General features: G+C 49.4%; 2 protein-coding genes across 2 annotated transcripts in view; one reads left to right on the top strand and one right to left on the bottom strand.

Moving 5' to 3' along the window:
• LOC145337570 (tenascin-X-like) overlaps window positions 1-23,016 on the top strand; it is a 214,373-nt gene extending 191,357 nt beyond the window's left edge. Inside the window, 12 exon segments of the mRNA XM_080182362.1 lie at window positions 2,062-2,352; window positions 3,777-3,899; window positions 4,383-4,526; window positions 6,046-6,165; window positions 7,285-7,428; window positions 7,581-7,711; window positions 11,977-12,109; window positions 12,923-13,074; window positions 14,822-14,918; window positions 17,269-17,430; window positions 20,203-20,366; window positions 22,395-23,016. Of these exon segments, the coding sequence (XP_080038488.1) occupies window positions 2,062-2,352; window positions 3,777-3,899; window positions 4,383-4,526; window positions 6,046-6,165; window positions 7,285-7,428; window positions 7,581-7,711; window positions 11,977-12,109; window positions 12,923-13,074; window positions 14,822-14,918; window positions 17,269-17,430; window positions 20,203-20,366; window positions 22,395-22,499 (1,766 nt within the window). The 3' untranslated portion in view covers window positions 22,500-23,016.
• Window positions 23,017-29,490: 6,474 nt separating this feature from the next.
• On the bottom strand, window positions 29,491-71,273 carry LOC145337571 (steroid 21-hydroxylase-like). The gene is made up of 11 exons (XM_080182363.1): window positions 71,048-71,273; window positions 69,474-69,563; window positions 67,463-67,617; window positions 67,273-67,368; window positions 64,059-64,169; window positions 63,705-63,791; window positions 61,523-61,726; window positions 59,150-59,319; window positions 57,804-57,907; window positions 55,374-55,594; window positions 29,491-29,952 (listed from the first exon to the last, which is right to left on the bottom strand). The coding sequence occupies exons 1-11, from the start codon at window positions 71,271-71,273 to the stop codon at window positions 29,491-29,493; spliced, it is 1,926 nt and encodes a 641-aa protein (XP_080038489.1).
• Between the last annotated feature and the right edge of the window lie 816 nt (window positions 71,274-72,089).

Below are 72,089 nucleotides of genomic sequence, written 5' to 3'. Positions count from 1 at the left end.
GGAATCAAATCGAGGGGTTCGGGGTGGTTTATGTATAGAATAACAGATACCCGGGAGTGAGTTACAGACTGGAATATAATCGAGGGGTTCGGGGTGGTTTATATATAGAATAACAGATACCCGGGAGTGAGTTACAGACTGAAATCTAATCGAGGGTTTCGGGGTGGTTTATATATAGAATAACAGATACCCGGGAGTGAGTTACAGACTGGAATCTAATCGAGGGGTTCGGGCTGGTTTATATATAGAATAACAGATACCCAGGAGTGAGTTACAGACTGGAATCTAATCGAGGGGTTCGGGGTGGTTTATGTATAGAATAACAGATACCCGGGAGTGAGTTCCAGACTGGAATCTAATCGAGGGGCTCGAGGTGGTTTATATATAGAATAACAGATACCCGGGAGTGAGTTACAGACTGGAATCTAATCGAGGGGTTCGAGGTGGTTTATATACAGCATAACAGATACCCGGGAGTGAGTTACAGACTGGAATCTAATCGAGGGGTTCAGGGTGGTTTATATACAGAATAACAGATACCCGGGAGTGAGTTACAGACTGGAATCTAATCGAGGGGTTCGGGGTGGTTTATATACAGAATAACAGATACCCGGGAGTGAGTTACAGACTGGAATCTAATCGAGGGGTTCGGGGTGGTTTATATATAGAATAACAGATACCCGGGAGTGAGTTACAGACTGGAATCTAATCGAGGGGTTTGGGCTGGTTTATATATAGAATAACAGATACCCGGGAGTGAGTTACAGACTGGAATCTAATCGAGGGGAGCGAGGTGGTTTATATATAGAATAACAGATACCCGGGAGTGAGTTACAGACTGGAATCTAATCGAGGGGTTCAGGGTGGTTTATATATAGAATATTGTTAAACGGGAGTGAGTTACAGACTGGAATCTAATCGAGGGGTTCAGAGTGGTTTATATATAGACTAACAGATACCCAGGAGTGAGTTACAGACTGGAATCTAATCGAGGGGTTCAGGGTGGTTTATATATAGAATAACAGATACCCAGGAGTGAGTAACAGACTGGAATCTAATCGAGGGGTTCGGGCTGGTTTATATATAGAATAACAGATACCCGGGAGTGAGTTACAGACTGGAATCTAATCGAGGGGTTCGGGCTGGTTTATATATAGAATAACAGATACCCGGGAGTGAGTTACAGACTGGAATCTAATCGAGGGGTTCGGGGTGGTTTATATATAGAATAGCAGATACCCGGGAGTGAGTTACAGACTGGAATCTAATTGAGGGGTTCGGGGTGGTTTATATATAGAATAACAGATACCCGGGAGTGAGTTACAGACTGGAATCTAGTCGAGGGGTTCAGGGTGGTTTATATATAGAATATCGTTAAACGGGAGTGAGTTACAGACTGGAATCTAATCGAGGGGTTCAGGGTGGTTTATATATAGAATAACAGATACCCGGGAGTGAGTTACAGACTGGAATCTAATCGAGGGGTTCAGGGTGGTTTATGTATGGAATAACAGATACCCGGGAGTGATTTACAGACTGGAATCTAATCGAGGGGTTCAGGGTGGTTTATGTATAGAATATTGTTAAACGGGAGTGAGTTACAGACTGGAATCTAATCGAGGGGTTCAGGGTGGTTTATGTATGGAATAACAGATACCCGGGAGTGAGTTACAGACTGGAATCTAATCGAGGGGTTCGGGGTGGTTTATATATAGAATAACAGATACCCGGGAGTGAGTTACAGACTGGAATCTAATCGAGGGGTTCAGGGTGGTTTATATATAGAATATTGTTAAACGGGAGTGAGTTACAGACCGGAATCTAATCAAAGGGTTTAGGGAACTTGAAAAGCAGAAATCCAGACCTAAGCTCATGGAACAAGGTTAAAGTCTGATAGAAAATAAGATAAACAGTTCAAGGATTTAGGTTGAATTCACCTTCTGAAGCTGGACTTTAACAAAGGACATTTTGCTGAGTGACCCGTTGCCTTTTTCCACACCATCTCCCCCTCCTTATCCCTTTCCAAACCCATTAACCATCCATGTCATCCTCTCTCCCTAGCCATTCCCATCCACACAGTCGGGTTGAGTACCCTGGGAAGACTCTCGGTCTCAGACATCGATACTCACAGCCTCAAACTGACCTGGACGGTGGAGGAAGGGGCCTTTGACTCTTTCCTGGTACAGTACAGAGACTCACAGGGGCGGCTCGGGGCCAAGGAGGTCACAGTGCCCGGCAACCTTAGACATGTCGTCATCACAGATCTCATAGCCGGCACTGAGTACCTGATTTCCCTCTATGGCGTGTTAAAGAACCAACAAACGGAGCCAATTCCAATCGTGGCACGAACAGGTACTAACAGGGCTCAATCATTCTCAGGGTTATACTTTCTCTGTTGTTATCTCTGATCATTAATCCCTTCATTAATGATTTTTTTACTCCAATAACAGACAATGTTGACAATTTTGCCTCCATTTGTTTCTTATCTCGAGGCCAGAGTGTTGCATTATCACCTCAGATGGTCAGGCCTAGGTTTAGGCTTTATCTCTGTTCCCTCCACCTCCCAGAGTCTGAACTGGAATGCTAAAAAATCAGCAACGTCTGATGGAGAGGGAATCATTTCTAACAGAGTCATAAAGCACAGTAGAAGACCGTTTAGCCCATCATATCAGTGTTGACTCTTTTGCACATTACTCCTACCCCACGTTTGTAGTTGCTCCCTGACTCACTGAATATTTCCAACGTTTTCTGCTCTTGTTTACAATCACTGAGTGAATGACAATTGTTTGACAGGAAAATGATGGAGGCAACTGCTGGAACTATCATTTCTAAAGGTGGTAACAATATCGGCTCGGGGTACGAGGGAAGGGTAACGGACAGGGATCGCACGCCTGACCTTTCCCTAATAAATCCTCCTTCTTTCCGGGTGTCGTTCTCATACATGTTTGTGCATGGAATCCTGTAGCTGTGCACCCATCCCTCACGATCACTGCCTCTCGCCAATGTATTTCTAGAGGGCGTTCTGAATAGCCAGGAATGTTAGATGGATAATCCAGGCCTGTCTGATCTTTAACCTAAATATTGGCATAGCCTGTCACGACAAGGCTGGTTCAACTGGAAACACCTACAGGTATGTTACATTTAGCAACTAATTGATGTCAGGAAGATCAAAACTTGTGGGTGTGCTGTCGGGTTAAGGGTGGAGAGTTTGCTGGACCACACTCTGAGAATCCTCCTCTTGTCCCATAGAGGGGCTGAGGGTGGGCAGGACGGGGATGTGGGAGTGCTGTTAGTGAATAGACTTGGCGTACGCAGCAAGGTGGCTTGTTAGTGCCCTCATGTTCTCTTCAGGTCCATTGCGCCAACAGAGGGATGGGCCTTGTTCCAAAGCACCCTGGGTGAGTTGTATGGCGTTGCGTGTCTGTGATGCTCTGCTCCTGCCTAAGTTCAGATGAGCAGTTGGGACCACTGTGGTGAACTGAGGCCTTTTGTCAACTTGAGGAGGCCTTTGTGAGTGACGGGGGAAGGTGGCTTACGGTGAGCTGTGATTAGTTAGAATAACAAGCAATAAGGCTGGAGGGTGCTGCCTCAAGGACCATTTACTTTTTATTCAGACGGTGCTGATTGGAGACCCAGCTCCCACTGAAACACACTTGGAGTTCTTCCCCAGCTGTCCTTCTCCCCAGCTCCTTCCATCTCCGTTCCTCTGGTCCCCACATCAAGGGAAGGTTTGAGTGAATCCCGCTGGGAATGTCATTTTTCTTCTTTTGTTTCAGCTCGGGAGAGTCAGAGCAGACTGAGGTTCACCGATCTCCGAGACACCTCAGTCACTGTTCACTGGGAAACACCTTCAACCCCCATCGATACCTTCAAGGTCTTCTATGTCCCGACTAAGCGAGGTAAGCTGTGATAATCCAGGCCGGGCGCTGTTTGGTGTGCGGTTGTGCCACAGAAGGTATGGGGAGAGGGGAGGGAGAGTATCTGAAGCCAGACACACCATTGACCCTGAAACAGTCAGGCAAGTGACCGTTAAGCCTCTGGTCTACCACAACCTTTAGCCCTTGGTTCATCAGTGAAGCTTAACCCCATGTGCTTCACGTAACGGACTTTCAACCTCTAGTGTGTGGGTGGTGGCAGATTTCTACTGCCAAGACTTGGTCATCTGTAGCCCCAGTGCATCGGTCAACTGTAACTCCCCTTCCCCCCCCCAGTGTATCGATCAACTGTAACTCCCCTTCCCCCCCCCAGTGTATCGGTCAACTGTAACTCCCCTTCCCCCCCCCAGTGTATCGGTCAACTGTAACTCCCCTTCCCCCCCCAGTGTATCGATCAACTGTAACTCCCCTTCCCCCCCGCCCAGTGTATTTTTCTTCTTGTTACAGGTGAACCCAGGAGTGTTCGAATCGATGGCGGGAAAACTAACGTCACGCTGAAAGGCCTGATCCCAGATTCCCAGTACGAGGTTAACCTGGTGGCGATGCGAGGGGCTATCGAGAGCCCCCCAGTCCTGGACCACTTCACAACGGGTGAGTGAGGGACTGTGGGTGGCCAAGGAGAGATTGGAGAATTGAGCCAGGAGTTGTGGGATTGAGGGTGGAGGTGGGGGAGAGGTGTGAGGGGGAGGGGTGTGAGGAGTGAGGGACGTGAGAGGGAGTGGGCTGGGGGGGTGGGGGAGGGGGATACAGGGCTTTGTATTCCAGCTGCTGAATCATTACTGAATCTGATCCATGTGACCCTTCAATTCTAACCCCGACTCCACTATCCAGCAAATAAATATCTGCTTACACCCATCCTTCCCTCATTTTACACTCCCTATCTCTTTTTATCCATCATCACAGCACTCACCCTGTACTGACCCTCTGACAGTGCGGCACTCCCTCAGTACTGACCCTCTGACAGTGCGGCACTCCCTCAGCACTGACTCTCTGACAGTGCGGCACTCCCTCAGTACTGACCCTCTGACAGTGCGGCACTCCCTCAGCACTGACCCTCTGACAGTGTGGCACTCCCTCAGCACTGACCCTCTGACAGTGCGGCACTCCCTCAGCACTGACTCTCTGACAGTGCGGCACTCCCTCAGTACTGACCCTCTGACAGTGCGGCACTCCCTCAGTACTGACCCTCTGACAGTGCGGCACTCCCTCAGCACTGACCCTCTGACAGTGCGGCACTCCCTCAGCACTGACCCTCTGACAGTGCGGCACTCCCTCAGCACTGACCCTCTGACAGTGCGGCACTCCCTCAGCACTGACCCTCTGACAGTGCGGCACTCCCTCAGCACTGACCCTCTGACAGTGCGGCACTCCCTCAGTACTGACCCTCTGACAGTGCGGCACTCCCTCAGCACTGACCCTCTGACAGTGCGGCACTCCCTCAGTACTGACCCTCTGACAGTGCGGCACTCCCTCAGCACTGACCCTCTGACAGTGCGGCACTCCCTCAGTACTGACCCTCTGACAGTGCGGCACTCCCTCAGCACTGACCCTCTGACAGTGCGGCACTCCCTCAGCACTGACCCTCTGACTGTGCGGCACTCCCTCAGCACTGACCCTCTGACAGTGCGGCACTCCCTCAGCACTGACCCTCTGACAGTGCGGCACTCCCTCAGCACTGACCCTCTGACTGTGCGGCACTCCCTCAGCACTGACCCTCTGACAGTGCGGCACTCCCTCAGCACTGACCCTCTGACTGTGCGGCACTCCCTCAGCACTGACCCTCTGACAGTGTTTCAAGTGTTTGAGAATTATGTGGAATTCTGTATTCCTGAGAGCTGTGGAAACTCAGTGATTGGGTATGTTTAACACAGACTGAATATTAATAAATTCAAGAGTAATGGGGACAGGAGGAGAAAAAGCATTGAGGTTCTTGATCTACATGAATGACATAGCAGGCTGGAAGGGCTGGATGGCCAGCTCCTATTCCTATCTATTAAATGTGGTGCTTTATGAATGTTACTGGGGATTGTGAGTGTTGGTGATGTAGCTGAAACACCTCTGAAAGCTCTGTGGTTGGGGAAATAACTTTGATATTCTGCTGTTTGCTCAGCTCCGGATGCTCCAGCTGGACTGAAAGCTGTGAATGTCTCAGAGACGATGGCTCTCCTGACATGGAAACCAGCAATTGCACCGGTCGATCACTACGTCATCACTTACAGTGCGCCAACTGGTGAGTGTGTGAGGATAGAGAATGCTACAACATCAGGTCGTGGTAAATTCTCCGAACATCCCCAATCCCTGCCTCCCACTCACTCACTCCTTCACTCCCTCCCTCACTCACTCCCTCACTCCCTCACTCACTCACTCACTCTCTCCCTCACTCCTTCACTCACTCACTCACTCCCTCACTCACTCCCTCACTCCTTCACTCACTCACTCCCTCACTCACTCCTTCACTCACTCCCTCACTCCCTCACTCCCTCCCTCCCTCACTCCCTCACTCCCTCACTCACTCCCTCACTCACTCCCTCACCAACTCCCTCACTCACTCCCTCACTCCCTCCCTCACTCACTCCCTCATTCACTCACTCCCTCACTCACTCCCTCACTCCCTCACTCACTCCCTCACTCCCTCACTCACTCACTCCTTCACTCACTCACTCACTCACTCACTCACTCACTCACTCACTCACTCACTCACTCCCTCACTCACTCACTCTCTCCCTCACTCACTCACTCTCTCCCTCACTCCTTCACTCACTCACTTACTCCCTCCCTCACTCACTCACTCCCTCATTCACTCACTCCCTCACTCACTCTCTCCCTCACTCCCTCACTCACTCACTCTCTCCCTCACTCCTTCACTCACTCACTCACTCCCTCCCTCACTCCCTCACTCACTCACTCCCTCCCTCACTCCCTCCCTCACTCACTCACTCACTCCCTCCCTCACTCCCTCACTCACTCACTCCCTCCCTCACTCCCTCCCTCACTCACTCCCTCACTCACTCACTCCCTCCCTCACTCACTCACTCCCTCACTCACTCCCTCACCCACTCAGTCATTCACTTCCCGAATGTAAATGTGCAATATGATGGATGGGTCCTGCTCCCAAATGTCTACGGGAGACGGGATGGAACAGAAACCGGCAGCTCACTGGCCGTATTAACATGAATAATGAAGGGTCAATGAACCCAACTGATCGTGAATAACACCCACCCCCAGCCCACCCCCACGTACTCGTGGCCATTCTGTGTGCCAGAAGGAATGAACCATGTTCCCCTCTGACCTGGGAATGGGAACAAATGCTGAACATTTTAATTCACGACTTTTCCTCTTTCTTTCCCAGTTGCCACTGTGAGCAGGAATGTCCCAGGTAACTCAGCGGAACTGCAGCTGACAGACCTCAGAGTGAACACTCAGTACACAGCAGAGATCTACAGTGTCAAGGGGGACAGGAAGAGTCCAAGGATCAGTACCAGCTTTGTAACTGGTGAGTATAACTGAGTGAGTGCTACAGGAAGTGAGGAGATTCCACATCCTGTTATACTGTATTTAAATGTTCCTCAGGGGGGCTGTATAAAGCTCTTCTGTATCATCCTGAGGGGACGAGAGGTACTAACTGTACATGGCTTCTCTCTCCAGATTCAGATTTGCCGAGGGACCTCACAGCGCGTGACATCTCATTGACTGAAGCCTTGATCTCATGGAAGAGCCCAAGAGGCCCTGTGACTGGATACCTCCTCGTGTATGGGACAGAAGGTGGCAAGACTGAGGTGACCGACTGCAATCAGGAGAGCCGCCAGGGAAAGTGATCCCTTCCCAAGGAGCCTACGGGAAAGGGCTTTCCTGAAGATAGTGTCATGTGGAGTCCCCGAGCAGTTACAATGTGAATGGGGGAGAGGTCGATTGCTCACGGTCCACTCAGCACCCACTGGGTCACTGAGATCAATCCACCTTTGAAACATCTCCCTTCCCCACCCTTCAACCTCAGACTTACAAAACCCTAGACTGGGTAGATGCAGGAAGGATGTTCCTGATGGTGGGGATGTCCAGAGCCAGGAATCTGAGGATTCAGGGTAGACCTTTCAGGACTGAGATGAGAAATTTCTTCACCCAGAGAATAGTCAGCCTGCCACACACAGTATGGAGGCCACAACATTGTATATTTTCACAAGCAGTTAGATACAGCTATTGGGTGAAGGGATCATGCTCCTATTTTCTCCAACCCTCCAAGACACCTGCACATTTCCAACTCCACCTTCTCGAGCATCCTCAGTGAATCGCTCTATTACTGGTCAGACTGTCCATTGCCTGAGGGCCCCAGTTCGAGAATTCCTTTCCTGTTAGTTGCCCTCACCCCCCCCCCACCCCACCTCTCTCTCTTTCTACCTCACTTTCCTCTTTGACAAAGTTTCAGTCATTGGAACTAATATCTTGTGGCTGGTGTCAATTTTTTTTCCTGATTTATGCCCCTGTGAGATGCCACGGAACACTTTTCTGTGTCGAAGGGTGTTATATGAACAGAAGTTGTTGGTGTTATCGAGGGAACTTTCCAAATACAAGCAGGAGTTGAGACAGTGACTTAGATCTGAGCAATTACCTAATGGTCAGAGAACCAGGTACATGGCCTTGGAGGGAGTGCAGAGGAGGTTTACTCGGCTGATACCGGAGTTGAGGGGGTTGAGCTATGAGGAGAGGCTGAATAAACTAGGCTTGTACTCGTTAGAGTTTAGAAGAATGAGGGGAGATCTCATTGAGACGTATAAGATGATGAATGGGATGGATAGGATAGAGGTGGAGAGACTCTTCCCGCTCAGAAAGGACAGTAGGACTAGGGGGCACAGCCTCAAGATAAAGGGGGGCGGTTTAGAACAGAGTTGAGGAGGAACTTCTTCACTCAAAGGGTGGTGAATCTCTGGAATTCTCTGCCCGTTGAAGTGGTGGAGGCTGCCTCGCTAAATATTTTTAAGACGCGGGTTGATGGGTTCTTGATAAGAGAGGGGATTAAGGGTTATGGGGAGAGGGCGGGAAAGTGGAACTGAGCCACGACAGATCAGCCATGATCTTATTGAATGGCGGGGCAGGCTCGAAGGGCCAGATGGCCTACTCCTGCTCCTATTTCTTATGTTCTTATGTTCTTATTATCTCACCACTTCCCACCCCCCTGATCACCTATTCACTCGTCAACCATTCATTCTTCAGATCACCTGCCAACATAAAGGGTGATCTGATTGAAATCCTTAAGTTTAGTTCTTTGGTAGCATAGAACTTGAGCCTTGCTGAAATAAAGAGACATGCCAAGACTTTCTGTCTGGCACTCATCAGGACACTTTGCAAGAAAATGCCAACAAGTAAATGGGAACAACAATTTCTACTGCATGAGAAGAGAGTGCTGATTAGTTGGCAAATAGACTCTGATTGGTGAAGGATTACATGGAGAAAGCTGTGTGGAACAATTAATCGCCAAACTATTGTTTACATTCAAACAGGGTTGGTTGACTCTGGTGGGTCTGGGCATTGCCTTGAGGAATGAACCAAGAAATGGCAATTCCTTCCACTTTTTCATTACAAGAGCACAAAGCGTGGACTATCTTGCAAGCTATCCTGATGAGTGCAAGGCGATAAGCTTTGATTGCATGTCTCTTTTTTCAGCAATACTCCTGAATTTATTAAAGTACTTGATGGCAGAGGGAGGGAAATCGAAACTATCTGAGGACAGAATGTTAAAATTATAGCAAGGCCGTTCAGGGGTTACATCAGGAACAACTTCCTGACACAAAAGGGGGCCGTGGTGTGGAGATGACAGCTATATAGGGCATTGGTGAGGCCGCAGCTGGAGTACTGTGTGCAGTTTTGGGCGCCGTACTTACGCAAGGATATTTTGGCCTTGGAGGGAGTGCAGAGGAGGTTTACTAGGCTGATTCCAGAGTTGAGGGGGTTGAGCTATGAGGAGAGGCTGAATAAACTAGGCTTGTACTCGTTAGAGTTTAGAAGAATGAGGGGAGATCTCATTGAGACATATAAGATGATGAATGGGATGGATAGGATAGAGGTGGAGAGACTCTTCCCGCTCAGAAAGGACAGTAGGACTAGGGGGCACAGCCTCAAGATAAAGGGGGGGCGGTTTAGAATGGAATTGAGGAGGAACTTCTTCACTCAAAGGGTGGTGAATCTCTGGAATTCTCTGCCCGTTGAAGTGGTGGAGGCTACCTCGCTAAATATTTTTAAGAAGCGGGTTGATGGGTTTTTGATAAGAGAGGGGATTAAGGGTTATGGGGAGAGGGCGGGAATGTGGAACTGAGACACGACAGATCAGCCATGACCTTATTGAATGGCGGGGCAGGCTCGAAGGGCTAGATGGCCTACTCCTGCTCCTATTTCTTATGTTCTTATGTTCTTATTATCTCACCACTTCCCACCCCCCTGATCACCTATTCACTCGTCAACCATTCATTCTTCAGATCACCTGCCAACATAAAGGGGGATCTGATTGAAATCCTTAAGTTTAGTTCTTTGGTAGCATAGAACTTGAGACTTGCTAAAATAAAGAGACATGCCAAGACTTTCTGTCTGGCACTCATCAGGACACTTTGCAAGAAAATGCCAACAAGTAAATGGGAACAACAATGTATACTGCATAAGAAGAGAGTGCTGATTAGTTGGCAAATAGACTCTGATTGGTGAAGGATTACATGGAGAAAGCTGTGTGGAACAATTAATCACCAAACTATTGTTTACATTCAAACAGGGCTGGTTGACTCTGGTGCGTCTGGGCATTGCCTTGAGGAATGAACCAAGAAGTGGCCATTCCTTCCACTTTTTTATTACAAGAGCACAAAGCGTGGACTATCTTGCAAGCTATCCTGATGAGTGCAAGGCGATAAGCTTTGATTGCACGTCTCTTTTTTTCAGCAATACTCCTGAATTTATTGAAGTACTTGATAGCAGAGGGAGGGAAATCGAAACTATCTGAGGACAGAATGTTAAAATTACAGCAAGGCCGTTCAGGGGTTACATCAGGATCAACTTCCTCACACAAAAGGGGGCCGTGATGTGGAGATGACGGCTGTATAGGGCATTGGTGAGGCCGCAGCTGGAGTACTGTGTGCAGTTTTGGGCGCCGTACTTATGCAAGGATATTTTGGCCTTGGAGGGAGTGCAGAGGAGGTTTACTAGGCTGATACCGGAGTTGAGGGGGTTGAGCTATGAGGAGAGGCTGAATAAACTAGGCTTGTACTCGTTAGAGTTTAGAAGAATGAGGGGAGATCTCATTGAGACATATAAGATGATGAATGGGATGGATAGGATAGAGGTGGAGAGACTCTTCCCGCTCAAAAAAGACAGTAGGACTAGGGGGCACAGCCTCAAGATAAAGGGGGGGCGGTTTAGAACAGAGTTGAGGAAGAACTTCTTCACTCAAAGGGTGGTGAATCTCTAGAATTCTCTGCCCGTTGAAGTGGTGGAGGCTACCTCGCTAAATATTTTTAAGACGCGGTTGATGGGCTTTTGATAAGAGAGGGGATTAAGGGTTATGGGGAGAAGGCAGGAATGTGGAACTGAGCCACGACAGATCAGCCATGATCTTATTGAATGGCGGGGCAGGCTCGAAGGGCTAGATGGCCTACTCCTGCTCCTATTTCTTATGTTCTTATGTAAGAAGTCTCACAACACCAGGTTAAAGTCCAACAGGTTCATTTGGAATCACAAGCTTTTGGAGCGCTGCTGCTTAATGAGGTGAGTGGAGAGTGGAGCCCCATTAATTATGTCTCTGTCTATATATGCCATATTTGTGAAACCTGCCTCTCCACTCACCTATGAAGGAGCAGTGCTCCGAAAGCTTGTGATTCCAAATAAACCTGTTGGACTTTAACCTGGTGTTGCGAGAGTTCTTACTGTGTCCACGCAAAGGGGAATAGAAATGATTAACTCTCTTTCCTCAATGTGTCTTGTCTGTTTCCTGTGAAATTGTGGGTGGATGTTGTAACTCAGCGGGCGTTTCCCTCCTTGTTCGCTAACCCTTCGACCTCCCCCTCCACAGCGAGTGAAGCTAGACCCCACGGTGACAAGCCACAGACTGCGCCAGCTTCTGCCCAGCACCAGATACACAGTCAGCCTCCATGCCCAGCGGGACGGTGAGAGAACAGCTGCCATTACAGCCTACTTCACCACAGGTATGTGTTAGTGCATTGAGTGTCCCTGGAGGAACCCATCCTACCCCGTCCTAGCCTGTAAGCTCACAACGCCAACAACAGCAGCAATCTCCGGGACACAGGCATCGCTGGCAACGTAGATATTTCCAAAATTCGGAGCAGGAATGGGCGGCTTAGCCCCTTAAACCTGCTCTGCCATTACCCCATATACCTGCCTAACCCCAATAACCTTTCACCCCCTCGTTAATCAACAATCGCCTCTGCCTCAAAAACATCCAAAGACTTTGCTTGCAGTGTCTTTTCAGGAAGAGATTCCGGAAATACAGTTTGAAGTGGAGTCAGACACAAGCCCAGGCTGCATTCGGATAGCAGATTCTCCCGTGTGAAAGGACATCTCGAAGCCATCAGCATTTTACTTGACAGCAGGTTCAGCAATTTTGCTTCATTTTTGCTGAGACCAGCTTTCAACAGCCTGGTCCTTTCATCAGGTGAACTCCAGTTCCGGGATTCAGAATTCTGTTCTCCGGATTATCATCCTGAGTTAGCAACAGAAACCCAACACTGTTGTAACCCACGGCAACTTTATCTGTGGTACCTCCCTGCCCCTCTTCTGGGAGCCATGTTGATTTATCTTTTGCTCCAATTGCCTCACGTCCTTTATAAGCAGTAATTCCACGAACAAAGTACAAAGTACAGCACAGGAAAAGGCCCTTCGGCCCACCAAGCCTGTGCCGAGAATGATGCACTCACTAAACTTAAACTTTCTGCCCTTACTCTCCCGAAAGATGAGTGATCACAGCAATCTTCCACCTCTCTCTTTGATTCTTTCTGTAGTCAGGGCCAATATCCCATTCCCCAAGGATTGTGGAGAGGAATACAGCAATGGAAGGAGAGACTCCAGCATCGTCACCCTCTACCTGGGTGGGAACAAAGACAAGCCCCTCAAGGTTTACTGTGATATGACCACCAATGGCGGGGGCTGGATGGTAAGTATGACCATCTCCCAGATTCCCCTCGGGAATGTCATGGGGTTAGCCATGGAATTGTCCTAGGGATCGGGATTCTCCCAGGATTCACCCTCAGAATCATCCTCAAGTGCAGCAGGCGACGGTGCAGAGGGACCTGGGGGTCCTTGTGCATGAGTCGCAAAAACCCAGCCTGCAGGTGCAGCAGGTGGTCAGGAAGGCGAATGGGATGCTGGCCTTCATAGCGAGGGGGATTGAATATAAAAGTAGGGAGGTCTTGCTGCAGCTGTATAGGGCATTGGTGAGGCCGCAGCTGGAGTACTGTGTGCAGTTTTGGTCGCCGCACTTGCGCAAAGATATTTTGGCCTTGGAGGGAGTGCAGAGGCGGTTTACTAGGCTGATACCGGAGTTGAGGGGGTTGAGCTATGAGGAGAGGCTGAATAAACTAGGCTTGTACTCGTTAGAGTTTAGAAGAATGAGGGGAGATCTCATTGAGACGTATAAGATGATGAATGGGATGGATAGGATAGAGGTGGAGAGACTCTTCCCACTGAAAAAAGACAGTAGGACTAGGGGGCACAGCCTCAAGATAAAGGGGGGGCGGTTTAGAACGGAGTTGAGGAGGAACTTCTTCACTCAAAGGGTGGTGAATCTCTGGAATTCTCTGCCCGTTGAAGTGGTGGAGGCTGCCTCGCTAAATATTTTTAAGACGCGGGTTGATGGGTTTTTGATAACAGAGGGGATTAAGGGTTATGGGGAGAGGGCGGGAATGTGGAACTGAGCCACGACAGATCAGCCATGATCTTATTGAATGGCGGGGCAGGCTCGAGGGGCTAGATGGCCTACTCCTGCTCCTATTTCTTATTTCTATAGTCCTCAGGATGGGGATTGCCCTCAAAACTGTCCTCAGAAATGTTCATGGAATTTGGGATTGTCCCAATAATTGTTTAGGGATTATCCTCGGGATTGTTGTTAAGACTAGGATTTTGGGAATAACCTCAGGACTTGCCTCTAGATTTTTTAAATAATTGTTTGAGTGTTGCTGGCTGGACCACATTTATTGTCCATCCCTAACTGCCCCTTGAGAGAGCGGTGGTGAGCTGCCTTTTCCATCCCTGAGATGTCGGCAGTTAGGGAGGGAGTCCCAGGATTTTGATTCCGTTTTTTCTGGGAATTCCATTTGAGGTTGTCCTTGGCATTATGCTCAGGGATTCAAGATTAATCCCCTGCACATCGCTCCCACCAACAGCCCGGAGAAAGTTTATTGTGTTTGTGGAAAGGAAAAGGAAAATAAAACAAAAACGAAATGGGCTGTTATTATTTTAAATTTCTTTGACTATTTCCACTATTATTGGAGATGGTGGGAGAGAAATGATTTGATTGCGTAAGCCAGATGATGATATGATTAAATATCGCAATTGGAGTTTGCATCATGTCCAGGGGTCAGGGGTCATGGGCAGAGTCCTGTCATGTGTTACAGGCCCATCTACTGGAATCATCAGGAGGGCAATTCTGTCAATTGGCCTCAGAATAAAAACCAAAGAGTTTAACTTGTATCCTCAAAGGGTCAGAGCCAGTGGTGTGGGGTTAGAATTTAAACTCGGATTAGGTGAAAGGTTCTCCAGAATTTGCACCCCAGCAGACTTTAAGTTATTTTTTGTCAGTGACCACACACCGAGCTTAGAACATTTCCCAGTTTCTATTTACAGTCCAGCGGGCAGAGGGTACCAGCTACTCGGAATGATCATCATTTTGCCGTTTCCTCAAGGTTTTCCAGAGGAGAACGAATGGAAAAATCAACTTCATGAGGAACTGGAAGGCCTACTCGACTGGATTCGGGGCCCTGACTGGGGAACACTGGCTGGGTAAGGGCTGGGTAAGGGAACACTGGCTGGGTAAGGGAACACTGGCTGGGTAAGGGAACACTGGCTGGGGAACACTGGCTGGGTAAGGGAACACTGGCTGGGATCGGGAACACTGGCTGGGTAAGGGAACACTGGCTGGGGAACACTGGCTGGGTAAGGGAACACTGGCTGGGGAACACTGGCTGGGGAACACTGGCTGGGAAAGGGAACACTGGCTGGGGAACACTGGCTGGGGAACACTGGCTGGGTAAGGGAACACTGGCTGGGGAACACTGGCTGGGTAAGGGAACACTGGCTGGGGAACACTGGCTGGGGAACACTGGCTGGGATCGGGAACACTGGCTGGGTAAGGGAACACTGGCTGGGGAACACTGGCTGGGGAACACTGGCTGGGATCGGGAACACTGGCTGGGTTCGGGAACACTGGCTGGGGAACACTGGCTGGGTTAGGGAACATTGGCTGGGTTAGGGAACACTGGCTGGATTCGGGAACACTGGCTGGGGAACACTGGCGGGGGTTAGGGAACACTGGCTGGGTTCGGGAACACTGGCTGGGGAACACTGGCGGGGTTAGGGAACACTGGCTGGGTTCGGGAACACTGGCTGGGGAACACTGGCGGGGTTAGGGAACACTGGCTGGGTTCGGGAACACTGGCTGGGGAACACTGGCGGGGTTAGGGAACACTGGCTGGGTTCGGGAACACTGGCTGGGGAACACTGGCGGGGTTAGGGAACACTGGCTGGGTTCGGGAACACTGGCTGGGGAACACTGGCGGGGTTAGGGAACACTGGCTGGATTCGGGAACACTGGCTGGGGAACACTGGCGGGGTTAGGGAACACTGGCTGGGTTCGGGAACACTGGCGGGGTTAGGGAACACTGGCTGGATTCAGGAACACTGGCTGGGTTCGGGAACGCTGGCTGGATTCGGGAACACTGGCTGGATTCGGGAACACTGGCTGGGTTCGGGAACACTGGCTGGGTTCGGGAACACTGGCTGGGTTCAGGGACACTGGCTGGATTGGGGAACACTGGCTGGGTTCGGGAACACTGGCTGGGTTCGGGAACACTGGCTGGATTGGGGAACACTGGCTGGGTTCAGGGACACTGGCTGGGTTCGGGAACACTGGCTGGATTGGGGAACACTGGCTGGGTTCGGGAACACTGGCTGGGTTCGGGAACACTGGCTGGGTTCAGGGACACTGGCTGGATTGGGGAACACTGGCTGGGTTCGGGAACACTGGCTGGGTTCGGGAACACTGGCTGGATTGGGGAACACTGGCTGGGTTCGGGAACACTGGCTGGGGAACACTGGCTGGGTTCGGGAACACTGGCTGGGTTCGGGAACACTGGCTGGTGAACACTGGCTGGGTTCGGGAACACTGGCTGGGTTCGGGAACACTGGCTGGGTTCGGGAACACTGGCTGGTGAACACTGGCTGGGTTCGGGAACACTGGCTGGGTTCGGGAACACTGGCTGGGGAACACTGGCTGGGTTCAGGAACACTGGCTGGGTTCGGGAACACTGGCTGGGTTCGGGAACACTGGCTGGGTTCGGGAACACTGGCTGGGGAACACTGGCTGGGTTCGGGAACACTGGCTGGGTTCGGGAACACTGGCTGGGGAACACTGGCTGGGTTCGGGAACACTGGCTGGGTTCGGGAACACTGGCTGGGGAACACTGGCTGGGTTCGGGAACACTGGCTGGGGAACACTGGCTGGGTTCGTGAACACTGGCTGGGTTCGGGAACACTGGCTGGATTCGGGAACACTGGCTGGGTTCGGGAACACTGGCTGGGATCGGGAACACTGGCTGTGGAACACTGGCTGGGTTCGGGAACACTGGCTGGGATCGGGAACACTGGCTGGGGAACACTGGCTGGGTTCGGGAACACTGGCTGGGTTCGGGAACACTGGCTGGGGAACACTGGCTGGGTTCGGGAACACTGGCTGGGATCGGGAACACTGGCTGGATTCGGGAACACTGGCTGTGGAACACTGGCTGGGTTCGGGAACACTGGCTGGGATCGGGAACACTGGCTGGATTCGGGAACACTGGCTGGGATCGGGAACACTGGCTGGATTCGGGAACACTGGCTGGGATCGGGAACATTGGCTGGATTCCGGAACACTGGCTGGATTCGGGAACACTGGCTGGGTTCGGGAACACTGGCTGGATTCGGGAACACTGGCTGGGTTCGGGAACACTGGCTGGGATCGGGAACACTGGCTGGATTCGGGAACACTGGCTGGGATCGGGAACACTGGCTGGGTGTTGTTTTGATTGAGTGGGAATTTTGGGATCCAGTCCTTTCTGACTCCTGGTTAATCCCGATCCCTCCCACACTGTAGGTCTGCAGTATCTCCACCAGCTGACATCGCAGCAACGGTACGAGCTCCGTGTGGATCTGAGGAGTGGGAATGAGTCGGCTTACGCTGTCTACGATAACTTTGTGGTGGAGAGTCTGGCCCAGAAATACAGACTGAAAGTGGGAAAATACAGTGGGAATGCCGGTGAGTGAGATCTTGGAGATACCCTGGGATAAACATTCCCAGCCTTGTGCACCCGTCAGCCCTCTTCCCGTTTAATTCCTCACCCTGACAATGTGTGCCAGACAGGGACAGGACCCCCTCCTCCCCTGAGTCTGAGACAGTGACTGGCTCCAGGTGATGGGATAAAGTGAGTAGGTCAGTGGATGGGTGAGGTGTGTATGTAGGTGGTCTATCTATCTATCTATCAAGTAGTCAAGCAATGAGAGATGGGCTGGTGATGGGGGTGTTGTCAGTTGTGGAGTTACCTAGGTTTTAAATAGTCTAACGTTTCCTGGGTCACTAACCAGTGGAGTTACCTAGGTTTTAAATAGTCTAACGTTTCCCAAGTCCAGTTTCCCCTCACAGGCCAAAGGTGCAAAGGTTAGTTTGTTTGGCCATGCTAAATTGCTCCTTAGGGTCAGGAGGACTAACAGGGTAAAATGTGGGGTTTACGGGAATAGGGCCTGGGTGGGATTGTGGTCAGTCTGGGCTTGGTGGGCCGAATGGCCGTCTTCTGCACTGCAGGATTCTATGATTCTCGGCTGTGGACTCTAATTTAGAATGGGAAATGCAGGTTTCAGTGAGCTGGAAATTTACCCAGTTTAAACTTCAGGGACAATTCCCTCCTTGGTCCAAGCGTCAGGACATTCCCAGGATCTTGACTCATCTTGATTTGTACAATCCGGAGGCAGGGAGGATTATCCCGAACATAATCCTTCTGACTGTCTTAACGTGACTGAGAACCCCCACTCTGCAGTTATATTTCACTGCCCACTCTCAGGCTCGGATCTTCCAATCCCGTTCTTGGTGGGGGTGGGGGGAGGGTTGGAATAGCAGAGGAGGCGGAGAATCCCACCAAATCCTGAAACAGCCTCAAAGTCAGTGGGGCTTCCCTGATTAATTGTCCTCATCCCCTACCAATGACAGCAAAGGTAACAGCCTCCCATTCATTGACTGTGTCTACACTTCCCGCTGCCTCAGGAAAAGCAGCAGAATCAAAGACCCTGTGCACCCCGGACATTCTCTCTTCCACCTTCTTCCATTGGGAAAAAGACACAAAATGTCTGAGGTCCCGTACCAACCGACTCGAGAGCAGCTTCTTCCCTGCTGCCATCAGACTTTTGAATGGACCTGCCTTGCATTAAGTTGATCTTTCTCTACACCCTCGCTTTGACTGTAACACTACATCCTGCACTCTCTCACTTCCTTCTTTATGTTTTGTCTGTACGAGAAACAACATTTTTCACTGCGTGCTGATACATATGACAATAATAAATCAAATCAAATCAAAAAGTATCCCGACATTGAATATTGGATCCCCGTTTGAATAGGTTTAAATATTATTAATACACCTTTACACCTGATAGTCAAATTAATGGGTGTGAGGGCACACAGACGTTAAGGGGTGATAATTATAGGATGGATGTCAGAGGTAGGTTCTTTACTCAGAGGGTAGTGAGGGTGTGGAATGCCCTGCCTGCAGCAGTTGTGGACGCGCCAACTTTAAGGGCGTTCAAATGGTCAGTGGATAGGCATATGGATAACATTGGAATAGTTTAGGTTAGAGGGTCATTAGATTGGTTCCACTGGTCAGCGCAACATCGAGGGCCAAAGGGCCTGTAATGTTCTAATCACTACTGCTCCCTCACCGTATGGCCCTGGTGAGCAGAAGCCATAGGAAGCGCGTGGATAAGTACAGCCCCAGGGATCGGGCCCAGGCAGTACACTGGGACTGCCACCGGAACAGGGAGCAGCATCGGGGACAGTGTGTGGGCAGTGCCGGGGGTGTCCGTGGAGCCGGAGGGTGGGGTGGGGGCAGCAGTGTTGCATGTGTACAGGGTGGGGTGGGAGTCAGTTTGGGGGGAGTTCCATTCCATGGGGGAAGTGAAGTGGGGGGGGGGGTGAGTTCTGTGGTGAGAGGAGGGTGGGAAAGGGTGTTTCTATGTTTATTCTTTAATGGGGAGGGGGGTGCCCTCCGACCTTTTAAACATCTAAGTTTCTGGCAGGTTAATCTCAATCAGAACCCACTCTGCCAACATCACGTCGTGGGACCCACTCCTTTCTTTTTATGTCTATTTACTGAGAAACTCTGCCAGTGCCACTGTTTCTTCCACCCCACATGACACTTTGCCTAAATTCCTCCCATAATTTCTAGAGGAACCAGACCAACATCACTCGCTGCCTCCGTTGTGTTCACATCGCCCCGTTCCACTGAGTTACAACATCAAATGACCATCAAAAATCACCTCTTTACTTCCAGAAACTCCTAGCAGATGTAAAGCCCGTTTCAGTATTTCTTTACCCACCATTGGCTGTGTCGAGCTGAATCTTCTGCCTTGCTTAGATTGCCACAGGATGTGTCTCTGTGACCAGAGACTGTTTTCACCCTCACATTCTGCCTGGTAATCAACAGAGAGGCTACACTCTCCTGTCTGCTCTGCTGTAGCCTTTCATTTATGGAACGTTGCTCTGTCAGGAATCAGAGAGATGGAGAATCTGGTAACAGCTGAACCGCTCCTGCCTTTGTTTGCAGGTGTGAGAACTTTACATTTGGTGCAGTATTTATTGACTTGGGGATCAGACCCCCCTCTTCCTGAACCACCCTGTTCCTATGGTAGCCAGGCCAGCTAACCTGTTATCAGGCAGATTTATACAAGCTCCCCCGTGAAATGAAAAGAGAGTTTAACAATCGTATTGTAACAATCTCCTCCTTGGACGCACACTGTGTATAACTGGAGCGTGTGTTTTCCACAGGGGACTCCCTGTCCTATCACCATGGCAGTAGCTTTACCACCCTGGATTCAGACAATGATGAGGCTCTGACTAACTGCGCTGTGTCCTATCGAGGAGGCTGGTGGTACAGGAACTGTCACCGTGTCAATTTAAACGGAGAATACGGAAACAACCGAGACCATCAGGTACAACTCTGTCACTCACTCATTCCCTCCATCATTCTCTCATTCTCTCACTCCATCTCTCTCACTCACTCTATCACTGTCACTCCATCTTTATCACTCACCCTGTCACTCACTCCATCTCTCTCACTCATTCTCTCCATCATTCTCTCACTCCATCTCTCTCACTCACTCTATCACTGTCACTCCATCTTTATCACTCACCCTGTCACTCACTCCATCTCCCTCACTCATTCTCTCCATCATTCTCTCACTCCATCTCTCTCACTCATTCTCTCCATCATTCTCTCACTCCATCTCTCTCACTCACTCTATCACTGTCACTCCATCTTTATCACTCACTCTGTCACTCACTCCATCTCGCTCACTCATTCTCTCCATCATTCTCTCACTCCATCTCTCTCACTCATTCTCTCCATCATTCTCTCACTCCATCTCTCTCACTCATTCTCTCCATCATTCTCTCACTCCATCTCTCTCACTCACTCTATCACTGTCACTCCATCTTTATCACTCACTCTGTCACTCACTCCATCTCTCTCACTCATTCTCTCCATCATTCTCTCATTCACTCACTCCATCTCTCTCACTCACTCTATCACTGTCACTCCATCTTTATCACTCACCCTGTCACTCACTCCATCTCTCTCACTCATTCTCTCCATCATTCTCTCACTCCATCTCTCTCACTCATTCTCTCCATCATTCTCTCACTCCATCTCTCTCACTCACTCTATCACTGTCGCTCCATCTTTATCACTCACCCTGTCACTCACTCTATCTCGCTCACTCATTCTCTCCATCATTCACTCACTCCATCTCTCTCTCACTCTATCACTGTCACTCCATCTTTATCACTCACCCTGTCACTCACTCTATCTCTCGCACTCATTCTGTCACTGTCTCTTACTCTGTCTCACTCTCTCATTCACTGTCACACTCGCTCACTTTCTCATTATCTCTCTCACACACTCACTCTCTCATTCACTGTCACACTCGCTCACTTTCTCATTGTCTCTCTCACACACTCACTCTCTCATTCACTGTCACACTCGCTCACTTTCTCATTATCTCTCTCACACACTCACTCTCTCATTCACTGTCACACTCGCTCACTTTCTCATTGTCTCTCTCACACACTCACTCTCTCATTCACTGTCACACTCGCTCACTTTCTCATTATCTCTCTCACACACTCACTCTCTCATTCACTGTCACACTCGCTCACTTTCTCATTGTCTCTCTCACACACTCACTCTCTCATTCACTGTCACACTCGCTCACTTTCTCATTATCTCTCTCACACACTCACTCTCTCATTCACTGCCACACTCGCTCACTTTCTCATTATCTCTCTCACACACTCACTCTCTCATTCACTGACCACTCGCTCACTTTCTCATTGTCTCTCTCACACACTCACTCTCTCATTCACTGTCACACTCGCTCACTTTCTCATTATCTCTCTCACACACTCACTCTCTCATTCACTGACCACTCACTCACTTTCTCATTGTCTCTCTCACACACTCACTCTCTCATTCACTGTCACACTCGCTCACTTTCTCATTATCTCTCTCACACACTCACTCTCTCATTCACTGACCACTCGCTCACTTTCTCATTATCTCTCTCACACACTCACTCTCTCATTCACTGACCACTCACTCTGAATTGTTCATTCACTCACACTCACCGACTCCTTCAGTCACTCCCTCTCGAGGTGTGGGTTTTACAGCCTCGCTCGAGCAAAACCAGAGATTTCCTGCCTGAGGCCAATGAAGGTTTCCACTGTCAGACCCTCGCCCGCTCCAATCCCAATGTGGGTGAGGTGGTAAAGCTCCAGCCTCGATCTCTAACTCGGTCACTCACCTTCACTCACTCGCTCGCTTTCACTCACTCGCTTCCTCCCTCATTCTCCCCCCCCACTTGTCCTCTCTCTCACTCAGTCCCTCTCTCTCACACACACGGGCTGTGTATGATTGAGCTGCCGTTCCTGTCTCACTCACTCACTGCCGTTCTCCTGTGTAGGGTGTAAACTGGTATGGATGGAAGGGGTTCGAGTTCTCCATACCTTTCACCGAGATGAAGATGAGGCCTTACAAATTTGCCCGGGGGGCCGTCAGGAAGGCGTGAGGACAAAGAGGCGCCACCCAAGGGAAACTTCTGAAGCTCGCAGCTAATTCTTCCGCCTGGACTTTCCAATGTTACCGTGGTTACCATCAAGCCTGCAATTTTTTTTTTGCCTACATATCCGTTCTGCTGGGATCTGTGCCTTCGACTCCCCACCATCACTAATACCAATGATGCCACTGGTGTGTGGCCTCTCACTTGCTAGTCAGGCTTGGGGAGCAAGCGGCTTCAACCTTATTCACCAAACAAAGCTCATAGAATTAAGCAAATATTGGAGAAGGAATTGGAAGGACCTCCAAAACTCCAGGAGTGTAGATGGTGCTGTTTTCCAGTCACCGGCCTCTTGTATTTCTGCTGCTTTCTAGTATACAAGTGCTAAAATCAATCCCTAATATCAGAAACTGCCCCCATTGCATTTTAAGAGATTTAACTTGATGAATTTTATTTGATGTTATTATGTGTGCGCGCGTGGGTTTTTTTTTTCTGTAATTTTTAAATACATTTGGTGTTCCTTTTCTAACCCCTGCTGTGTTCTGTTCATCTGCCTTGTTGTCAGTTGAAACTGGAGGGGCTTTTTTGGTGGTGGGGAGGGAGGAGGAGGGTTGTCCAATGAATCTACATCTTTATAGATTAAGGAGCAGTAATAAGAAAACCATAGCGATTAAGAGCAAGAGTAATGTGGCACAGCGGTTAGCACTGCTGCCTCACAACGCCAGGGACCTGAGTTTGATTCCAGCCTTGGGTCACTGCCTTTGTTGAGTTTGCACATTCTCCCTGTGTCTGCGTGGGTTTCCTCCAGGTGCTCTGGTTTCCTCCCACAGTCCCAAGATGTGCAGGTTAGGTGGCTTGGCCATGCTAAATTGCCCCTTAGTGTCAGGGGATTAGCAGGGTAAATATATGGGGTTATGGGGATAGGGCCTGGCTGGGATTATTGTTGGTGCAGGGCTCGATGGGCTGAATGGCCTCTTTCTGCACTGTAAGAGTCTATGATTCTGCGAGTAGGCCATACAGTCCCACAAGGTCAGGTAGCTGATCGAATTATGGTCTTGACTGGTCAGCCTCCTGCCTGCGCTCACCCTCACCCACACACTCACCCACACACACATAGAACCCTTTACTCAGAAATCTGTTTAATGATCCAGCCCCCACTGCTTTCCAAGGGCGAGAACTCCAAAAACATGACAGCTCTCTGAGAAAAAAAATTCCCCATCATTTCCTAGTGCTGGAATGGGTACTGGGCAGGATGGGGCTTCTCGTCCCAGTGACGCTGTAACCCAATAGGCCAATCATAAGGCTCCTCACATAAAGCTCACACTGTGACCCACAGTACAGTCACACCAAGCTCACACACTGACCCACACTACAGTCACACCAAGCTCACACACTGACCCACAGTACAGTCACACCAAGCTCACACACTGATCCACAGTACAGTCAAGTCAGGCTCATGTGCTGTCCCACAATAGTCACACAAATCTTACACACAGCCCCACAGTACAGAAGCACAGCTCACACCCTGACCCATAATACAGTAACATGAAGTTTACACACAGGCCCACAATATAGTCACACTATACTCAAAACACTGGCCCACAGTACAGTCAAACCAAACTCATACACTCTCCCAGTACAATCACACACTGACCTACAGCACAGTCTCACCAAGCTCAAACATGGACCTAGTCTATAGTAACACTAGATTTCCACATTGACCCAGAGTACAGACTGTAATCACCCAGTGACCCACACTACGGTCACACTGAGTTCACACACTGACCTACAATTCAGACACACTGAGCTGACGCACTGTACAGTCACACTGAGCTCACACTCTGACCCAGAGTACAGACATACCAAGCTCACACAGTGCAAATGCACTGAGCTCACACACTGAAGCACAGTACAGACACACCAAGCTCAGACACTGACCCACAGTACAGTCACACGAAGCTCATACACTGACCCACAGTACAGACACACCAAGCTCAGACACTGACCCACAGTACAGTCACACTGAGCTCACACACTGACCCACAGTACAGTCACACGGAGCTCACACAGTGATGCACAGTACAGTCAAAACAAATTCACACACACACTGACCCACAGTGCAGACACACTGAGCTCACGCACTGACGCACAGTACAGACACACCAAACTCACACACTGACCCACAGTACATACACACTGAGCTCACACACTGACCCACAGTACACACACACTGAGCTCACTCAGTGATGCACAGTACAGTCAAAACAAATTCACACACACACTGACCCACAGTACAGGCACACTGAGCTCACACACTGACCCACAGTACAGGCACACAGAGCTCACACACTGACCCACAGTACACACACACTGAGCTCACTCAGTGAGGCACAGTACAGTCAAAACAAATTCATACACACACTGACCCACAGTACAGGCACACTGAGCTCACACACTGACCCACAGTACAGGCACACTGAGCTCACACACTGACCCACAGTACACACACACTAACTCATAGAATCATAGAGGTTTACAGCATGGAAACAGGCCCTTCAGCCCAACTTGTCCATGTCACCCTTTCTTTTCTAAAACCCCTAAGCTAATTCCAATTGCCCACATTTGGCCCATATCCCTCTACACCCATCTCACCCATGTAACTATCTAAATGCTCTTTAAAAGTCAAAATTGTACCCCCCCTCCCCCTACCTTTACCTCTGGCAGCTTGTTCCAGACACTCACCACCCTCTGTGTGACAAAATTGCTCCTGTGGACACTTTTGTATCTCTCCTCTCTCACCTTAAACCTATGCCCTCTAGTTTTAGACTCCTCGACCTTTGAGAAAAGATATTGATTATCTAGCTGATCTGTGCCTCCTGAAGGGTAATCTTATAGACCTCTATAAGGTCACCCCTCAGCCTCCTACGCTCCAGAGAAAAAAGTCTCAATCAATCCAGCTTCTCCTTAAAACTCAATCCATCGAGTCCCGGTAGCATCCTGGTGAATCTTTTCTGCACTCTTTCTAGTTTAATAATATCCTTTCTATAATAGGATGACCAGAACAGTACACAGTATTCCAAGTGTGGCCTTACCAATGTCTTGTACAACTTCAACAAGACATCCCAACTCCTGTATTCAATGTTCTGACCAATGAAACCAAGCATGCTGAATGCCTTCTTCACCACCCTGTCCACCTGTGACTCCATTTTCAAGGAGCTATGAACATTTACCCCTAGATCTCTTTGCTCTGTAACTCTCCCCAATGCCCTACCATTAACTGAGTAAGTCCTGCCCTGGTTCAATCAATGAAAATGCATCACCTTGCATTTATCTAAATTAAACTCCATCTACCATTCGTCAACTCACTGGCCCAACTGATCAAGATCCTGTTGCAATTGGAGATAATTTTCTTCACTGTCCACTATGCCACCAATCTTAGTGTCCGCTGCAAACTTACTAACCATGCCTCCTGTATTTTCGTCCAAATCATTAATATAAATGACAAATAACAGTGGACCCAGCACTGATCCCTAAGGAACACCGCTGGTCACAGGCCTCTAGTTTGAAAAACAACCCTCTACAATCACCTTCTGACTTCGTCAAGAAGCCAATTTTGTGTCCATTTAGAAACCTCACCCTGGATCCCATGAAATTTAAACTTGTGCAACAACCTACCATGTGGTACCTTGTCAAAGGCCTTGCTAAAGTCTATGTAGACAACATCAACTGCACTGCCCTCATCTACTTTCTTGGTTACCCCTTCAAAAAACTCAATCAAATATGTGAGACATGATTTTCCACTCTCAAAGCCATGCCAACTGTCCCTAATCAGTCCTTGTGTCTCTAAATGCCTGTAGATCCTATCTCTCAAAATACCTTCCAACAATTTACCCACCACAGATGTGAAGCTCACTGGTCTGTAGTTCCCACACTTTTCCTTGCAGCCCTTTTTAAACAAAAGCACAACATTAAAGTACAGTCTCACCAAGCTCACACACACTGACCCACAGTACAGGCACACTGACACACAGTACAGTCACATTGAGCTCATACACTGACGCACAATACAGACACACTAACCCATAGTACAGACACACTGACGCACATTACAGTCACACTGAGCTCATACACTGACGCACAATACAGACACACTAACCCATAGTACAGTCACACTGAGCTCACACTCTGACTCACAGTACAGTCATACTGAGCTCACACACTGACCCACAGAACAGTCACACTGACCCACAGTACAGACACACTGAGCTCTCACACTGACCCATAGTATGGTTACACTAAGCACACACAGTACAGACACACTAACCCACAGTACAGATGCACTGACCAACAATACAAACACACTGACCCATGTACGGTCACACTGAGCTCACACACTGACCCACAGTACAGTCACACCGACCTCACATGCTGACACACAGTACAAACACACTGACCCACAGTACGGTCACACTAACCTCATACACTGACCCACAGTACAGGCACACTAACCTCATACACTGACCCACAGTACAGTCACACTAACCTCACACACTGACACACAGTACAGGCACACTAACCTCACACACTGACACACAGTACATTCACACTAACCTCACACACTGACACACAGTACAGGCACACTAACCTCACACACTGACACACAGTACAGGCACACTAACCTCATACACTGACACACAGTACAGGCACACTAACCTCACACACTGACACACAGTACATTCACACTAACCTCATACACTGACACACAGTGCAGGCACACTAACCTCACACACTGACACACAGCACAGTCACACTAACCTCACACACTGACCCACAGTACATTCACACTAACCTCATACACTGACACACAGTGCAGGCACACTAACCTCACACACTGACACACAGTACAGGCACACTAACCTCACACACTGACCCACAATACATTCACACTAACCTCATACACTGACACACAGTACAGGCACACTAACCTCACACACTGACACACAGCACAGTCACACTAACCTCACACACTGACCCACAGTACATTCACACTAACCTCACACACTGACACACAGTACAGGCACACTAACCTCACACACTGACCCACAGTACATTCACACTAACCTCACACACTGACACACAGTACAGGCACACTAACCTCACACACTGACACACAGTACATTCACACTAACCTCACACACTGACACACAGTACAGGCACACTAACCTCACACACTGACACACAGTACATTCACACTAACCTCATACACTGACACATAGTACAGGCACACTAACCTCATACACTGACCCACAGTACATTCACACTAACCTCACACACTGACACACAGTACAGGCACACTAACCTCACACACTGACCCACAGTACATTCACACTAACCTCACACACTGACACACAGTACATTCACACTAACCTCACACACTGACCCACAGTACAGGCACACTAACCTCACACACTGACCCACAGTACAGGCACACTAACCTCACACACTGACACACAGTACAGGCACACTAACCTCACACACTGACACACAGTACATTCACACTGAATCCAGTCCCTTAACATGATGTGTAAAAGCTCTCCTACATGTTTCATCCCCGGTAACTCAGAATCAATTAATCTGAGACTTCCCCTGTCCTTTCCTGAATTTTCAGGGTTTTGACGTCAGGTGATGGATCGATCCCAACTCGGAACGTCGATCCTCAACCAAATCTTTCCCGAGTTGGGAATGCCCGGTGTTGGGACTGGTCATTTTACCCCCCCTGAGATGTTCAGGGGCTGCACATTCCTGCCCAGAGCCTGATCCGGATCTCACAGTCAACGGCTTCTTAGTTCAATTCCTCCCCAGAGAACTGAGTACAAAAATCACACTGACACTCCCTGTGCCGTGCGGAGGGAGTGCTGCACTGTCAGAGGTGCCAACTTTCCGAAGTAGTGTTATATCCAGCCCCTATCTTCCCTCTCAATTGGCCAAAACTAACCTGTTGCGACTATTGTGCGGAGGAGTGGGAGAATTTGTTCCCAGTGTTCTGGCCAATATTTATCCCTCAATCAACGGATTATCAGTGTGGTGTTTATGGGATCTTGCTGTGTTGACTTTGGCTGCCGTGTTGCCAACTGCGCACAGTCCCTGCACCGTAAGGTTGTCCTCGGCTGGGAAATGCTTTGGGATATTCTGAGTTGTTACATCAATGCCATTCTGCGGGATATGCAAATGAATGGAGCAAAGACCCGTGGATAATCCTTGGCTAATTCCCTAACCTCAGTCTGACTGGGATCGGGGGAAGAAGACTCTGTGATTCAGTCTTGGTTTAAAATATTCAACCTGCTCCATTTATTCACAGATACATCAGTACATTCAGTTCTCCCTCCCTCAGTCTCACACTCACTCTATCACCGTCTCCAAAATAAATTCAATCTCATCAGGCGATGGAGAGAAAGGGAGAAGGGGAATGAGGAGGGGGGGGAGGAGGCTTGGAGAGAAGAGGGTAGAAAAGGAGAGAGGGGAGCAGAGGAGAATGGGCACAAAGAGGCTGTAGGAGGAAGAGGAGGAGGAAGAGAGGGACAGTTGGTGAGAGAAAGAAGGCGCAAGAGAGATTGGAGATGTTAGGAGGGAGATTTAGATTTTATATCTAAAATATGAGAAAGATGGTGGGAGAGAGGGAAGGAGATAGAGTGAGACAAGATTGGAGAGAGGACAGAGATAGAGAGAGAGAGTAAAAAAGAGATGGAGAGAGATGAGATAGCAAAGAGGAAAGAAGATAGAGAGAGAGATGAGATAAGAGTGAGGGTTATTGACAGAGATGATATAGAAAGCAGAGAAGGAGATAAGAGAGAGAGAGAAAGACAATTTGGGAGAAAGAGTGAGATAGACACTGGGAGAGAGAGAGACCTGTGTTGGAAGTGGGGGAATGAGATAAAGAGAGAGATAGAGAGACTCAGACAAGGTGGGAGAGAGGGAGTGAGATAGAGAGAGAGGGAGGGCAGTATCATTTCCCAAACCGAAACCCAATGCCTCCTTTCTTGCGAGAGAAAGACTGCAGTCGGCCAGCGATGGAGGTCAGAGGTTGCACCATCTTATCCTCATTTTCCCAGCCCTCAGCATCCACAATGCCACCACACAGAGCCTCCACCTCCTCCACCTCAACCTCCTTACTGGGCAGGGGAACTTTGACAGACATGCCTGCTGCTTGCTCCTTCACATCTTCTGCCTGGGTGTCCAGAACCCACTTCTTAATATTTCCCCGCCTAGCCACCTTCTCCCCATTCAGGTGGGCCAGCACGGACCAGGGGACAAGATCCATCAGCCAAGCCTGCAGCCTGGAGTTCCGATCGTTCAACACTCCAGCTGAGAAGCGACGATACTGGGCGGAGGCTTGAGCAGGAACCAGAGCGGTGAGGTACAGAGCAGCCAGAGTGATGGCTGGTATTGGAATGGCCGAGAAATACATCTAGAAAACAAAGAGAGAGAGAAACCAACAGATAATTTACAAAGATGAGAAACATACCCATCACTCTAAATAAAAACAGCACTGTATTTATACAAACTGAACCCTCGATTAAATTCCAGTCCATAACTCACTCCCGGGTATCTGTTATTCATAAGAACATAAGAAATAGGAGCTGGAGTCGGCCATCTAGCCCTTCGAGCCTGCCCTGCCATTCAATAAGATCATGGCTGATCTGAAGTGGATCAGTTCCACTTTCCCGCTTTCTCCCCATAACCCTTAATTCCCTTGTCTATCAGAAACCTATCTACCCATGACTTAAATATATTTAGCGAGGCAGCCTCCACCATTTCAACGGGCAGAGAATTCCAGAGATTCACCACCCCTTGAGTGAAGAAGTTCCTCCTCAATTCTGATCTAAACTGCCCCCGCCTTATCTTGAGGCTGTGCCCTCTAGTCCTGCTATCCTTCCTAAGTGGGAAGAATCTCTCTACCTCTACCCTATCCATCCCCTTCATTATCTTATACGTCTCTATAAGATCCCACCCCATCCTTCTAAACTCCAACAAGTACAGATCCAGTCTATTTAGTCTCTCTTCATAGTCCAACCCCTTCATCTCCGGTATCAGCCTAGTGAACCTCCTCTGCACTCCCTCCAAGGCCAAAATATCCTTCCGTAAGTGCGGCGACCAAAACTGCACACAGTACTCCAGCTGCGGCCTCACCAGTACCCAGTACAGTTGCAGCAAGACCTCCCTACTTCTTTATTCTATCCCCCTCGCTATAAAGGCCAGCATCCCATTCGTCTTCTCGATCACCTGCTGTACCTGCAGATTGGGTTTTTGCGACTCATGCACAAGGACCCCCAGATCCCTCTGCACCGTAGCATGCTGCAGCTTTTTGCCTTTTAAATAATAATCCCTCCTACTATTATTTCTGCCAAAGTGGATAACCTCACACTTGCTAACATTATACTCCATCTGCCAGGTCCTCGCCCACTCGCTCAGCCTATCCAGATCCCTCTGCAGACTTTCCACACCCTCCGCGCAATTTGCTTTTCCACTCATCTTGGTGTCATCAGCAAATTTCGTCACCCTACACTCAGCCCCCTCCTCCAGATCATCTATATAAATGGTAAATAGCTGAGGCCCCAGCACCGACCCCTGCGGCACCCCACTAGTCACCAACCGCCAATCAGAATAGCACCCACTGATACCAACTCTCTGCTTCCTAATAGACAACCAATCCTCGATCCATGCTAACACCTTACCCCCAACTCCATGCACCCTAACCTTCTGCAGCAACCTTTTGTGAGGCACCTTATCAAATGCCTTTTGGAAATCTAAAAACACCACATCCACTGGTTCCCCTCTGTCTACCGCACTAGTCACATCCTCATAGAAATCCAATAAGTTCATCAAACACGACTTCCCCTTGACGAATCCGTGCTGCGTCTGCCCGATCAAACCATTCTATATATAAACCAGCCCAAATCCCTCGATTAGATTCCAGTCTGTAACTCACTCCCGGGTATCTGTTATTCTATACATAAACCAGCCCAAATCCCTCGATTAGATTCCAGTCTGTAACTCACTCCCGGGTATCTGTTATTCTATATATAAACCAGCCCGAACCCCTCGATTAGATTCCAGTCTGTAACTCACTCCCGGGTATCTGTTAGTCTATATATAAACCACCCCGAACCCCTCGATTAGATTCCAGTCTGTTACTCACTCCCGGGTATCTGTTATTCTATATATAAACCAGCACAAATCCCTCGATAAGATTCCAGTCTGTAACTCACTCCTGGGTATCTGTTATTATATATATAAACCACCCCGAACCCCTCGATTAGATTCCAGTCTGTAACTCACTCCCAGGTATCTGTTATTCTATATATAAACCAACCCAAACCCCTTGATTAGACTCCAGTCTGTAATTCACTCCCGGGTATCTGTTATTCTATATATAAACCAGCCCGAACCCCTCGATTAGATTCCAGTCTGTAATTCACTCCCGGGTATCTGTTATTCTATATATAAACCAGCCCGAACCCCTCGATTAGATTCAAGTCTGTTACTCACTCCCGGGTATCTGTTATTCTATATATAAACCAACCCAAAGCCCTCGATTAGATCCCAGTCTGTTACTCACTCCCGGGTATCTGTTATTCTATATATAAACCACCCCGAACCCCTCGATTAGATTCCAGTCTGCAACTCACTCCCAGGTATCTGTTATTCTATATATCAACCAGCCCGAATCCCTCGATTAGATTCCAGTCTGTTACTCACTCCCGGGCATCTGTTATTCTATATATAAACCACCCCGAACCCCTCGATTAGATTCCAGTCTGTAACTCACTCCCGGGATTCAGTTAGTTTATATAAAAACCCCCCCGAACCCCTTGATTAGATTCCAGTCTGTTACTCACTCCCAGGTATCTGTTATTCTATATATAAACCAACCCAAACCCCTCGATTAGATTCCAGTCTGTAACTCACTCCCGGGTGTCTGTTAGTCTATATATAAACCACCCCAAACCCCTCGATTAGATTCCAGTCTGTTACTCACTCCCGGGTATCTGTTATTCTATATATAAACCAACCCAAACCCCTCGATTAGATTCCAGTCTGTTACTCACTCCCGGGTATCTGTTATTCTATATATAAACCAGCCCGAACCCCTCGATTAGATTCCAGTCTGTTACTCACTCCCAGGTATCTGTTATTCTATATATAAACCAGCCCGAACCCCTCGATTAGATTCCAGTCTGTAACTCACTCCCGGGTATCTGTTAGTCTATATATGAACCACCCCGAACCCCTCGATTAGATTCCAGTCTGTAACTCACTCCCGGGTATCTGTTATTCTATCTATAAACCACCCCGAACCCCTCGATTAGATTCCAGTCTGTAACTCATTCCTGGGTATCTGTTATTCTATATATAAACCAGGCCGAACCCCTCGATTAGATTCCAGTCTGTTACTCACTCCCGGGTATCTGTTATTCTATATATAAACCACCCCGAAACCCTCGATTAGATTCCAGTCTGTAACTCACTCCCGGGTATCTGTTATTCTATATATAAACCACCCCGAGCCCCTCGATTAGATTCCAGTCTGTAACTCACTCCCGGGTATCTGTTATTCTATATATAAACCACCCCGAACCCCTCGATTAGATTCCAGTCTGTAACTCACTCCCGGGTATCTGTTATTCTATATATAAACCAGCCCGAACCCCTCGATTAGATTCCAGTCTGTAACTCGCTCCTGGGTATCTGTTATTCTATATATAAACCACCCCGAACCCCTCGATTAGAGTCCAGACTGTAGCTCACTCCTGGGTATCTGTTATTCTATATATAAACCACCCCGAACCCCTCGATTAGATTCCAGAATGTAACTCACTCCTGGGTATCTGTTATTCTATATATAAACCACCTCGCTCCCCTCGATTAGATTCCAGTCTGTAACTCACTCCCGGGTATCTGTTAGTCTACATATAAACCCCCTCGAACCCCTCGATTAGATTCCAGTCTGTAACTCACTCCCGGGTATCTGTTATTCTATATATAAACCACCTCGAACCCCTCGATTAGATTCCAGTCTGGAACTCATTCCTGGGTATCTGTTAGTCTATATATAAACCAGCCCGAGCCCCTCGATTAGATTCCAGTCTGTAACTCACTCCCGGGTATCTGTTAGTCTATATATAAACCAGCCCGAACCACTCGATTAGATTCCAGTCTGTAACTCACTCCCGGGTATCTGTTATCCTATGTATAAACCACCCCGAACCCCTCGATTAGATTCCAGTCTGTAACTCACTCCCGGGTATCTGTTATTCTATATATAAACCACCCCGAACCCCTCGATTAGATTCCAGTCTGTTACTCACTCCCGGGTATCTGTTATTCTATATATAAACCACCCCGAACCCCTCGATTAGATTCCAGTCTGTAACTCACTCCCGGGTATCTGTTATTCTATATATAAACCACCCCGAGCCCCTCGATTAGATTCCAGTCTGTAACTCACTCCCGGGTATCTGTTATTCTATATATAAACCACCCCGAACCCCTCGATTAGATTCCAGTCTGTAACTCACTCCCGGGTATCTGTTATTCTATATATAAACCAGCCCGAACCCCTCGATTAGATTCCAGTCTGTAACTCGCTCCTGGGTATCTGTTATTCTATATATAAACCACCCCGAACCCCTCGATTAGAGTCCAGACTGTAACTCACTCCCGCGTATCTGTTATTCTATATATAAACCAGCCCGAAACCCTCGATTAGATTCCAGTCTGTAACTCGCTCCCGGGTATCTGTTATTCTATATATAAACCACCCCGAACCCCTCGATTAGATTCCAGTCTGTAACTCACTCCCGGGTATCTGTTATTCTATATATAAACCACCCCGAACCCCTCGATTAGATTCCAGTCTGCAACTCACTCCCGGGTATCTGTTATTCTATATATAAACCAGCCCGAACCCCTCGATTAGATTCCAGTCTGTAACTCACTCCCGGGTACCTGTTATTCTATATATAAACCACCCCGAACCCCTCGATTAGATTCCAGTCTGTAACTCACTCCCGGGTATCTGTTATTCTATATATAAACCAGCCCGAGCCCCTCGATTAGAGTCCAGACTGTAACTCACTCCCGGGTATCTGTTAGTCTATATATAAACCACCCCGAACCCCTCGATTAGATTCCAGTCTGTAACTCACTCCCGGGTATCTGTTATTCTATATATAAACCACCCCGAACCCCTCGATAAGATTCCAGTCTGTAACTCACTCCCGGGTATCTGTTATTCTATATATAAACCACCCCGAGCCCCTCGATTAGATTCCAGTCTGTAAATCGCTCCCGGGTATCTGTTATTCTATATATAAACCACCCCGAACCCCTCGATTAGATTCCAGTCTGTAACTCGCTCCCGGGTATCTGTTATTCTATATATAAACCAGCCCGAACCCCTCGATTAGATTCCAGTCTGTAACTCGCTCCCGGGTATCTGTTATTCTATATATAAACCACCCCGAACCCCTCGATTAGATTCCAGTCTGTAACTCACTCCCGGGTATCTGTTATTCTATATATAAACCACCCCGAACCCCTCGATTAGATTCCAGTCTGTAACTCACTCCCGGGTATCTGTTATTCTATATATAAATCAGCCCGAACCCCTCGATTAGATTCCAGTCTGTAACTCACTCCCGGGTATCTGTTATTCTATATATAAACCACCCCGAACCCCTCGATTAGATTCCAGTCTGTTACTCACTCCCGGGTATCTGTTATTCTATATATAAACCACCCCGAACCCCTCGATTAGATTCCAGTCTGTAACTCACTCCCGGGTATCTGTTATTCTATATATAAACCATCCCGAGCCCCTCGATTAGATTCCAGTCTGTAACTCACTCCCAGGTATCTGTTATTCTATATATAAACCACCCCGAACCCCTCGATTAGATTCCAGTCTGTAACTCGCTCCCGGGTATCTGTTATTCTATATATAAACCACCCCGAGCCCCTCGATTAGATTCCAGTCTGTAACTCACTCCCGGGTATCTGTTATTCTATATATAAACCACCCCGAACCCCTCGATTAGATCCCAGTCTGTAACTCGCTCCCGGGTATCTGTTATTCTATATATAAACCAGCCCGAACCCCTCGATTAGATTCCAGTCTGTAACTCGCTCCTGGGTATCTGTTATTCTATATATAAACCACCCCGAACCCCTCGATTAGAGTCCAGACTGTAACTCGCTCCCGTATATCTGTTATTCTATATATAAACCAGCCCGAACCCCTCGATTAGATTCCAGTCTGTAACTCGCTCCCGGGTATCTGTTATTCTATATATAAACCACCCCGAACCCCTCGATTAGATTCCAGTCTGTAACTCACTCCCGGGTATCTGTTATTCTATATATAAACCACCCCGAACCCCTCGATTAGATTCCAGTCTGTAACTCACTCCCGGGTATCTGTTATTCTATATATAAACCAGCCCGAACCCCTCGATTAGATTCCAGTCTGTAACTCACTCCCGGGTACCTGTTATTCTACATATAAACCACCCCGAACCCCTCGATTAGATTCCAGTCTGTAACTCACTCCCGGGTATCTGTTATTCTATATATAAACCAGCCCGAGCCCCTCGATTAGAGTCCAGACTGTAACTCACTCCCGGGTATCTGTTAGTCTATATATAAACCACCCCGAACCCCTCGATTAGATTCCAGTCTGTAACTCACTCCCGGGTATCTGTTATTCTATATATAAACCACCCCGAACCCCTCGATTAGATTCCAGTCTGTAACTCACTCCCGGGTACCTGTTATTCTATATATAAACCACCCCGAACCCCTCGATTAGAGTCCAGACTGTAACTCACTCCCGGGTATCTGTTATTCTATATATAAACCACCCCGAACCCCTCGATTAGATTCCAGTCTGTAACTCACTCCCGGGTATCTGTTATTCTATATGTAAACCAGCCCGAACCCCTCGATTAGATTCCAGTCTGTAACCCACTCCCGGGTACCTGTTATTCTATATATAAACCACCCCGAACCACTCGATTAGATCCCAGTCTGTAACTCACTCCCGGGTATCTGTTATTCTATATATAAACCAGCCCGAGCCCCTCAATTAGAGTCCAGACTGTAACTCACTCCCGGGTATCTGTTAGTCTATATATAAACCACCCCGAACCCCTCGATCAGATTCCAGTCTGTAACTCACTCCCGGGTATCTGTTAGTCTATATATAAACCACCCCGAACCCCTCGATTAGATTCCAGTCTGTAACTCACTCCCGGGTATCTGTTATTCTATATATAAACCACCCCGAACCCCTCGATTAGATTCCAGAATGTAACTCACTCCTGGGTATCTGTTATTCTATATATAAACCACCTCTCTCCCCTCGATTAGATTCCAGTCTGTAACTCACTCCCGGGTATCTGTTAGTCTATATATAAACCCCCTCGAACCCCTCGATTAGATTCCAGTCTGTAACTCACTCCCGGGTATCTGTTATTCTATATATAAACCACCTCGAACCCCTCGATTAGATTCCAGTCTGGAACTCATTCCTGGGTATCTGTTAGTCTATATATAAACCAGCCCGAGCCCCTCGATTAGATTCCAGTCTGTAACTCACTCCCGGGTATCTGTTATTCTATATATAAACCAGCCCGAACCCCTCGATTAGATTCCAGTCTGTAACTCGCTCCCGGGTATCTGTTATTCTATATATAAACCACCCCGAACCCCTCGATTAGATTCCAGTCTGTAACTCACTCCCGGGTATCTGTTATTCTATATATAAACCACCCCGAACCCCTCGATTAGATTCCAGTCTGTAACTCACTCCCGGGTATCTGTTATTCTATATGTAAACCAGCCCGAACCCCTCGATTAGATTCCAGTCTGTAACACACTCCCGGGTACCTGTTATTCTATATATAAACCACCCCGAACCCCTCGATTAGATTCCAGTCTGTTACTCACTCCCGGGTATCTGTTATTCTATATATAAACCAGCCCGAGCCCCTCAATTAGAGTCCAGACTGTAACTCACTCCCGGGTATCTGTTAGTCTATATATAAACCACCCCGAACCCCTCGATCAGATTCCAGTCTGTAACTCACTCCCGGGTATCTGTTAGTCTATATATAAACCAACAAGAACCCCTCGATTAGATTCCAGTCTGTAACTCACTCCCGGGTATCTGTTATTCTATATATAAACCACCCCGAACCCCTCGATTAGATTCCAGAATGTAACTCACTCCTGGGTATCTGTTATTCTATATATAAACCACCTCTCTCCCCTCGATTAGATTCCAGTCTGTAACTCACTCCCGGGTATCTGTTAGTCTATATATAAACCCCCTCGAACCCCTCGATTAGATTCCAGTCTGTAACTCACTCCCGGGTATCTGTTATACTATATATAAACCACCTCGAACCCCTCGATTAGATTCCAGTCTGGAACTCATTCCTGGGTATCTGTTAGTCTATATATAAACCAGCCCGAGCCCCTCGATTAGATTCCAGTCTGTAACTCACTCCCGGGTATCTGTTAGTCTATATATAAACCAGCCCGAACCCCTCGATTAGATTCCAGTCTGTAATTCACTCCCGGGTATCTGTTATCCTATGTATAAACCACCCCGAACCCTCGATTAGATTCCAGTCTGTAACTCACTCCCGGGTATCTGTTATTCTATATATAAACCAGCCCGAGCCCCTCGATTAGATTCCAGTCTGTAACTCACTCCCGGGTATCTGTTATTCTATATATAAACCACCCTCAACCCCTCGATTAGATTCCAGTCTGTAACTCACTCCCGGGTGTCTGTTATTCTATATATAAACCACCCTGAACCCCTCGATTAGATTCCAGTCCGTAACTCACTCCTGGGTATCTGTTATTCTATATATAAACCACCTCGCTCCCCTCGATTAGATTCCAGTCTGTAACTCACTCCCAGGTATCTGTTATTCTATATATAAACCGCCCCGAACCCCTCGATTAGATTCCAGTTTGTAACTCACTCCCAGGTATCTGTTATTCTATATATAAACCAGCCCGAGCTCCTCGATTAGATTCCAGTCTGTAACTCACTCCCGGGTATCTGTTATTCTATATATAAACCACCCCGAACCCCTCGATTAGATTCCAGTCTGTAACTCACTCCCGGGTATCTGTTATTCTATATATAAACCACCCCGAACCCCTCGATTAGATTCCAGTCTGTAACTCACTCCCGGGTACCTGTTATTCTATATATAAACCACCCCGAACCCCTCGATCAGAGTCCAGACTGTAACTCACTCCCGGGTATCTGTTATTCTATATATAAACCACCCCGAACCCCTCGATTAGATTCCAGTCTGTAACTCACTCCCGGGTATCTGTTATTCTATATGTAAACCAGCCCGAACCCCTCGATTAGATTCCAGTCTGTAACCCACTCCCGGGTACCTGTTATTCTATATATAAACCACCCCGAACCACTCGATTAGATCCCAGTCTGTAACTCACTCCCGGGTATCTGTTATTCTATATATAAACCAGCCCGAGCCCCTCAATTAGAGTCCAGACTGTAACTCACTCCCGGGTATCTCTTAGTCTATATATAAACCACCCCGAACCCCTCGATCAGATTCCAGTCTGTAACTCACTCCCGGGTATCTGTTAGTCTATATATAAACCACCCCGAACCCCTCGATTAGATTCCAGTCTGTAACTCACTCCCGGGTATCTGTTATTCTATATATAAACCACCCCGAACCCCTCGATTAGATTCCAGAATGTAACTCACTCCTGGGTATCTGTTATTCTATATATAAACCACCTCTCTCCCCTCGATTAGATTCCAGTCTGTAACTCACTCCCGGGTATCTGTTATTCTATATATAAACCACCTCGAACCCCTCGATTAGATTCCAGTCTGGAACTCATTCCTGGGTAACTGTTAGTCTATATATAAACCAGCCCGAGCCCCTCGATTAGATTCCAGTCTGTAACTCACTCCCGGGTATCTGTTATTCTATATATAAACCAGCCCGAACCCCTCGATTAGATTCCAGTCTGTAACTCGCTCCCGGGTATCTGTTATTCTATATATAAACCACCCCGAACCCCTCGATTAGATTCCAGTCTGTAACTCACTCCCGGGTATCTGTTATTCTATATATAAACCACCCCGAACCCCTCGATTAGATTCCAGTCTGTAACTCACTCCCGGGTATCTGTTATTCTATATGTAAACCAGCCCGAACCCCTCGATTAGATTCCAGTCTGTAACACACTCCCGGGTACCTGTTATTCTATATATAAACCACCCCGAACCCCTCGATTAGATTCCAGTCTGTTACTCACTCCCGGGTATCTGTTATTCTATATATAAACCAGCCCGAGCCCCTCAATTAGAGTCCAGACTGTAACTCACTCCCGGGTATCTGTTAGTCTATATATAAACCACCCCGAACCCCTCGATCAGATTCCAGTCTGTAACTCACTCCCGGGTATCTGTTAGTCTATATATAAACCACCCCGAACCCCTCGATTAGATTCCAGTCTGTAACTCACTCCCGGGTATCTGTTATTCTATATATAAACCACCCCGAACCCCTCGATTAGATTCCAGAATGTAACTCACTCCTGGGTATCTGTTATTCTATATATAAACCACCTCTCTCCCCTCGATTAGATTCCAGTCTGTAACTCACTCCCGGGTATCTGTTAGTCTATATATAAACCCCCTCGAACCCCTCGATTAGATTCCAGTCTGTAACTCACTCCCGGGTATCTGTTATTCTATATATAAACCAGCCCGAGCCCCTCGATTAGATTCCAGTCTGTAACTCACTCCCGGGTATCTGTTATTCTATATATAAACCACCCTCAACCCCTCGATTAGATTCCAGTCTGTAACTCACTCCCGGGTGTCTGTTATTCTATATATAAACCACCCTGAACCCCTCGATTAGATTCCAGTCCGTAACTCACTCCCGGGTGTCTGTTATTCTATATATAAACCACCCCGAACCCCTCGATTAGATTCCAGTCTGTAACTCACTCCCGGGTACCTGTTATTCTATATATAAACCACCCTGAACCCCTCGATTAGATTCCAGTCTGTAACTCACTCCCGGGTATCTGTTATTCTATATATAAACCATCCCGAACCCCTCGATTAGATTCCAGTCTGTAACTCATTCCTGGGTATCTGTTAGTCTATACATAAACCAGCCCGAACCCCTCAATTAGATTCCAGTCTGTAACTCAATCCCGGGTATCTGTTATTCTATATATAAACCACCCCGAACCCCTTGATTAGATTCCAGTCTGTAACTCACTCCCAGGTATCTGTTATTCTATATATAAACCGCCCCGAACCCCTCGATTAGATTCCAGTTTGTAACTCACTCCCAGGTATCTGTTATTCTATATATAAACCAGCCCGAGCTCCTCGATTAGATTCCAGTCTGTAACTCACTCCCGGGTATCTGTTATTCTATATATAAACCACCCCGAACCCCTCGATTAGATTCCAGTCTGTAACTCACTCCCGGGTATCTGTTATTCTATATATAAACCACCCCGAACCCCTCGATTAGATTCCAGTCTGTAACTCACTCCCGGGTATCTGTTATTCTATATATAAACCACCCCGAACCCCTCGATTAGATTCCAGTCTGTAACTCACTCCCGGGTATCTGTTATTCTATATATAAACCACCCCGAACCCCTCGATTAGATTCCAGTCTGTAACTCACTCCCGGGTATCTGTTATTCTATGTATAAACCACCCTGAACCCCTCGATTAGATTCCAGTCTGTAACTCACTCCCGGGTATCTGTTAGTCTATATATAAACCACCTCGAACCCCTCGATTAGATTCCTGTCTGGAACTCATTCCTGGGTATCTGTTAGTCTATACATAAACCAGCCCGAACCCCTCAATTAGATTCCAGTCTGTAACTCACTCCCGGGTGTCTGTTAGTCTATATATAAACCACCCCAAACCCCTCGATTAGATTCCAGTCTGTTACTCACTCCCGGGTATCTGTTATTCTATATATAAACCAACCCAAACCCCTCGATTAGATTCCAGTCTGTTACTCACTCCCGGGTATCTGTGATTCTATATATAAACCAGCCCGAACCCCTCGATTAGATTCCAGAATGTAACTCACTCCCGGGTATCTGTTATTCTATATATAAACCACCCCGAACCCCTCGATTAGATTCCAGTCTGTAACTCGCTCCTGGGTATCTGTTATTCTATATATAAACCACCCCGAACCCCTCGATTAGAGTCCAGACTGTAGCTCACTCCTGGGTATCTGTTATTCTATATATAAACCACCCCGAACCCCTCGATTAGATTCCAGAATGTAACTCACTCCTGGGTATCTGTTATTCTATATATAAACCACCTCGCTCCCCTCGATTAGATTCCAGTCTGTAACTCACTCCCGGGTATCTGTTCGTCTATATATAAACCCCCTCGAACCCCTCGATTAGATTCCAGTCTGGAACTCATTCCTGGGTATCTGTTAGTCTATATATAAACCAGCCCGAGCCCCTCGATTAGATTCCAGTCTGTAACTCACTCCCGGGTATCTGTTATTCTATATATAAACCACCCCGAACCCCTCGATTAGATTCCAGAATGTAACTCACTCCTGGGTATCTGTTATTCTATATATAAACCACCTCTCTCCCCTCGATTAGATTCCAGTCTGTAACTCACTCCCGGGTATCTGTTAGTCTATATATAAACCCCCTCGAACCCCTCGATTAGATTCCAGTCTGTAACTCACTCCCGGGTATCTGTTATACTATATATAAACCACCTCGAACCCCTCGATTAGATTCCAGTCTGGAACTCATTCCTGGGTATCTGTTAGTCTATATATAAACCAGCCCGAGCCCCTCGATTAGATTCCAGTCTGTAACTCACTCCCGGGTATCTGTTAGTCTATATATAAACCAGCCCGAACCCCTCGATTAGATTCCAGTCTGTAATTCACTCCCGGGTATCTGTTATCCTATGTATAAACCACCCCGAACCCCTCGATTAGATTCCAGTCTGTAACTCACTCCCGGGTATCTGTTATTCTATATATAAACCAGCCCGAGCCCCTCGATTAGATTCCAGTCTGTAACTCACTCCCGGGTATCTGTTATTCTATATATAAACCACCCCGAACCCCTCGATTAGATTCCAGTCTGTAACTCACTCCCGGGTGTCTGTTAGTCTATATATAAACCACCCCAAACCCCTCGATTAGATTCCAGTCTGTTACTCACTCCCGGGTATCTGTTATTCTATATATAAACCAACCCAAACCCCTCGATTAGATTCCAGTCTGTTACTCACTCCCGGGTATCTGTGATTCTATATATAAACCAGCCCGAACCCCTCGATTAGATTCCAGAATGTAACTCACTCCCGGGTATCTGTTATTCTATATATAAACCAGCCCGAACCCCTCGATTAGATTCCAGTCTGTAACTCGCTCCTGGGTATCTGTTATTCTATATATAAACCACCCCGAACCCCTCGATTAGAGTCCAGACTGTAGCTCACTCCTGGGTATCTGTTATTCTATATATAAACCACCCCGAACCCCTCGATTAGATTCCAGAATGTAACTCACTCCTGGGTATCTGTTATTCTATATATAAACCACCTCGCTCCCCTCGATTAGATTCCAGTCTGTAACTCACTCCCGGGTATCTGTTCGTCTATATATAAACCCCCTCGAACCCCTCGATTAGATTCCAGTCTGTAACTCACTCCCGGGTATCTGTTATTCTATATATAAACCACCTCGAACCCCTCGATTAGATTCCAGTCTGGAACTCATTCCTGGGTATCTGTTAGTCTATATATAAACCAGCCCGAGCCCCTCGATTAGATTCCAGTCTGTAACTCACTCCCGGGTATCTGTTAGTCTATATATAAACCAGCCCGAACCACTCGATTAGATTCCAGTCTGTAACTCACTCCCGGGTATCTGTTATCCTATGTATAAACCACCCCGAACCCCTCGATTAGATTCCAGTCTGTAACTCACTACCGGGTATCTGTTATTCTATATATAAACCACCCCGAACCCCTCGATTAGATTCCAGTCTGTAACTCACTCCCGGGTATCTGTTATTCTATATATAAACCAGCCCGAACCCCTCGATTAGATTCCAGTCTGTAACTCGCTCCTGGGTATCTGTTATTCTATATATAAACCACCCCGAACCCCTCGATTAGAGTCCAGACTGTAACTCACTCCCGCGTATCTGTTATTCTATATATAAACCAGCCCGAACCCCTCGATTAGATTCCAGTCTGTAACTCGCTCCCGGGTATCTGTTATTCTATATATAAACCACCCCGAACCCCTCGATTAGATTCCAGTCTGTAACTCACTCCCGAGTATCTGTTATTCTATATATAAACCACCCCGAACCCCTCGATTAGATTCCAGTCTGTAACTCACTCCCGGGTATCTGTTATTCTATATATAAACCAGCCCGAACCCCTCGATTAGATTCCAGTCTGTAACTCACTCCCGGGTACCTGTTATTCTATATATAAACCACCCCGAACCCCTCGATTAGATTCCAGTCTGTAACTCACTCCCGGGTATCTGTTATTCTATATATAAACCAGCCCGAGCCCCTCGATTAGAGTCCAGACTGTAACTCACTCCCGGGTATCTGTTAGTCTATATAAAAACCACCCCGAACCCCTCGATTAGATTCCAGTCTGTAACTCACTCCCGGGTATCTGTTATTCTATATATAAACCACCCCGAACCCCTCGATTAGATTCCAGTCTGTAACTCACTCCCGGGTATCTGTTATTCTATATATAAACCACCCCGAGCCCCTCGATTAGATTCCAGTCTGTAACTCGCTCCCGGGTATCTGTTATTCTATATATAAACCACCCCGAACCCCTCGATTAGATTCCAGTCTGTAACTCGCTCCCGGGTATCTGTTATTCTATATATAAACCAGCCCGAACCCCTCGATTAGATTCCAGTCTGTAACTCGCTCCCGGGTATCTGTTATTCTATATATAAACCACCCCGAACCCCTCGATTAGATTCCAGTCTGTAACTCACTCCCGGGTATCTGTTATTCTATATATAAACCACCCCAAACCCCTCGATTAGATTCCAGTCTGTAACTCACTCCCGGGTATCTGTTATTCTATATATAAATCAGCCCGAACCCCTCGATTAGATTCCAGTCTGTAACTCACTCCCGGGTATCTGTTATTCTATATATAAACCACCCCGAACCCCTCGATTAGATTCCAGTCTGTTACTCACTCCCGGGTATCTGTTATTCTATATATAAACCACCCCGAACCCCTCGATTAGATTCCAGTCTGTAACTCACTCCCGGGTATCTGTTATTCTATATATAAACCATCCCGAGCCCCTCGATTAGATTCCAGTCTGTAACTCACTCCCGGGTATCTGTTATTCTATATATAAACCACCCCGAACCCCTCGATTAGATTCCAGTCTGTAACTCTATCTCGGGTATCTGTTATTCTATATATAAACCACCCCGAGCCCCTCGATTAGATTCCAGTCTGTAACTCACTCCCGGGTATCTGTTAGTCTATATATAAACCACCCCGAACCCCTCGATTAGATCCCAGTCTGTAACTCGCTCCCGGGTATCTGTTATTCTATATATAAACCACCCCGAACCCCTCGATTAGATTCCAGTCTGTAACTCGCTCCTGGGTATCTGTTATTCTATATATAAACCACCCCGAACCCCTCGATTAGAGTCCAGACTGTAACTCGCTCCCGGGTATCTGTTATTCTATATATAAACCAGCCCGAACCCCTCGATTAGATTCCAGTCTGTAACTCGCTCCCGGGTATCTGTTATTCTATATATAAACCACCCCGAACCCCTCGATTAGATTCCAGTCTGTAACTCACTCCCGGGTATCTGTTATTCTATATATAAACCACCCCGAACCCCTCGATTAGATTCCAGTCTGTAACTCACTCCCGGGTATCTGTTATTCTATATATAAACCAGCCCGAGCCCCTCGATTAGAGTCCAGACTGTAACTCACTCCCGGGTATCTGTTAGTCTATATATAAACCACCCCGAACCCCTCGATTAGATTCCAGTCTGTAACTCACTCCCGGGTATCTGTTATTCTATATATAAACCACCCCGAACCCCTCGATTAGATTCCAGTCTGTAACTCACTCCCGGGTATCTGTTATTCTATATATAAACCACCCCGAACCCCTCGATTAGAGTCCAGACTGTAACTCACTCCCGGGTATCTGTTATTCTATATATAAACCACCCCGAACCCCTCGATTAGATTCCAGTCTGTAACTCACTCCCGGGTATCTGTTATTCTATATGTAAACCAGCCCGAACCCCTCGATTAGATTCCAGTCTGTAACCCACTCCCGGGTACCTGTTATTCTATATATAAACCACCCCGAACCCCTCGATTAGATTCCAGTCTGTAACTCACTCCCGGGTATCTGTTATTCTATATATAAACCAGCCCGAGACCCTCAATTAGAGTCCAGACTGTAACTCACTCCCGGGTATCTGTTAGTCTATATATAAACCACCCCGAACCCCTCGATCAGATTCCAGTCTGTAACTCACTCCCGGGTATCTGTTAGTCTATATATAAACCACCCCGAACCCCTCGATTAGATTCCAGTCTGTAACTCACTCCCGGGTATCTGTTATTCTATATATAAACCACCCCGAACCCCTCGATTAGATTCCAGAATGTAACTCACTCCTGGGTATCTGTTATTCTATATATAAACCACCTCTCTCCCCTCGATTAGATTCCAGTCTGTAACTCACTCCCGGGTATCTGTTAGTCTATATATAAACCCCCTCGATTAGATTCCAGTCTGTAACTCACTCCCGGGTATCTGTTATTCTATATATAAACCACCTCGAACCCCTCGATTAGATTCCAGTCTGGAACTCATTCCTGGGTATCTGTTAGTCTATATATAAACCAGCCCGAGCCCCTCGATTAGATTCCAGTCTGTAACTCACTCCCGGGTATCTGTTATTCTATATATAAACCAGCCCGAACCCCTCGATTAGATTCCAGTCTGTAACTCGCTCCCGGGTATCTGTTATTCTATATATAAACCACCCCGAACCCCTCGATTAGATTCCAGTCTGTAACTCACTCCCGGGTATCTGTTATTCTATATATAAACCACCCCGAACCCCTCGATTAGATTCCAGTCTGTAACTCACTCCCGGGTATCTGTTATTCTATATGTAAACCAGCCCGAACCCCTCGATTAGATTCCAGTCTGTAACCCACTCCCGGGTACCTGTTATTCTATATATAAACCACCCCGAACCCCTCGATTAGATTCCAGTCTGTTACTCACTCCCGGGTATCTGTTATTCTATATATAAACCAGCCCGAGCCCCTCAATTAGAGTCCAGACTGTAACTCACTCCCGGGTATCTGTTAATCTATATATGAACCACCCCGAACCCCTCGATCAGATTTCAGTCTGTAACTCACTCCCGGGTATCTGTTAGTCTATATATAAACCACCCCGAACCCTCGATTAGATTCCAGTCTGTAACTCACTCCCGGGTATCTGTTATTCTATATATAAACCACCCCGAACCCCTCGATTAGATTCCAGAATGTAACTCACTCCCGGGTATCTGTTATTCTATATATAAACCACCCCGAACCCCTCGATTAGATTCCAGTCTGTAACTCACTCCCGGGTATCTGTTATTCTATATATAAACCACCCTGAACCCCTTGATTAGATTCCAGTCTGTAACTCACTCCCGGGTATCTGTTATTCTATATATAAACCATCCCGAACCCCTCGATTAGATTCCAGTCTGTAACTCATTCCTGGGTATCTGTTAGTCTATACATAAACCAGCCCGAACCCCTCAATTAGATTCCAGTCTGTAACTCACTCCCGGGTATCTGTTATTCTATATATAAACCACCCCGAACCCCTTGATTAGATTCCAGTCTGTAACTCACTCCCAGGTATCTGTTATTCTATATATAAACCGCCCCGAACCCCTCGATTAGATTCCAGTTTGTAACTCACTCCCAGGTATCTGTTATTCTACATATAAACCAGCTCGAGCTCCTCGATTAGATTCCAGTCTGTAACTCACTCCCGGGTATCTGTTATTCTATATATAAACCACCCCGAACCCCTCGATTAGATTCCAGTCTGTAACTCACTCCCGGGTATCTGTTATTCTATATATAAACCACCCCGAACCCCTCGATTAGATTCCAGTCTGTAACTCACTCCCGGGTATCTGTTATTCTATATATAAACCACCCCGAACCCCTCGATTAGATTCCAGTCTGTAACTCACTCCCGGGTATCTGTTATTCTATATATAAACCACCCCGAACCCCTCGATTAGATTCCAGTCTGTAACTCACTCCCGGGTATCTGTTATTCTATATATAAACCACCCTGAACCCCTCGATTAGATTCCAGTCTGTAACTCACTCCCGGGTATCTGTTAGTCTATATATAAACCCCCTCGAACCCCTCGATTAGATTCCAGTCTGTAACTCACTCCCGGGTATCTGTTATTCTATATATAAACCACCTCGAACCCCTCGATTAGATTCCAGTCTGGAACTCATTCCTGGGTATCTGTTAGTCTATATATAAACCAGCCCGAGCCCCTCGATTAGATTCCAGTCTGTAACTCACTCCCGGGTATCTGTTAGTCTATATATAAACCAGCCCGAACCCCTCGATTAGATTCCAGTCTGTAATTCACTCCCGGGTATCTGTTATCCTATGTATAAACCACCCCGAACCCCTCGATTAGATTCCAGTCTGTACTCACTCCCGGGTATCTGTTATTCTATATATAAACCAGCCCGAGCCCCTCGATTAGATTCCAGTCTGTAACTCACTCCCGGGTATCTGTTATTCTATATATAAACCACCCTCAACCCCTCGATTAGATTCCAGTCTGTAACTCACTCCCGGGTGTCTGTTATTCTATATATAAACCACCCTGAACCCCTCGATTAGATTCCAGTCCGTAACTCACTCCCGGGTATCTGTTATTCTATATATAAACCACCCCGAACCCCTCGATTAGATTCCAGTCTGTAACTCACTCCCGGGTATCTGTTATTCTATATATAAACCACCCTGAACCCCTCGATTAGATTCCAGTCTGTAACTCACTCCCGGGTATCTGTTATTCTATATATAAACCATCCCGAACCCCTCGATTAGATTCCAGTCTGTAACTCATTCCTGGGTATCTGTTAGTCTATACATAAACCAGCCCGAACCCCTCGATTAGATTCCAGAATGTAACTCACTCCTGGGTATCTGTTATTCTATATATAAACCACCTCTCTCCCCTCGATTAGATTCCAGTCTGTAACTCACTCCCGGGTATCTGTTAGTCTATATATAAACCCCCTCGAACCCCTCGATTAGATTCCAGTCTGTAACTCACTCCCGGGTATCTGTTATACTATATATAAACCACCTCGAACCCCTCGATTAGATTCCAGTCTGGAACTCATTCCTGGGTATCTGTTAGTCTATATATAAACCAGCCCGAGCCCCTCGATTAGATTCCAGTCTGTAACTCACTCTCGGGTATCTGTTAGTCTATATATAAACCAGCCCGAACCCCTCGATTAGATTCCAGTCTGTAATTCACTCCCGGGTATCTGTTATCCTATGTATAAACCACCCCGAACCCCTCGATTAGATTCCAGTCTGTAACTCACTCCCGGGTATCTGTTATTCTATATATAAACCAGCCCGAGCCCCTCGATTAGATTCCAGTCTGTAACTCACTCCCGGGTATCTGTTATTCTATATATAAACCACCCTGAACCCCTCGATTAGATTCCAGTCTGTAACTCACTCCCGGGTATCTGTTAGTCTATATATAAACCCCCTCGAACCGCTCGATTAGATTCCAGTCTGTAACTCACTCCCGGGTATCTGTTATTCTATATATAAACCACCTCGAACCCCTCGATTAGATTCCAGTCTGGAACTCATTCCTGGGTATCTGTTAGTCTATATATAAACCAGCCCGAGCCCCTCGATTAGATTCCAGTCTGTAACTCACTCCCGGGTATCTGTTAGTCTATATATAAACCAGCCCGAACCCCTCGATTAGATTCCAGTCTGTAACTCACTCCCGGGTATCTGTTATCCTATGTATAAACCACCCCGAACCCCTCGATTAGATTCCAGTCTGTAACTCACTCCCGGGTATCTGTTATTCTATATATAAACCACCCCGAACCCCTCGATTAGATTCCAGTCTGTAACTCACTCCCGGGTATCTCTTATTCTATATGTAAACCACCCTGAACCCCTCGATTAGATTCCAGTCTGTAACTCACTCCCGGGTGTCTGTTATTCTATATATAAACCACCCTGAACCCCTCGATTAGATTCCAGTCTGTAACTCACTCCCGGGTATCTGTTATTCTATATATAAACCACCCCGAACCCCTCGATTAGATTCCAGTCTGTAACTCACTCCCGGGTATCTGTTATTCTATATATAAACCACCCTGAACCCCTCGATTAGATTCCAGTCTGTAACTCACTCCCGGGTATCTATTATTCTATATATAAACCATCCCGAACCCCTCGATTAGATTCCAGTCTGTGACTCATTCCTGGGTATCTGTTAGTCTATACATAAACCAGCCCGAACCCCTCGATTAGATTCCAGTCTGTAACTCACTCCCGGGTATCTGTTATTCTATATATAAACCACCCCGAACCCCTCGATTAGATTCCAGTTTGTAACTCACTCCCAGGTATCTGTTATTCTATATATAAACCAGCCCGAGCTCCTCGATTAGATTCCAGTCTGTAACTCACTCCCGGGTATCTGTTATTCTATATATAAACCACCCCGAACCCCTCGATTAGATTCCAGTCTGTAACTCACTCCCGGGTATCTGTTATTCTATATATAAACCACCCCGAACCCCTCGATTAGATTCCAGTCTGTAACTCACTCCCGGGTATTTGTTATTCTATATATAAACCACCCTGAACCCCTCGATTAGATTCCAGTCTGTAACTCACTCCCGGGTATCTGTTATTCTATATATAAACCACCCCGAACCCCTCGATTAGATTCCAGTCTGTAACTCACTCCCGGGTTTCTGTTATTCTATATATAAACCAGCCCGAACTCCTCGATTAGATTCCAGTCTGTATATCACTCCCGGGTATCTGTCATATATATTTTTAATTCAATTAGAGCTCGTTGGTTTCACTGGCTAGACCAGCATTTATAGCTGAACCCTAACTCCCCTTGGGCAGGTGGTGACGTGAGCTGCCTTCTCAATCGGCTGCAGTCTCTGAGATGTAGGTACAACCACCGTGCTGTTAGGAGGAAATTCCTGGATTTTGACCCAATGGCAGTGAAGGAACAGTGATATATTTCCAAGTCTGGATGGTGAGTGTCTTGGTGGGGAACCTCCAGGTGGTGGTGTTCCCTGGGAAGTAGGAATAAGTACATTGACGGAGATGAGTACTCACCATGTTGAGGCAGGGTTCTTTATCCAAGCTCCGAATCTGGCTCCTTTTTCTTCCAAGGTACTGTTTGCCTCGCAGTCCCTGATGCCATCCTGACTTTATATAGTGTCTGCGTTCGGGGTAATTATCTCCCAGGGAAATCCTCCTCCAAAGAGCAGGAATCTCAACGCGAAGACAAGCATCACTCAACATTTCTGAGGGGACATTTTTGCAACCAGGATACTCCTTGTGAATAGATTGTCAGGCCAACCACACTAATTGTGTTAAAGTTGGGCTAACTGGCTCACTCCTGTGATAATCGTGCTGTTGTCTTACAAAGTGTTTCTGAAGCTGCAAACTGTCTCTATGGAAACGTGAGGAAGCTATACCGTGGAACTAAAATTAATGGTCCCGAGCCTGAATTATTTGTCATCATAGAATCCCTGCAGTGCAGAAAGAGGCCATTTGGCCCATCGAGTCTGTACCGACCAGCCAGGCCCCATTCCCGTAACCCCACGCACTTACCCTGCCAATCCCATTTAGTGTGACCAATCCACCTAACCCGCGTATCTTTGGATTGCGGAAGGAAACCGGAGCACCCGGAGGAAACCCACGCAGACACGGGGAGAATGTGCAGATTGCACATGGACAGTGACCCAAGCCGGGAATCGAACCCGAGTCCCTGGCGCTGTGAGGCAGCAGTGTTAACCACTGTGCCGCCCCAGCGACTGTGCCATCGTGTGGTCATGAAAAGCTTTGCTTCCATCCCTTCTGATCTGGAAGGACAACATGGCCGCCCTTACTGGGAAGAGTCCTCCGAGAATCTGAGCTATCCCAGCATGCAGCATGTGAGAGCACGGTGTCTCTGGGACGTAGCTGGGAATTGGCTTCATTTTGATTCAGGCGCTGTGGAGACGAACAGTCACTGGTTGGGGTTTGAACATGACTCATTCCTTCAGAGACTCCCGGATTTGTCAGCAGGATTTATGGTGGGCCGTTGGTCATGGTATCTTCACACGAGTGCTTCAACATGGAGGTGCAGCCAGCAGTTAGGAAGGCAAACGGCATGTTGGTTTTTATTGCAAAGGTGGTGGAGTGGGGTGGAAGGAACAGAGCGAGACATCCACACTGCAGTTGTGAATGTGGCGAGACATCTCCAGCACCGTGCGCAGATTTAATCTCCCTATCGAAGGAAAGATATATTCATCACCGAGTGAGTGCATCAAGGATTCACCAGATCCATCTCTGCGATTCACGATACAGAACGAGGACGATACAGAACGGCCCTGTCTTCCTGGAGAAAGGTGATCTCACTGATGTGTGAGCGGGAATGTCAAGGCAGGGTGATGTTTAACCTGGGCCCGGCTCTCAGGATTCAGGGGTCAGCCATTTTGGATGAGGGGGAACCTCTTCACTCGGAGGGGCGTGAATTTTTGGAATCCTCCACCCCAGGCAGGAGTGGATGTTCAGTCAGTATGTTCAAGCATACGGCCAATGGAGAGACATGGTGGGGGAGCTGGGTGGGGGGGAGGGGAGCGGAATAGGGCTGGAAAAGAGACCAGTTACGATCTTATTAAATGGTGGAGCAGGCCTGAGAAACTGAATCGAGCTCCTGTTGTTGTAGAAGCAGGAATAGGTTAGTTAGCCTCTCCAACCTGGTCTACCATCCAATTGGATCACAAGAGTCCGGTTAAAGAGGTGGATAAATGTGTCCATGGGGCAGATCGCTTCCCTGTACTTGGGAGGCTATTGGATTCGAGCATAAAACGTTGGAGCAGAAATAGGCCATTCGGCCCACTGAGTCTACTCCAGGCACCAAGAATCCCATCCCTTTCTTCTTCAGATCACTAATCCTCCAGGATCGCTCCGGGATTCTCCATGAAATTGCGAGTGATCTCCTGTGAGAAATCCCAGGATTAAATGAACCAGCGCAGTGGGTTTAAAATCTAATCACTGCTGTAAAGGGGAACCGCACTCTCTCCACAGCAAGCTGCCACAAACAGTGCTGGCTGGGGGATAACTGTTAGAGAAGTCTCACACTTCTTTTCCTAGGTTGTGTAAGGGAATCTTTTACGTCCAACTGAGGGGGAGGCAGTGCCTCGATTTAACCTCCCAGCTGGCGCCTCAGACAGTGCAGCACTCCCTTCACTGGAGTGTCGACTCTGGTAGGGACACACAGATGATGTCTGCTTCCTGATTGGCCACGACAGGACAGACGGAGGTGGGTCATGTGATCGAACCTCCAGGAGCTTGACCAATCAGAGATGTCTACTCAGTCCCATATGGCTATCACTGTTCCATTTGATTGGAGGATAGCTTGGTGGGCTTTCCAATGGGAATGTGGCCCCTTGACCCAGAGTCATTTCCCTGAAGCTGATTGGTAAATGCACCCCACCCTCCCACACCCACAGTAGTGAGTAACCAATCAGCACCAACAATACAGTAGATCAGATGGACCAATCACAACCAGCATCATTCAGCATGTGGCATTTATTAAACACAAGACACAAAACATGGGTAATTTTTTAGATTCTTTCATGGGGTGGAAACTGGTTAGATTAGCAGTTATTGCCCAGCCCTAACTGCCCCTTTGAGAAGGTGGTGGTGAGCTGCAGTTCCTGTAGGTACACCCACCGTGCTGTTAGGGAGGGAGCTCCAGGATTTTGACCCAGCGACAGTGAAGGAACGGCCGATATATTTCCAAGTCAGGAAGGTTACTGATTTGGAGGGGAACTTGCAGGTAGTGGTGTTCCCAGGTATCTGCAACCCTTGTCTTTCTGTATCGTGGTCATGGCTTTGGAAGGTGCTGTCTGAGGGGTTGGAGAGTTGCTGCAGTGCATCCTGTAGATGGTGCACACTGCTGCTACCGAGCGTCAGTGATGGAGGGATTGGATGTTTGTGGATGGGGGGCCAATCGAGCGGGGCTGCTTTGTCCTGGATGGTATCGAGTTCCTAGAGTGTTGTTGGAGCTGCACCCATCCAGGCAAGTGGGGAGTATCCCATCACATTCCTGACTTGTCCCTTGTGGATGGTGGACAGGCTCTGGGGAGGCAGGAGCTGAGTCCACTCCTTAAACATCTCAATAAAATCACCCCATTGCCACTTCCAGTCAATGCGATGATTTGGCAGCACAGATGCTGGTGAGAACCTGGCTCTCTTTCTCTATCTGTTAGAATATTAAGTCAGATACAGATTAATATAAAAAGAAGCAAAGCCATTACACAGTGAAACCAAAATCACTGCGAACAATTATCAGTCCTTCAAATCCCCCAAAATCCTCTTACCCTCCAAAACCCTGCCACTTATCCCACCCCCACCCCACACCCCTCCCCCCATACCCTCACTCTCCACATCCCACCCCCTCCTCAACCCCTCCCCAACCCACACCCCAGCCCCCACTCTCCACCGCCACGCCCTCCCCACCCCCCCTGCCCCACACCTCCCCCCACCTCACACCCCTCCCCCCATACCCTCACTCTCCACATCCCATCCCCTCCTCAACCCCTTCCCAGCCCACACCCCACCCCCACTCTCCACCGCCATGCCCTCCCCACACCTCCCCGCCCCACACCCCTCCCCCCATACCCTCACTCTCCACATCCCACCCCCTCCTCAACCCCCTTCCCCACCCCACACCCCAGCCCCCGCTCTCCACCGCCACACCCTCCCCACACCTCCCCCCACCCCACACCCCTCCCCATCCCACACCCCTCCCCCCACTCTCCACCACCACACCCTCCCCACACCTCCCCCCACCCCACAGCCCTCCCCCATACCCTCACTCTCCACATCCCACCCCCTCCTCAACCCCCTTCCCCACCCCACACCCCTCCCCCACTCTCCACCGCCACACCCTCCCCACACCTCCCCCCACCCCACACCCCTCCCCCCATACCCTCACTCTCCACACCCCACCCCCACAACCCTATCCCACCCTCTCCCCCACCCCCTCCTCTCCATCTCCCCCCTCCTCCACCCCACCCCCACATCCAACCCCTTCCCCTATTCTCCTCCCCTACACACTCCCCCACACCCCCCACCCCCTCCCCCACCCCACCACCTCCCCCTCACCCCTCCCCAACTCCCCACACCCCCCCATACCCCACCCCTACCCCCACACCCTCCCCAACATCCTCCTCCATACCTCTACCCCCCACCCCACACCCTCCCCACCACCCCACATCTCACCGCCCACTCCACCACCACCCCGCTCCCCACACCGAGCTCCACCCAGCCTTTGGTGTTAGTTGTGTGTGAGCGCTGATCTCTGTACAATCAGTACAGGAAAGGGTTTCGCTTTCAGGAGGATCCCAGGCTGTCCCAGAAGGGGTGGGGGACGTCCCTGATGTCCGGCTGATGTTGGTACCGGCAGGAACTGGAAATCCTTCAGGAGATACGCCATGAAAATGAAGAGTTCCAGCCGAGCTATCGGTTCACCCAGGCAGGCCCGGGGCCCAGCCCCGAATGGAATAATACTCTGCATTCTCCGCTCGCCATCAGCTTCCTCCAGGAAACGTTCTACACAACAAAACAGATCAGTTAACGGCCTCAATTTTCACCCAAACTCAGTCTGAAATATCATCAGAACGTAAGAGGCATGAGTAGAGGTAGGCCATTCGGCCCATCGAGTCTACTCTGCCGCTCACTGAGATCATGACTGATCTGATATGATAATCCTCAACTCCGTTTTCCCGCCTTATCCCCATAACTCTTAAGAGCATAAGAAATAGGAGCAGGAGTAGGCCATCTCGCCCTTCGAGCCTGCCCCGCCATTCAATAAGATCATGGCTGATCTCTTGATTCTGTTACTGATTAAAAATCTATCTACCTCAGCCTCGAACATATGAACCAGCCTCTACAGCTCTCTGTGGTAAAGAATTCCATACATTCACTATCTGGTGAACTGGTGCGGCGACAATAATCTCTCCCTCAATCTCAACAAAACGAAGGAAATTGTCATCGGCTTTAGAAAGTGCCGTGGAGAACATGCCCCTGTCTGCATTAACAGGGATGAAGTAGAAAGGGTCTAGAGCTTCACGTTTTTAGGTGTCCAGATCTACAACAACCTGTCCTGGTTCCCTCTGCGCCGACACTATGGTTAAGAAAGCCCACCAACGCCTCTACTTTCTCAGAAGACTAAGGAAATTTGGCATGTCAGCTACAACTCTCACTAAGTTTTACAGATGCACCATAGAAAGCATTCTTTCTGGTTGTATCACAGCTCGGTATGGGCTCCTGCTCTGCCCAAGACTACAAGGAACTACAAAGGGTTGTGAATGTAGCCCAATCCATCACACAAACCAGCCTCCCATCCATTGACTCTGACTACACTTCCCACTGCCTCAGAAAAGCAACTACCATAATTAAGCCCCCACGCACCCTGGACATTCTCTCTTCCACCTTCTTCCATTGGGAAAAAGATACAAAAGTCTGAGGTCACGTACCGACCAACTCAAGAACAGCTTCTTCCCTGCTGCTCTCAGATTTTTGAATGGACTTACCTTGCGTTAAGTTGATCTTTCTCTACACCCTCGCTATGACTGTAACACTACATTCTGCACTCTCTCATTTCCTTCTCTATGAACGGTATGCTTTGTCAGGATAGCGTGCGAGAAATAATACTTCTCACTCTACGCTAATACATGTGACAATCATAAATCAAATCAAATCAAATCTTTGAGGGAAGAAATTCCTCCTCATCTCTGTCTGAAATGGGCAACCCCTGACTGAGAATATGCCCTTTGGTTGTGGACTCTCCCACAAGGGGAAACAGCCTATCAGCACCTACACTGTCAACCCCCCCGAGAATCCTATCTGGATCAATAAGATCACCTCTCATTCTTCTCAACTCCAGTGAGTGCAGGACCACCCTACTCAGCTTCGTCTCATTAGGAAAACCCCTCCATAAAATAGTATAAAATCCCTAAACCCCACCAGGTCTGCACCAACTCTCTGAAAGAGAATCTTCCCAAGTCTATCCCCCAGTACCTCCCCTCCACCACTCCCCCCAGCTCCCCTTGCCCCCCTGCTGCCCCCCCGACCACCCCACCAGCCCCCTCACCCCCCCCAGCCCACCCTCACACCCCCCTGCCACCTCCTCACACCCCCCAGCCCACCCTCACCCCCCCCGACTGCCCCCTCACCCCCCCAGCCCACCCTCACCCCCCCCGCCAGCCCCCTCACCCCCCCAGCCCACCCTCACACCCCCCCGCTGCCCCCTCACCCCCCCAGCCCACCCTCACACCCCCCGACTGCCCCCTCACCCCCCCAGCCCACCCTCACACCCCCCCGCCACCTCCTCACGCCCCCCCAAACCCCCTCCCCCCCTCGCCCCACCCCGCTCTGCCCCATCCTCACCCAATCCCCATAACCTTGCACATGTACGATGACTAATCCTTCTAAATCTACACCGTTTTGAACACTATGAGCAACGGAACATTCCTGGAATCAATCCAGCGGCCTTTCTCTGGACTGCCTCCAATGTCAGTATATCTTTCCTTTGATAAGGAGACCAGAATTGTTCACAGTATTCGAGGTGTGCTCTAACTAGTGCCTTGTACAGCCAGACCTCCCTATTTTAATTCTCCATTCCCTTTTAAATAAAGGCCAACATTCCCTTTGCTTCCCTGATGAGCTGCTGTTTGTGATTCGGGCCCCGAATCCCCCCCCGAGCTGCACTTTCTGCAGTTTTTCTCCATTGTCCCAGTCCCGATCCAGTCACCATTACCGGGTCTGAAATGTGTCGGGTCCGTCCACTGGCTTTCGTCCTGGTGAGCCCCAAACAGGTTGGTGATGACATTGGTTCCTTTTTGAATAAAATAACCTGCAACACTTCAGGGGGAAAAAAAAAATCGCTGAATATATCAGTCTTCAAAATCACTGAATAAATCAATCTTCAAAATCACTGAATAAATCAATCTTCAGAATCACTGAATAAATCAATCTTCAAAATCACTGAATAAATCAATCTTCAGAAATCGCTGAATAAATCAGTCTTCAAAAATCACTGAATAAATCAATCTTAAAAAAACGCTGAATAAATCAATCTTTAAAAAATCGCTGAATAAATCAATCTTCAAAATCACTGAATAAATCAATCTTAAAAAAACGCTGAATAAATCAATCTTTAAAAAATCGCTGAATAAATCAATCTTCAAAATCACTGAATAAATCAATCTTAAAAAAACGCTGAATAAATCAATCTTAAAATATCACAGAATAAATCAATCTTTAAAAAATCACTGAATAAATTAGTCTTCAAAATCGCTGAATAAGTCGATTTTAACAAAGACTCAAAGAATCATAGAATCCCTGCAGTGCAGAAGGAGGCCATTCAGCCCATCGAGCCTGGACTAACCACAATCCCACCCAGGCCCCATTCCCATAACTCCCTGTCACTTAAATAAAAACACTTGTGTTAGTAAACTCTATCGTCTGGACTGCTTTCCATTGCCTGAAGGAATGGGACTGGAATTTTCCAGAATATTCTTTCCCTTATTGGCCAAAGGGCTATTTTTTTCTCTTCCCCATTTTGTCCCTCCACCCCCACCCATCCCTCACCCCCCTACCCATCCAAACCACCCCCCCATCCATCTCTACCCCCCACCCATCTGCACTCCCCACCTATTCATACCCCCCATCCATCCGCATGACTGCCACCCATCCACACCCCACAACCCATCTACAGCGCCCCCCCACCCAACTGCATCCTCCCATCCATCTGACCCCCTCACCCATCCCACCCCTCCTCACCCCCCACCCATCCGCACTTTTCACCCATCCACACCCGCAACCATCCACATCCTTCCATCTATCCGCATCCCACCCATCCAAACCCCCTACCCATCCGCACCCCCCACCCATCCACACCCCCCCACCCATCCGCACCCTCCACCATCCAAACCACCCCTTCCATCCACATCCCCCCACCCATCCACACCCCACCCATCCACACCCCACCCATCCACACCTCACCCATCCACACCCCACCCATTCACAGCCCCCCCCAACCTGTCTGCACCCCACCTCCCCACCCCCAGCTTGCTGAGTGTTGGTGGGGGGATTGGGTTCTACCTCGAGTCGCAGGTTGCCTGGTGTAGCAGGGAGAGAGGGACGACTGGTCTCAGCCGCAGAACCTCAGCGATGGTGGCAGACAGAAGGGGCAGCCTCTTCCGGTCAGCGTAGGTGGGGTAACTGCCTTCTCCCAGCAGCTGAGAAAGCTCACTGTAAATCCTGTCCTGGATCTGAAAGACACAAAGGGGCTGAGTGGGGAGAGGGGAGCGCCCACATGAGAAGTAGGAGCAGGAGGAGGCCATCCAGCCCTTCGAGCCTGCCCCACATGTGTCCGCCTGTGGACACGGGTCTCAGTAACAGTGGCATCACTTGTCCTGCTGTTCATTCCTGCCTGTTTGCAGCTGAGGGCAGGATCTTCCAGTCCGAGCAACGGCAATCCGGGGGGTGTGGGGTCTCCTGCAAGTTGGGGTCCCAATGATGAGGGATCACCGGGGACCCCGTTATGGGGTCTATGGTGCCCCCTGGTAGGCTGGGGTCCTCGGTGGTGTGGGGTCCCCCGTAGTGTGGGGTCCCCGGTGGTGTGGGGTCCCCGGTGGTGTGATGTCCCGGTGGTGTGGGGTCCCCCGTAGTGTGGGGTCCCCGGTGGTGTGGGGTCCCAGTGGTGTGGGGGTCCCCCGGTGGTGTGGGGGTCCCCGGTGGTGTGGGGTCCAGTGGTGTGGGGTCCCGGTGGTGTGGGGTCCCCGGTGGTGCAGGGTCCCAGTGGTGTGGGGTCCCCGGTGGTGTGGGGTCCCCAGTGGTGTGGGGTCCCGGTGGTGTGGGGTCCGGGTGGTGTGGGGTCCCGGTGGTGTGGGGTCCCCGGTGGTGCAGGGTCCCAGTGGTGTGGGGTCCCCGGTGGTGTAGGGTCCCCGTGGAGTGGGGTCCCGGTGGGGGTGGGGTCCCCGGTGGGGGTGGGGTCCCGGTGGTGTGGGGTCCCCGGTGGGGTGGGGTCCCGGTGGGGTGGGGTCCCGGGGTGTGGGGTCCCCGGTGGGGTGGGGTCCCTGGCAGGTTGGGTCCCCGGTGGGGTGGGGTCCCCGGTGGTGTGGGGTCCCGGTGGTGTGGGGTCCCCGGTGGGGTGGGGTCCCCGGTGGGGTGGGGTCCCTGGCAGGTTGGGTCCCCGGTGGGGTGGGGTCCCCGGTGGTGTGGGGTCCCTCGTGGTGTGGGCCCCCGGTGGTGTGGGGTCCCCGGTGGTGTGGGGTCCCGGTGGTGTGGGGTCCCCGGTGGTGTGGGGTCCCCGGTGGGGTGGGGTCCCCGGTGGTGTGGGGTCCCCGGTGGGGTGGGGTCCCCGGTGGTGTGGGTCCCCGGTGGTGTGGGGTCTGGGTGGTGTGGGGTCCCCGGTGGTGTGGGGTCCCCGGTGGTGTGGGGTCCCGGTGGTGTGGGGTCCCCGGTGGTGTGGGGTCCCAGTGGTGTGGGGTCCCGGTGGTGTGGGGTCCCTGGCAGGTTGGGTCCCCGGTGGTGTGGGGTCCCGGTGGTGTGGGGTCTCCGGTGGTGTGGGGTCCCCGGTGGTGTGGGGTCCCCGGTGGGGTGGGGTCCCCGGTGGTGTGGGGTCCCCGGTGGGGTGGGGTCCCCGGTGGTGTGGGTCCCCGGTGGTGTGGGGTCTGGGTGGTGTGGGGTCCGGGTGGTGTGGGGTCCCGGTGGGGTGGGGTCCTCGGTGGGGTGGGGTCCCCGGTGGGGTGGGGTCCTCGGTGGGGTAGGGTCCCCGGTGGGGTGGGGTCCCCAGTGGGGTGGGGTCCGGGTGGGGTAGGGTCCCTGGCAGGTTGGGTCCCCGGTGGTGAAGGGAGTAACCAACAGGAAACCCGTTGACAGTAGCGGGACTGGACGATTCCACCACCGGCCAATGGTAAACCACCTCTGCTGCCACAAAACGCACCATGGAAGGGAACGGAAAATCTGATTGGCTGACAGCTCTCCTGGGGCGGGGCTTCCTTCCAAGGGCGGAGAGAAGTCCTGCTCTCTGCCAATCAGAGCTCAGTTGATCCGATGAGAGTTGGTGGGAACTCAGGATGGCACAGTGGTTAGCACTGCTGCCTCACAGCGCCAGGGTCCCGGGTTCGATTCCGGCCTCGGGTCACTGTCTGTGTGGAGTCTGCACATTCTCCCCGTGTCTGTGTGGGTTTCCTCCGGGTGCTCCGGTTTCCTCCCACTCTGAAAGACGTGCAGGTTAGGTGGATTTTCCATGCTAACTGTGTGTAGTTACGGGGCTATGGAAGGGAGAGGGCCTGGGTGGGATGCTGTTTCAGAGAGTCAGTACAGACTCAATGGGCTGAATGGCCACTTGCTGCAGTGTTGGGATTCTGTGGTGAGTCCTGGGCACTCACCATCCGATAGTTCCGAGTTGTCTGTAGGAATGGAGGGATTGCAGGAAGGACCATGTACAGATGTTGAGCTCCCACTCACCTCTGGCCTGTGGGTCAGGAGAGCGAGCGCCCAGCCCAGGGTGGAAGATGTCGTCTCTGTCCCTCCCACAAACAGGTCGACAATGGCCATGTGAATGTGCTCCTCGGTGAGCTTTCCCAGCTCAACACTGCCTTCCCGCTGCTCCCAGAAATACTTCATCAGTGCGTCCGTCACATCTCGCACCTTCCCTTTCTGAAATGTCTCCTATAACGCAAAGCTTCCAATGTTATATCGCCTGCTCTCAGCACTCCCTCAACCAACATCTGCTGCTAAAACCCACAAACAACACCTCCAACTTAAAGCTTTTCTCTTTCAAACCCAACTCTTCCAAAACCTTACCCCTCAGTGCCCAAACTGTGCAGGTTAGGTGGATTGGCCATGCTAAATTACCCCTCAGTGCCCAAACTGTGCAGGTTAGGTGGATTGGCCATGCTAAATTACCCCTCAGTGCCCAAAACTGTGCGGTTTAGGTGGATTGGCCATGCTAAATTACCCCTCAGTGCCCAAAACTGTGCAGGTTAGGTGGATTGGCCATGCTAAATTACGCCTTAGTGCCCAAAACTGTGCAGGTTAGGTGGATTGGCCATGCTAAATTACCCCTCAGTGCCCAAACTGTGCAGATTAGGTGGATTGGCCATGCTAAATTACCCCTCAGTGCCCAAACTGTGCAGGTTAGGTGGATTGGCCATGCTAAATTACCCCTCAGTGCCCAAACTGTGCAGATTAGGTGGATTGGCCATGCTAAATTACCCCTCAGTGCCCAAACTGTGCAGGTTAGGTGGATTGGCCATGCTGAATTACCCCTCAGTGCCCAAACTGTGCAGATTAGGTGGATTGGCCATGCTAAATTACCCCTCAGTGCCCAAACTGTGCAGATTAGGTGGATTGGCCATGCTAAATTACCCCTCAGTGCCCAAACTGTGCAGGTTAGGTGGATTGGCCATGCTAAATTTCTCCATAGTGTCAGGGGGATTAGCAGGGTAAAAGTGTAGGGTTAGGGGAGTGGGCTGGGATTGCTGTCGGTGCAGACTCGATGGGCTGAATGGCCTCCTTCTGCGTTGTGGAGACTCTATGATTCTCTGACTCTCCTGATCTCAGTATTCCCCTCCAGCCCGACATTCCTCCAGGATCCTGCACGCCTCCAATACCAGCTCCTCTCCCTCCGACACTACCACTGGATCACTGCCTCCTCACTAACAGGACAGCCGGATATAGCTGCAGCTCTTAAGGTGCTGTTCCCTCACCGGTGGGGGGGGTGACCCTGAGCCCGCGCTCTCCGTCCGCGAGATCTCCAGTGGGGCCAAAATCCGGCGATCCTGCCCCTCGAGTTTGTGATCCTCGATTATCACTCCCCTCGCCACTAAAATCATCAGGTTAACACCCGTAACGGGCGAGAAGCTGATGATAATACATTGCAATCAATTTTAATGTAATTCTAACCCCCACATCGCCCCCCCCCCGCCATAAACTCCCCCTTTAGCTGATCTTCAAACCCTGTCCATGTGAACTCACGCTGGTTTCACCCGGTCATGGGGGTTCCACCCCCCGTGGGTGCAAAGGTCAGTTTAGCCTCCAGGGAAAAGGGGCAGGGCCTGGAGGAGCCCTGGTACTGACCCCTGGCCCCGAGCCCGCAGCACAGTGCCCACCCGTGCTGGGGCAGTGCCAGGGTGGGCCCTACGCTGATATCGGGGGAGTTGTTCGCAGCAGGGTGATGTGAGCAATGCCAGAGATGGGGGGGGGTGAGGGGGATACCAGCGTTGGGGGAGAGGGAGATGAGGGTGATGGACGGTTGGTGAGGGAGGGGGCAGACGGCTGACAGCTCCGTGGCAGGAGGAGGGGGGGGCAGTTATTTTCGGTCCGAAGGGGCAATCTCAGTGCAGCCACCTTTCCTGGAGTGTTTTGCCCTCACCCCTCAACGCGATGGGGTGAAATACCAACCCCCCCACTCCCCTTCCCCACCCTCTCATCCCTCCCTCACCCCCCCCCCTCAACCCAGTTTCATCTTGACAAAGCGCTGTAAGATCTGGAGAGAAAAGCAGCCAGTTTGTCCAGAGAGAGTCTCCTCCTGAGACAAGGCCATTCAGCCCATCGTCTCTGAGTGAGAGACATCACGCACACGCTCAGTAGCTGCTGTCTGGGTTCACCCTTTTTACTGAATGATGATAGAATGGCGCTCACTCACCTTGTGTCTCTCAATCTGTCCACGCACAAAGCAATCTCTTTTCTTCACTGCCCTCTGAAAATCCTTCCAGGCGGAATTGGGAAAATGCTAATGATAATAACACGGGGGAGAGATAAGAACATTCAGAGCTTGAATATCCGCATTGATTGACAAACAGCCAGAAACTGGGAGCTGGCGATGGGCAGCGTGGACAGGTTTGACAATTGGTGCTCAGTCTGTGTGAAATCATTGCCAAATGTTATTCAGCAGCAGCCAGCGACACACTGAGTGTGTTACAGACAGGGTGATGCTGCATGGTATGTACACAGAGCACCCTGAGACTGCAAGGGGTGAGGGGGGTGGAATCGATCTTACCTGTAGCATGGGAAACATGTCCAGGAGGCTGATAGCAGAGGATCCCCAGAGTCTGACCAGCTCCAGCACACAGTCATGTATATCCTGCAGCTCAGCACCACTCTGCTCAAACTGAAATCAGTCAAAGAATCAAATATGTAAATATAGAGAACAACTAAAACCACCCTGTGTGTGTGTGTGAGTGAGTATGAGTGTGTGAGTGAGTGTGTGTGAGTGTGAATGTGTGTGTATGAGTGTGTGTGTGTGTGTGCACATATATGTTTGTGTGTGCATGGGTGTATGTATGTTTGTGCACATGTGTGTGTACATGTATGTTTGTGTTGTGCATGAGTGTGTGTATGTGTTTGTACATGTGTGTATGCACATGTATGTTTGTGTGTATGCCTGAGTGTACGTATATATTAGTGCACGCGTGTGTGTATGTTTGATATGCATGAGTGTATGGATGCATTTGTGCACGTGTGTGTGTGCATTCATCAAGTGATCCACTGACCAACAGTGATCCATTGAGTGATCCACTGACTAACATTGGGTATGTGTAGTCCACTGACCAACAGTGGTCCTGTATGTGATCCATTGACCAATGTTGAATCTGTGTGTGATCCACTGACCAACACTGACCCTGTGTGTGATCCACTGACCAACAGTGATCCAGTATGTGATCCACTGACCAACACTGCCCCTGTGTGTGATCCACTGACCAACATTGACCCTGTGTGTGATCCATTGACCAACAGTGATCCAGTATGTGATCCACTGACCAACACTGCCCATGTGTGTGATCCACTGACCAACACTGCCCCTGTGTGTGATCCACTGACCAGCATTGACCCTGTGTGTGATCCACTGACCAACACTGACCCTGTGTGTGATCCACTGACCAACATTGACCCCGTGTGTGATGCATTGACCAACAGTGATCCAGTACGTGATCCACTGACCAACAGTGCCCCGGTATGTGATCCACTGACCCTGTGTGTGATCCACTGACCAACAGTGATCCAGTATGTGATCCACTGACCAACACTGACCCTGTGTGTGATCCACTGGCCAACATTGACCACGTGTGTGATTCATTGACCAACAGTGATCCAGTACGTGATCCACTGACCAACAGTGCCCCGGTATGTGATCCACTGACCCTGTGTGTGATCCACTGACCAACAGTGATCCAGTATGTGATCCACTGACCAACACTGACCCTGTGCGTGATCCACTGACCAACACTGACCCTGTGTGTGATCCACTGACCAACACTGACCTGTGTGTGATCTACTGGCCAACATTGACCCTGTGTGTGATCCACTGACCAACACTGACCCTGTGTGTGATCTACTGACCAACACTGACCCTGTGTGTGATCCACTGACCAACACTGACCCTGTGTGTGATCCACTGACCAACATAGACCCTGTGCGTGATCCACTGACCAACACTGACCCTGTGCGTGATCCACTGACCAACACTGACCCTGTGTGTGATCTACTGACCAACATAGACCCTGTGCGTGATCCACTGACCAACACTGACCCTGTGCGTGATCCACTGACCAACATTGACCCTGTGTGTGATCCACTGACCAACACTGACCCTGTGTGTGATCCACTGACCAACATTGACCCTGTGCGTGATCCACTGACCAACATTGACCCTGTGTGTGATCCACTGACCAACACTGACCCTGTGCGTGATCCACTGACCAACATTGACCCTGTGCGTGATCCACTGACCAACACTGACCCTGTGTGTGATCCACTGACCAATACTGACCCTGTGTGTGATCCACTGACCAACACTGACCCTGTGTGTGATCTACTGACCAACACTGACCCTGTGTGTGATCCACTGACCAACACTGACCCTGTGTGTGATCCACTGACCAACACTGACCCTGTGTGTGATCCACTGACCAACATAGACCCTGTGCGTGATCCACTGACCAACACTGACCCTGTGCGTGATCCACTGACCAACACTGACCCTGTGTGTGATCTACTGACGAACATAGACCCTGTGCGTGATCCACTGACCAACACTGACCCTGTGCGTGATCCACTGACCAACATTGACCCTGTGTGTGATCCACTGACCAACACTGACCCTGTGTGTGATCTACTGACCAACACTGACCCTGTGTGTGATCCACTGACCAACACTGATCCTGTGTGTGATCCACTGACCAACATAGACCCTGTGCGTGATCCACTGACCAACACTGACCCTGTGTGTGATCCACTGACCAACATAGACCCTGTGCGTGATCCACTGACCAACACTGACCCTGTCCGTGATCCACTGACCAACATTGACCCTGTGTGTGATCCACTGACCAACACTGACCCTGTGTGTGATCTACTGACCAACACTGACCCTGTGTGTGATCCACTGACCAACACTGACCCTGTGTGTGATCCACTGACCAACACTGACCCTGTGTGTGATCCACTGACCAACACTGACCCTGTGTGTGATCCACTGACCAACATTGACCCTGTGCGTGATCCACTGACCAACATTGACCCTGTGTGTGATCCACTGACCAACACTGACCCTGTGCGTGATCCACTGACCAACATTGACCCTGTGTGTGATCCACTGACCAACACTGACCCTGTGTGTGATCCACTGACCAATACTGACCCTGTGTGTGATCCACTGACCAACAGTGACCCTGTGTGTGATCTACTGACCAACAGTGACCCTGTGTGTGATCCACTGACCAACACTGACCCTGTGTGTGATCCACTGACCAACAGTGACCCTGTGTGTGATCCACTGACCAACAGTGACCCTGTGTGTGATCTACTGACCAACAGTGACCCTGTGTGTGATCCACTGACCAACACTGACCCTGTGTGTGATCCACTGACCAACATTGACCCCGTGTGTGATCCACTGACCAACAGTGACCCTGTGTGTGATCCACTGACCAACAGTGATCCTGTGTATCATCCATTGACTGATCCACTGATCAAGTGAAGCAGAGAAGCTCAGCAAACATGGACTGCAGGTTGCCATGGTGCTTGCTGACCTTTGACCCTGTGACCTGCGGGTGAGGGGCAGAGACAGCCCCTGATGGGGAAGGCCAGGTCAGCGGTTACCATGGTAACCAGCACTTCCGTCCCTCTGTCACCCAGGAGAGAGAGAGAGTGCAGTCCGGTGAGTGACCAGCGGTGAGGAGGGAGGGGACAGGAGGATCATGGTGAATATTTACCTCGGTGCCAAAGATCAGCGAGGAGATGACATTACAGGTGGACATGGAGAAATCTCTGGCTGTGTCCACTGGCGTTCCCACATAGCCCCGGAATACCTGGAGGAATCAGAGAGAGAGTTGGTATGTCAGACCCCCCCCCTCAGGTAAGCTCCATCCATCCACACCCTGCACGGAACATTCCGGATTGTACCTCACACAGTTTCCGAGCCTCGCCTTCCACCACAGCCTCCAGCGCCAGGACCCGACTCTGCTGGATGGCTCCGTGCACCAGTTTCTTCTGGATTTTCCAGCTGGCGGTGTAATCTCCGAGGCTCAGGTCCTTCCCACCAAAGGAGATGAAATTTCCTGCAGGGAACAGGTCAAAGGTTAAGACAAGTCTGTAACCTCCCGTCACTCCCCCCACCGCCCCCAGGCTGTAACCCCCCCTCACCACCCCCACCCAGGCTGTAACCCCCACCCCACCCCCCAGGCTGTAACCCCCACCCCACCACCCCCCCCAGGCTGTAACCCCCCCTCACCACCCCCCCCAGGCTGTAACCCCCCCTCACCACCCCCCCCAGGCTGTAACCCCCCCTCACCACCGCCCCCCAGGCTGTAACCCCCACCCCACCCCCCAGGCTGTAACCCCCACCCCACCACCACCCCCAGGCTGTAACCCCCCCCTCACCACCCCCCCCCAGGCTGTAACCACCCCCCCTCACCACCCCCCCCAGGCTGTAACCCCCCCTCACCACCCCCCCCAGGCTGTAACCCCCCCCTCACCACCCCTCCCCCCCCGCCCCCCAGGCTGTAACCACCGAGCACCCCCCCAGCCCCCCAAGCTGTAACCCATCATCGCCCCCACCCCCCCAGGCTGTAACGCCCCTGACTACCCCACCCCCCCAAGGCTGTAACCCCCACCCCACCCCCCAGGCTGTAACCCCCACCCCACCATCCCCCCCAGGCTGTAACCCCCACCCCACCACCCCCCCCAGGCGGTAACCCCCACCCCACCCCCCCCCCCAGGCTGTAACCACCCATCACCACCACCCCCCCGCAGCCCCCCAGGCTGTAACCCATCATCACCCTCACCCCCCCCAAGCTGTAACGCCCCTGACTACCCCACCCCCCCAAGGCTGTAACCCCCACCTCACCCCCCCCAGCCCCCCAAGCTGTAACCCATCATCGCCCCCACCCCCCCAGGCTGTAACCCCCTCCCCCAGGCTGTAACCACCGAGCACCCCCCCGCCCCCCAGGCTGTAACCCCTCCCCCAGGCTCTAACCCCTCCTCTGCCCCCTCCCAAGCTGTAACTCTCCCCCTCTGCAGGTTATAACACCACACCACCCCCCCCCAAGCACCCTCAGGCTGTAACCGCCCATCACCCATCCCTCCAGGTTATAACCTCCCCACCCCCCCACCCCCCAAAGCTGTAACTCCCACCCCACCCCCACTCCCCACCAAGGCTGGAACCACCACCCCCCCCACCGAGCATCCGTTATAAACTCTGCCCAAAGACAAGGGGCTGAACATTAGGCCCAATGGGACAGATCATCTATGGGAGGAGACCATTCTGCCCATCGAATCAACCAGGAGAGAGGGATTGAAGAGAACAGAGAGAGAACACAGAGAGAGAGAAGAGGGCAAAGAGGAGAGAGAGTGGACGGGAGGAAAGTGGAGGAGAGAGAGGAGAATGAGGGGGGAGGGAGGAAAGAGGAACATGAGAGTGAAGAGGAGAAAGTGGAGAGAGAGAGAAGAAAGGGAACAGGAGAGAGAGAAGAGAGAGAGAGAGAGAAGAGAGAGAGAAGAGGAGAGAGGGAAGAGAAAGAGAAGAGGAGAGAGAGGAGAGAGAAATGGAGAGAGTGAAAAGGAGAGAGAGTGAAGAGGAGAGATTGGAGAGGAGAGTCGGAGATATGAATCATTGTGGAAATGATTCCAAGTTTGAGGATTGGGTGTCAGCTCAGTGTTTTATGTTATTTTGCTGGATGTACGGTTAAAGCTGCTGAATCTTCCCCCTTGGACAGAGCTGGCCTCCATCCCCTGAGTATCACAGACAGACAGACAGTCTGAACACTGACCCTCTGAGCTACTCCCTCCCACACACTCATCCAGCCCAGGGTCTCAGGGTTCAGAGGAACACTGTGATCAGCCCTTTAACCCCCCAGCAAGCTGAGCTGACCCCCTCCTCTCCGGGCAGTGGAATGATTGAAACCGGGTGTGATACCTATAAACGTCTGGGGCCTTCCTGCAAAATCTGCCGCTCTCTTGAGCAGAGCCTCTCTGATCAGCTCCGTGCTGTTCAGCACCACGATTTCTGCAACACAGTCAATGGTTTGGCATTTTTCAGTATGAACATTAACAACGGGCTTACGGCCCAGAGACAGGCCATTCAGCCCAACCATGCTGGTCTTAACACCCCACACCCAGCCTATCAGCACATCCCACAAATCCCCTCCTGTGTTTGTGCAGCTTCAGTTTAAACACACCCAGACTGTTCACGATAACCACTCCGCGAATCCCACAGTCTCACCACTCTCCGGGTAAAGATATTCCCCAATCACCTCCCTGCGTTTATTTGTGACTGTCACATTGATGCGGGAGGCCAGTGCAGTCCACAGCCTTTAATACATAAAGATAAGGAATATCTAAGATAGTAACAGGATTTAGCAGAAACCCTTTGACCCGAACACTTATTGATTTAAAGGCCAGAATATTACCAGTGTTCAGGCCAGCAGGATTTTCCCATCCTGCTACACGGAGATTCGGCTGGGAGTCAAACTCTCTGACCTCGCTGCAGAGTGAGCGAGGTGTGACCCATCGGTAAGGTCACATCCGAGATTCCGGGGAAAGGAATTACTTAAACAAAGGTAAAAATTTATTATCCAACTGACAGTAAACTCAGTCCTAATGTACGATCTCACACACACACACACACTCGCACACACACACACTCACACACACACGCACTCATACACAAACACACATACTCGCGCACACACACACTCATATACACACACACATACACATATATATACACACACACATACACATATATAAACACACACACACATACACAGGCACGCACACACACAAACACACACACACACATACACATATATACACACATACACAGGCACGCACACACACAAACACACATACACACACACTCATAGACATATATACACACACACATACACAGGCACGCACACACACAAACACACACATACACGCACACACTCGCACACATACACATACACTCATACATATATACGCACACACATACACACACATTCATAGACATATATACACACACACATACACAGGCACGCACACACACAAACACACATACACGCACACACTCGCATACATACACATACACTCATACACATATATACGCACACACATATACACACACGCACACACACACACACACATACATATATATACACACACACTCTCATACACATGTACACAAACACACACACACTCATACATATATATACACACACACATACCCACACACACACACACACTCATACACATATACACACACACATACACAAACACACACACACACTCACACACAAACACACGCACTCTCACACTCACGCACATGCACTCACACTCATTCACAGACACACACACACACACACCACCCACTCTCATACACACATACATGACTATTAATGTTCACACTCTAACCTGGTTACTTCCCCCAGTCTCTCGATCATTTCTGGTACCTCTCGGTATCTCAGTATTGTCAGTGTTCCCCGACACTGAGTCTCCCGCATTACGAACCTTGTCTCCAAGCCCGCAGTCTGTAGATTGGCCCGAACCTCTTGGCCAGTTCAGTGAGGTGGAGATGGAGGTTCTGCCGTCGCAGATCCCGCAGGTTGCCTATCAGAGGCAGTGAAGGTGGACCAGGCAGTTCCTGTCGGCTGCGTTTCTTCTGGAAACTTCCACGCCTCCAGAACTTTAGAGCTACAAAGAGGGAGAGAAAGCTGAGTAGGAAGATGGCTATCATGGTGAGATGTTCTCTTGTTGCAGTGAGGCTGCTGTGAAATGTGGCAATGTCGGAGTGATGCTCAGTGTCCTTCAGATTTGGAAGGGTCAGCTTGGGTCAGTTCAGCCTACAGGCTCTGATTAAATGGATTACTTGACACTTTGTCGCATGACTTGCCTATTGGTTGGCCGATAGACCATCCTTGTGACGTATCACCCTCCTCGGCCGATCGGTTAGGTTACCTGTTAGATTTTAACCTGTTGTTGTGAAACTTATCCCTGTGCCCAATGTCTCATCACTAAAATAGCAGCTCCAACAGTGCAGCATTCCCTCAGTACCGCACTGACATGTCAAGCTAAACAACCCTCCAAATCTAAAATTCTTTAGTACAAAGGGCTGTAGATTCTGGGTCATTAAGTATGTTCAAGGTGGGGATAGACAGATTTGTAATCAGTAAGAGAAACAGGGGATAGGGCGAGAAAGTGGGGTTTGGGATTATCAGACTCGATGCGCTAAATGGCCTACTTCTGCTCCTTTGATTTGATTTATTATAGTCACATGCATTAACATACTGTGAAAAGTATTGTTTCCCGCACACTATGCAAAGTCTACTGCTCATAGAGTACATAGAGGAGAGAGAAAGGAGAAGGTACAAAATGTAGTGTTACAGTCATGGAGAAAGATCAACTTAATGCGAGGTAGGTCCATTCAAAAGTCTGACAGCAGCAGGGAAGAAGCTGTTCTTGAATCGGTCAGTGCATGACCTCAGGCTTTTGTATCTTTTTCCCAACAGAAGAAGGTGGAAGAGAGAATGTCCGGGGTGTGTGCGATCCTTGA

The sequence above is a fragment of the Carcharhinus amblyrhynchos genome, unplaced genomic scaffold (genome assembly GCF_965287045.1).
Source record: "Carcharhinus amblyrhynchos unplaced genomic scaffold, sCarAmb.v2.hapA scaffold_52, whole genome shotgun sequence".
NCBI lineage: Eukaryota > Metazoa > Chordata > Chondrichthyes > Carcharhiniformes > Carcharhinidae > Carcharhinus > Carcharhinus amblyrhynchos.
This window is presented reverse-complemented; position numbering and strand designations above follow the sequence as displayed.

Bases quoted from the DNA above. Each gene is read 5' to 3' on its own strand.
- LOC145337571 (XM_080182363.1), bottom strand. From the start codon at position 71,273: ATGATAGCCATCTTCCTACTCAGCTTTCTCTCCCTCTTTGTAGCTCTA. The intron at 67,618-69,473 runs GTATCACACCCG...TGTTCCCTGCAG, and splicing joins AAGGCCCCAGACGTTTATAG to GAAATTTCATCTCCTTTGGT. The intron at 29,953-55,373 runs GCGAAACCCTTT...TTTGTTTTCTAG, and splicing joins AGCCTGGGATCCTCCTGAAA to ATGTATTTCTCGGCCATTCC.